Source organism: Homo sapiens, chromosome Y, assembly GCF_000001405.40.
Source record: "Homo sapiens chromosome Y, GRCh38.p14 Primary Assembly".
NCBI lineage: Eukaryota > Metazoa > Chordata > Mammalia > Primates > Hominidae > Homo > Homo sapiens.
Window position 1 is genome coordinate 25,647,320 of NC_000024.10, and position 72,089 is coordinate 25,719,408.

General features: G+C 37.4%; 4 pseudogenes; 2 read left to right on the forward strand and 2 right to left on the reverse strand.

The window, feature by feature from the left end:
- ELOCP34 (elongin C pseudogene 34) lies at positions 15,581–15,907 on the forward strand (annotated as a pseudogene).
- OFD1P13Y (OFD1 pseudogene 13 Y-linked) lies at positions 27,676–50,107 on the reverse strand (annotated as a pseudogene).
- On the forward strand, positions 52,010–59,776 carry TRAPPC2P5 (trafficking protein particle complex 2 pseudogene 5; annotated as a pseudogene).
- Positions 62,589–66,226, reverse strand: RAB9AP2 (RAB9A, member RAS oncogene family pseudogene 2; annotated as a pseudogene).

Below are 72,089 nucleotides of genomic sequence, written 5' to 3' on the forward strand. Positions count from 1 at the left end.
ACTTCCAGCCTTATAAGACTCAGGTGACAGGCCAGATAGAGAGAACTTTGACAATCCCCCAACATCCTCAGTTGATGAAAACTTTGGCTCTGTTCCAACTCACTTTCCTTCACAAAGCAGCTTATGCATGCAGAGACTTACAATCGGTCTTGAGACAATTGAAAGTTTCTGGCCAAGGCTACAGCTCAGTGTTATCTAAAGCCTTCTGAACTAAGGCCAGTCAATGACAGTCCATCAGGGTGATGGCACCAGGAATTCCAGAATTTTCTATTTTATTTTCTTGCCTTTCCGTTTATGGCAATCATGTCTCTTATTTTCTTCTTTTTATGCAATGTTGCAACCAGGAAATATATTCTTATTGGGTGAATTCAGTTGGTGATTTAGTAATCAGGAATATTATTCAAATATTGCTGTTTTGGTGGTGTCTTGGAAACAAACGAAATTCGAGTTTTTAGTCTAACTTTTAACTTGGTAAAAACCTTTTTGGGAACCAGCGATAGACATTTAGAACACTGTAAAAGAAGTTTTCTTACCCCGAGGGAATACTTTCTTCTGCATTTTTTCTTCTCCTTTTTCACTGTCCTATTAATCTAAGAGGCATAGTGTAGGGAACGTTTATCAAGCCCTAACCCTTCTTTTCTAACTTTTGACAGAAAAGTGTTTGTAATCAGAGTTTTCATCTAATATTTCAGATCCTACATTGCCACTTGTTAAGATAGGATTTTTCTCTATATAGAATCTTGTCAGCCCTTTGCCTAAAATGTCTGGTTTCCAACTTTCTCCCCCTGCAATGTCTCAATGACAATTATAAGACTCTATGTCCCATCTCTAAGCAGAAAATCTCCACTTTCAACAGTCAAAAAGAAGCTGCCCTTGACAAATTACAACCTCATTGCTGATGTTTTTATAAAAGAAGGAAAGGAATGGAATCTTTTTTTTTTTTATTTTTTGAGGCAACCGTTCTGCATCCAGCTACATTAATATCTAAATAAGAAGAGAATGTTAAGTTTCAAAGTCAATCCGTCTTATTTATGAGGATGTCAATGTTTTGCTAGGACCATAGTATGGGAAAACAGGGATAATATAAAGACTCAAACTCTATTAAAGACTGTTGCTTCACTGTAACTACCGCATAATCTTTCTTAGGCTTCCCCCACGTACCTGGAACTTTTTGGGTTGAATGGACTTAGGAGACAAAGACGGAATTTTACATATATATATATATATATATATATACATATACACACACATACATGTAATTAGGAATTACACATATACACTCATATACACACATATACATACACACACATATATGTCTATATATGTATGTGTATGTAATATACACACATATGTGTGTATGTGTATATATACACACATATATAGACAGAGCATACATATATACTTATATATACACACACTTATATATGTGTGTGAATGTTTGTATATATATGCACATGTGTAATATATACGCATACATATGTGTGTGTATGTGTATATGTATATACATGCGTATACACGTACCATCTATATACACATACCAGAGTGTATAGATATACATACATAAAGTCTGGGTATTACATATATGTTATTACATACAGATATACACACACATACGTATGTGTGTGTATGTGTATATGTGTATATACACACAACTATATATATATACACACATATACATATATGTGTATGTATACACACAAACTTATATGTATATATATACACACATATACATATGAATGTGTGTACATATATATGAATGTAATACAAACACATATAATACCCAGTTTATGTATGTATACCTATACACGCTGGTATGTGTACATAGATGTATGTATATATACACATATCATATATGTTTATGTGTATATAGATGTATGTATATATACACATATCATATATGTGTATGTGTATATAGATGTGTATGTACATACACACACAGACAATTTAAAATATTAAGTAGCATGAACACAAGTGTAAAGTTTCAGCAAAATTTTAGTATATAAAAACAGACCATTTTGCCTGCAAATTTCTACGTGATCTGAGAGCTATTAATGCACAGATTAAACCAATAGGTGCATTACAGCAAGGTCTGCCATTACTGGCAGCCATTCCAAGTGACTCACCTCTCATAGTAGTAGATCCTAAAGATTATTTCCTTACTACACCCTTACATGAGAAGGATAAGCGAAGTTTTGCCCCAAAGCATGCTCATCGGTCCTACGCTATTTCAGCGTTTTGTAGGACAGTCCTTAAAGGAGCCTCATAATATATTTCCTACTGCCTACATCATTCATTATATGGATGAAATCCTTTTTGCTGCTCCAATGGAAGAGTGATTACACCAAATATTGAGAGAAGCAAAACAGGGGGACATCTCAAAATAGTTCAACAAATGGTAGAAACAACCTCCCCATACCAATACTTAGGCACTATTGTTACTGAAACAAATGTTAGACCTCAGAAAGTAGTCCTCTGTAGGGACAGATCACAAACCTTCAGTGATTTCCAACAACTATTAGGAGACATAAATTGGCTGTGCCCAATCCTAGGCATTGCTACTCATCAATTCAAACACTCAGATCATCCATGGAGATTCTTCACTAGGAGTAATGGGCTTAGGAGACAAACGCGTTGCTCCAGCAACTTACTAAGGAGGCTGAAGTTGAGTTACACCTTGTAGTGCAGATTCTTCAGTAAACACATGCCTCCCAGCCACAGCCACAAAAGCCTTTGGTTCTCTTTGTTCTTTCTATCCCCCATTCTCCAAAAGGACTTTTACGACAGATCATAGAAAAATATGCAATTGTGATAGAATGGCTTTCTTTTGAAATTCAATCAGATAGTAAAATCTCTGCAAGTTTATCTTTCTTTAACTACTCAATTTATAACAAGGGGTAGGGTTAGATCAAAAATGCTTAAGAGATATGATCCAGACAAAATTACTGTTCTCCTTTTAGAGCCAGTCTAAAAGTATGAGGAAAAATATTGGATTCCCAACAATAGTTGCATCATGGGAATTGTTGACTGTGTGTCAAATTGCTCTTTCAGATTATGTAGGAATAATACATAAACTTTATCCATCAGACAAAATTTTGAAATTTTAAAAATTCAACCTTTCATCTTCCCTGTGATTCCTCATCACAAGCCCATTTCAGGCAGCCAGACCTATTTTACTGATGGCTCTTCCAAAGGTCACAAAGCTACTTATAGTACTAACCATGCTCCTACAATAAAAAAAACCCAGAGTTTCAGCTCAACGCTCAGAACTAATGGAACTTAATCAGGTTTTAGAGCTCACTGGTTCATCTCTTATTAACACTCTCTATGATTCAGCCTATGTTGTAAATGTAGCTGGTCATATTGGGACTGCCACTATTAAAAGCACCCTAGCACCAGAGATGTTTAACTTGTTTCTAAGGCTTTAACAAGCTGTTTGCTCTCATGCTCCTTTTTATATCTCTCATATCTGCTCTCCCACACAACTCCCTACACCACTATTTCTAGGTAATAATAGAGCCAATAAATTGATTTGTTCTGCATTTCAGCAAGCTCAACTTTCTCCTATATTACTGCATCAAAACTCTGTCTTTACTCGTATGTTTCATTTGCCTAACAGCCAGGCTGCAGCCTGTACAAGCCCGTCCTACTTGCCAGCATGTCACTGGAGTCACACCCATAGAAGGCTGTAACCCATGAGACTTAGCTTCAAATGAAATCTGACAGATGGATGTTACTCACAAAGCTGTCATTGGCAAGCTCGCCTTTGTTCATGGGACTATAGACACTTATTCTCACATGCGGCATGCTACATGTAAACCAGGTCAAACAGCTGGTTATTTACAATGACATTGTCTGTCATCATGTGCTCATATGGGGGTTCCTAGGCAATTAAAAACTGACAATGGACACGCTTATGTTAGTCATGCTTTTTAAAATTTATTACAGCTATGTTCAATCACTCATAAAACAGGAATTCCTTACAATCCCCAAGGCAAGGAATTATAGAGCAGGCAAATTGAACAGTACAACGCGTGCTGAAAAAAACAGAAAGGGGAAACAGGAGACCAGTTACCACCTCAAACAAAATACATTTACTTTTACTTTAATTTTTTTTTTCACTTCGTTTAAATTTTTTGTCTCCTGGTACAGATAGTAAGACTATGGCAGAATGACACTGGTAAATGTTATAGGGAAAAAGGAAAGTATACCCAAAGATATTATGAAAATCCCCCCAAGGACGATGGAATGGCTCAGTAGATTTACTGATGTAAGGACGAAGGTATGCTTGTGTTTTCACAGAAGATGGATAAACTGTGTGGGTGCCCTCAATGTGTTTGCGACCATGTAAAGGGAGAGTGGAAAGAGCCATGGTTCCCAACTATGGATCCGGCTCCTCCGTTACAAGCCATGAGTCAGTTGAAACTGCTGGAGCACCAGGGTCAGGCAAACAACCCTGACCTCACGTTTATGGCCATGCTACCTGTAACATCCTGGCCAGTAGGTTTTCCTTGTGCAGAGACAAAAACATATTGGGCATATATTTCCAATCCCCCAGTATTATGGAGTGTAATATGGAGTGACACTCCCCCTGATATCTATCATGATCATGGAGGATGGGCACCAGGACCCCAAACACCCCCTGACAAACAGTAATTAGACTCTCAGAACAATGATTATCAATTATGCTGTGCCATTGGAGGGACTTCCTTTATGCATCACCCAGGGTACATCACTCAACTGCAGTGGCCTTGCAAATTAATCCCAAGTACGGTTAAGTTACCATGGAAAAATTATGTACCTATTAGGCCTTAGCTTTATTAACATTACTGGTGTAGATAATAACCACTCACAGCCCCATCCCCAAAATTCTATTAATTATACAGAATGGGCTCCCTTTGATAATTCCTACCCCCCTCATTGGACCCAGTGTCTTGGCACCCTAGCTAGAGAACAACAGTTCATGCTAATGGGAGACATTATTTTCTGGGTCCCTGTGGTCACTTAGATGGGAGAGATGAGACTCCGACCTCATGTCATAAACTTCGCTGACACTGGTTAGCATCTCTTCACTACATTGCACTGGGATTCAATCCCAATCTGCAGCAAGTTTCGCTTGGCCTGGAACAGGCTTTAGCTCAACTTTGCCTCAATGACATTATCAAGGAAAGAAACGTACAATTCAAGAGTCGATAGGGAAGGCAGCACTCCACTATATGAATGGCAGCATTTGTGTTCGAACACTATCTAATTATAGTAATTGTGCTGAATGCAGTTGCAATGTTACCTTTGTAGAAAATATTACCACTCAATTTACATTTTGTGTTTTTAAACTTATGTTTTTCTAGCAGCAAAATGGACTAACTCCAGTTAAACGATGCCCAATTGACTTGTGATTCTTGTCAACTGTATTATTCCCTTAACCATAGCACAGTACAAACATATAGCATATCCACCCTAGTAATTTTAGGTTGCAATCCCAGATTATGGATTCCTGTAAATCTGCCTGAGCCTTGGGTGGCCACTTCTGGTTTCCATTTTGTAAATCTTTTTCTTACTCAGCTTACTCATTGTGCTTGTAGAGCCTTAGGCATGAAAATAATTGTGAAAGTCTCCTTAGGAACACTAATAATTTCTGTTGTGGCATCCTTAGTAGCAATGTAGAGCTCCATTCAGACAGCTCAATATGTAGAAAATTGGATGTGTACAGCCGACCGGGCATGGATGCTTAAAAATAAACTTAACACTGAGATACACACAGAAGCAACAATGTTAAAGACTACAGTTCTGAGGATAGGAAAAGAAGAACAAACTTGTAGTTGCAGCAGCAATTGCATTGTCATTTTAAGCATACTCATATTTGTGTAACTAATTTGGAATAAAACCAAAGTGAATATCCATAGAAACCTGTAAAGGTCCATTTACATGGGGCTTTCACATACAATGTTACTTTTGATATTAATGATTAACAAAGTAAAATTCTTTTTTTTTCTTTTTTTTATTATACATTAAGTTTTAGGGTACATGTGCAATTCTTAACTTGAATAAGCATACTCAAGTATTTCAGCCATCTCTGAAAACTTGCACAGAATTCCAGCAAGGTGTAGAGAGCCTTAACCCTTGGACCTCCTCCAAACATCACCTCAATATCTTTTTTGTGATTATTGGAGTAATGTTATTATGTCTCTGTTTTATGCTCATTGTCAGTAAAAGCAGCTGGACCACCAAACAGCAATTGAGAGCTGCACAGCCTGCAATCACCTGTACTCAGTTAATGCAGAAACAAAATGGAGATGTTGGAGGCCAAAAGAATAAAGGTTGTGACCAACTCAGTAAAGACTGGAGGGTCTATGAGCAGAGAGCAAACTGTTCTCACGAAAGCAGCATTTTGATAACCTGACACACCACGTCTGGTGCCAGAAGGAATACTGAGGGCAGTCATGCCCCAAGCGCAGTATTTCTTGTGGTTATATATAGGAACATCTGAAGTCTGTAGTACAAAGAAAGCAATTATGTGAGCCTGTGATAAATCAAGCAGCTGACCAACAATTGCCTTTCCTCCCTGTTGATTCTGCCTAATAAATATGAAGGCCTGTAGAAGCTCAGGGCCTTTGCTGACTAGAAGAAATGAGCCCCCTGACCCCTCTTTTAAAACAAATATTTTTTGTCTTTGTCTTCATTTCTGTATTCAACCCCCTTTGTTTCATCCCATAGTAACTGACTGCCACACTCTCTCTATTAAAAATACAAAAAAATAAATAAATAAAGTTATGCTTGTTGGCAGGCACATGCAATCCAAGCTACTCAGGAAACTGAGGCAGAAGAATCCCTTCAACCTAGTAGACAAAGGTTGCAGTGGGCTGAAATCACGGCTTTGCACCCAGACTGGGTGACAGTGTGTGACTCCATCTCAAAAAAGGCAAAAAAACAAAAAGAAGAAAAAAAAATATGTTCAGGTTAAGATAATCAAAAAAACAAGGTGCAGGCTGAGAAAAATTTAGGTAACACATCTGAGAAGTGACTTTCAGTTAAAATGTACAAAGAAATAAGATGACCAAATTAATGATAGAGACCTCAGTAGATACTGCACCAAAAAAGATACGAAGATGGAAAATCTGGCACACAAAATACTGCTTGCTGAGCCCCTGTTATTTCTTCTGAAGGCTGAGGCTCCAAGCCATTTCCTGAGGAGCAACAGTGGCTGCCACAGTGACAGTGGCTCCAAAGATCATCCCCACCTACCCCAGCTCTACCCTTCCTCCAGGTTCCAAGGATTCCCCAGACATTGAGCGTGCTCACCGGGAAAGAGCCAGAAGCTGGATATTTTATTTCTCAACTTTTCTTAAAATTCTGGATACCAACAAGTATCCTTTGTTTGGAAATTTTACTTTTATCCTAACAATCTTGAGGCACTGACAAGTATTAGGAAAGATGGCTTTCAACCTACGGTTGTCTTCATAAAGAAATAAAAGAATTGGCATGGCCAGACATGGTGGTTCATACCTGTAATCCCAGCACTTTGAGAGGTAGAGCCAGGTGGATGTCCTTAAGTCAGGTGTTAGAGATCACCCTGATCAACATGATGAACAAGCTCTCTACCAAAAATACAAAAGTTAGCCGGCAGTGGTGGCTGAGTCCTGTAATCCCAGATCCTCAGGAAGCTAAGAGAGGAGAATTGCATGAATCCGGGAAGCTGAGGTTACCAGAGGCGAGATCACGTCATTGCACTCCAGCTATGGGAACAGAGGAAGACTCCATCTTGAAAAAAAAAAAAAGGAAAAGAAAAAAAATGATTCCATTACCCTTTTAGGCAGTTATTTTAGAATGCTTGGTACAATGCACTACTATTTTGGTATTCTCAAGACAGAAAACACAGTAACAGTAGTAAGTAAAAACCAAATAGCAAGTCATTAAAAATTCATGGGATTAATTTCCTCTGTCATTCTTTCTGGCTTTTATTATTTAAAATGTGTAATGTTGAAGTAATCAGACGTTTTACCTGTGATATCCAAACGCAAAAAGAAACAACAGTTAGTAAAACACTATTAAATGAATCTCAGTCTTCAACTTTGATTCTGATGCAGTGGAATGTTTTGTGAAAGATAAAAAACTAACAGACAAAACACAAGTGATTTCAAATTTTGACCTACTTTTGTAGGGGCAGATTTAAGAACCAAAACCTTCATAGTTCTAATTTTTTTTATTTTTGTCAATGATTCAGCATTGCAAGATATGTAGTGAAACTGAGATCAGAGCTTTTTGTCAATTCCAACAGAGACTAGTTTGTACTCTAGACGTTCCTCTTGCTCCCTTGAAATCCGTAAAGAAATCACTTGAGTGAATGGGACTTTTACACAATGAAAAATCACGACAATACACCACATTCTCTTATTAGCTACAGTTCACTCTTTTCTTGTAGTCACCATAAGATAAGAAAAAATAGCAAGATAAACGACTACGTGGACTAGAATAATTTTATTAGTTTTTACCAGGTAAAGCATAGAGTACTTTTTTTAAAAATTGGTTTTCTGTGGCACAACGCATGTATGCTTTTTGGCAGCAATCATAGATTAATGAACAAATGATAACAAAACAATGCTCAACAACACCTTCCATTCAGGGAAGGCAAATTAAAATAAAAGTGAGAGCACTAAACAGCTATACTATATCTAAATTTCTTTTTAAATGTAATCAGAACTGCAACAGGAAATCTCATTCATTGCCGATGGAATGCATAATGGTACAGCAACTTTAAAATATGGTTGTCTTCTTCTGCCACAGTTTGGCAGGTTTTTCCAAAGGCAATCATGGTCTCATCATATAGGCTAACAATTGCACACTTAGGTATTTAGACAACTGATTTGGAAAGTCACATCTAACCCAAAATCACGTGCATTTATGTATAACTGCTCTCTTGACAATGGCAAAATACTTGAAGGAATCAGGATGCCTTTCAATATTAACCAAGCCAGGCAAATTCATAAAATGAAATCCTATTCATCAAAAGAAAAAGAGTGATTTATGAAGTCACACAAAGCCATGGATGAATCAGGCACACATGAAGCTAAGTGATAAAAGCCAGTCTGAGGAGATGACATATTGTATGATTTTGTTTCTATTACATTACAGAGAAGAAATGTTTACAGAGATGGTAAGCAGACAAGGTAATTTACAGTTGTTTTTAGTGGGCAGGTAGTGAGTTGAAAAGGAGAATGTAGTAATGGAAAGGAGCACAAATGAGCCAGATGAGAAGGGACTCACTCTGTTTGATGAGATCATGCTGGGGATGTGGAAGAGTCAGGAGTGTGTATACCAGCATGAATAAATAAATAGGCTTCTACTCATGATAGGAGAAGAGCATCTTCTTTCATGACACATGCAACTATTTTAGGATGATATCTGAGGAAGCTTTAGTGATAATTGGAAAAACATATGTAAACAAATGTACCATTTCAAATATTTTTGAGTGTATAATTTGGAAGCATTAACTATTTAACTATGCTCAAATTGTGCAACCATTGCCACCATTTCACCATCTCACCAGCAATGTACAAGGTTTCCAATTTCTCCACATACTCTCAAAGTTTTCCTTAAAAAATAAAATAAAAAATTCCAATGGAGATAAAGTGGTAATCTTATTCTCATTTAGATATTCATGTATTAAGTGGCTAGTGATTTTGAACATCTTTTCATGTGCTTATTGGCTGTGGATCTGTAAATGATTTCTTGGCTATATCACTGAATGAACACAAAACATAAGAAAATATAGATCAACTGAACTTCATCAAAGCTAAACACTTTTGTGCATTAAAGGACACTGTCAGCATAGTGGAAAGAGAACCAACAGCATAGGACAAAATATTTGCAGGTCATATATATGGTATGTGTTCAAATCAACCACTTGGATCTCTCCCAAGGGCACTCTCCATTTTCTTACTCTAAAACTTTTTAAATAAACATCCATGTCTGCTGGGAAACTTTTCTCAGTCTCCTTTGCTACTTTATTCCCCTCAGTCAAATTCTTTCTTCTGAGGAAGTAAGAGTTTAAGTTACTGCAGACCATGATAGATTTGACACCAGTAACTCAGATAACTTCCACTGGTAACAGGTCGAGGAGCTGCTGGACAGGGTGGCGGGAGTTCATGTCTAGTATGTGGCTGGCCAGGCCCCGGGAAGTTCTGGGCTGTGGATGGACCAGAACCCCATGCTACAAGCACTCTGTGGAAAGAGAGCTCACATTGCTGAGAGAATGCTGAGGAAGAAATTTTCTCTTTTTAGTGAGGCCAATTTCCTTCTCATAATATAAAATTAACTGTTTGTTAATGAATTCCTTAGTGATCTTTAGTACATGCATATTTGTGGGCAACAACCGCATCTTAGTTCCAAATTATTTTCATCATTCCAAAAGGAAATACCCTACTTATTAAGAAGCTCCTACCCAATCTGTCCTCTTTCTGACACCAGCAACAAGTGATCTGCACTTTTTTCTCTATGGATTTACTTATTCTAAATATTTACATAAATAAAATCATACACTATGTGACTTTTGTCTTCACCTTCTTGAGCCAAAATTGCTTTGAAGTTTCCTCACATTGTAGCATTAGAGTTGTCATCCTCTTCACAGCTGAATATTATGCCATTCTATGGGCATACTACATTTTGCTTCTTACATTTTGCTGGTGGACATTTATTTGTTGTGTTTCCAGATTTTAGTTATTGTGAATGCTGCTATGAACATATGTATACAAGTTTTTCTTTGAATACCTCTTTTACATTTTTTGTATATACAGCTTGGAGTGGATGTTGTGGGTCCTATGGTAATTTTATATTTAGCTTTTGCAGAACACCAAACTATTTTCCACAGCAGCTGCAGCATTTTACTTTCACATTTTCCCACTTCCCTTCCTTTGGGCCTTCCAGAGACTACCTCAAAACACCTGCCATTCTCAAACACAAGCTACTGTGGATTTGGTTAGCTCTGGGTTGACATTTAGAAAAGCTGTGGCCTCAGAAGCCAACTTCCTTTGGCTCCTAACCTATGAGGCTGCACAATGAGCATTAAGATGGCCCGGAGCTTAGACCCAGAAAAGTTCTGGGAGAAAGGCTCAGTCCTCCCTTCTACAAAAAAGAGTGATGACTTAATACACTAGCCAGCTGCCCAGTGCCTTCTGTAACCCTAAACTTAATCATAACGTTAACCTTAACTCAGCCTCTACCCCGATCCTAAGCAGGAATCCCTAACACTAACAGCAACTCTAAGCCACAGACTTGACCCCAACATCAACCCTATGCCTAGCCACTCACCAAAACCTAAACCCTAAAACAAATCCCAACTCTAAATCCTAAATCTAACAGCTAAACCTGAATTTGACCCTGACCCTGAAAATAACCCTAATCCAAGTGTAATGCAAACATTACAGAAACCTGAACTTAAGCTCTAAGCCTAAAACCTTAACCCTGAAACACTAACCGTAAGACAAAAACACTAACAGTAAGCAAAAAAACCATCTCTAACCCTCAAAAGCTAATGTTAAGCCTAACACTAACAACAACCCCTAAATCTAACCCTAAATTCTAACTTCTAAACCTGCTTTTTGAGCATGATCATAACATTCACAATAAGTCTAATACTAACCCCTGACCCGAATGCTAAAACTCTTATTACTACCTTAACCCTACACCTACATGACAGTGAAACCTAGCTGTTACATAAAACCTAAACCCTAATCCTAACATTAATCTTTAGGTCAACCCTAACCCTATACCTAATCCTAACCCCTGACCCTAAGCCTGACTACTAACATTAACTCTAACCCTAATGTGTTACTGCAATCTGTATCCTAATGCTCATCCTAACACTAATTCTAACCAATAATTGTAACCTCAACTGTAATCATATTAATAAACATAACCTGAACCCCTTAATCTAAATTTAAACACTCACCATAACTATAACCCTAAAGCTTAATCTACTCTTACCCTAACCCTAAAAATAACATTAAACAATAATTCTAATCTGAATCCTAATTCTAACACGGTGTCCTATCTGTAACACCAACAGACCCACAACCACTAAACTCCAACCCTAATACTAACCCCTAACACTAATTCTATATCCTAAAGCTAACTCTAACCCTGAATTTTAACCTGTAACGCTGTAACCTAAACGCTGTATGCTAAACACTAAACGCATACCCTGTAACACTAAACATAAAAGTTACTCTATCTGATAACCTAAATGTAATTCTTCCCCTAAATACTAACCCTAACACTTAGTCCAAAATCTAACCTTGAAAACATAACCCAAAGCAAACCCCTTATTTTTAAATGTAATCCTAATGTTAACAATAAAACACTGAAAAACTACACCTAACCACAAACTCAACACATAACCCTAACAATAACACTAATCCTAACTGTAAAAGCATGAAACCTGAACTTTAACATTAAAACCAACCTAACTCTAAACCCATTAATAAAAATAAGCCTAAATCATTACTCTAAACCTAAAGCCTAAAACCTAACTATAATCTTAATCCTAAACCATAAACTCTAACTGTAACCTGTAACTGTATCCATAAACCAAAACCCTAACCCTAAATGCTAAACTAAACCTTAGTCCCTAACTGTAACCCTAACTAAAATGCTAATACCCAACACTAATCCTAAACCCTAACACTAACTGAAAACTCTATTCCTAATCCCTACCCCAAATCCTAACCGGAACTTCAACACTAACACCAACCCCAAATGTACGCCCTAACAGTAAGCCTAACACTAAGCCTAACCTTACCACAAATCCTAACCCTTTTACCCTCAACTTAACCCTACCCCTACATGAACACCAACCCCAAACATAAACATAAACCCTACTTTACACTAAACAGAGAATCCTAAGCCCAAATCCTAAACCTAATTATAACACTAACCCTAAACAATGCCCTAACCTTTAGCAAAACCCTAAACCCTAACTCTAACACTAACACCTCATCAAAAGCCCTACTCTAAGCCTAACACTAACCCTCAGCCTAATCTTTAGCCAAACGCTTTGACCATCATCCTAACCCTAACTCAACCACAACCAGGCACCCAATGTTAAACCACAAACTAACACTAAACCCTAATCCTAAATTTTAACAATAAACCAAACATTTTAATTATAACTCTAACACTAAGCATAACACTTGCCCTAATTTTAACCCTCATCCTGAATCCTAAACCTAACCCTCACCCAAACTCTAATCGGAACCCTTACACTACCACATAAAGCTAACCCTAATTCTAACTATAAATCCCCAAATCCCAAAAACACTGAAGGTAGCTTTAACTGCATCCCATAACTCTAAAACTCACACTAACACTAACCCTAATACCTTTATCCTAAGAGTAAAACTAACATAATTCTAACATAATCTTAACCTTAGCACCAAACCTAAAAATAACTCTTATCCTAAACACTGAACCTAATCATAACCTGAACCCTAAATGAGAAAACCTAACCCTTAACACTAACCCTAGTCCTAAAGCAAAATCTGTAACCCTAATTAAAACTAAACCCTTAACCTAAACCTAATCTTAGCCCCTAACTCTACAAAAACCTTAATACTAACACTAACAATAAATGCTAACCCCTAACCTTAACACTAAACAAAACCCTAACACTAAACCCTAACCCTAACCCTAAACTCTAAACTGAACCCTAACTGTTACCCTAATTGTGACCACTAACCTCAACCTCAACACAAACTCAGCCTTAACAGTCATGCTAAACTTAAATCAAAAACCCCAACCATATGCCCAACACTATCACTAACATCTAACCATAAATGTTGATCACTATCATTAACAATATCCCTAAACCCTAACCCAGAACCCTGAACTCTAACCCTACATGTAACCCTAAGCCCTATCCTAATGCTAAACACTAACCCAAATACTGAAATACTCTAACACTTACCCTCACACTAAACCTCAATACTAACACTAACCCCGGCCAGGACCCTGATTCCTAACCTCTAACTGGAAGCCTGTCTTTTTACCCTAAACCTAAGCATAACCCAACCCCAAACCTAACCTCTAACCCTGATTCTGACCCCTAGCCCTAAACTCAACCCTAACCCATAAACCTAATCTTAACCCTAACTGGAACCCTAATCCTACCACAACACTAAATCTTATTTCAAGCCCAGCCCTAACCCTCAATCTAATCCTGAACTTTTTCTGCAATTGTAAACCCTATCCCAATCCTCCGTTTCTATTCTATCCTTAAGGTTACACCATTATGCTTAAAAAACTTTAAATACATCCTGTATGACTCTAACCTCTAGCCCCTTATACCCATAAGAGTACAAGAAGTCATATCTCTTTTTAAGCCCAAATTAGTGTTGAATTAAACAAATGGTATCACTGGGACAAAAAACTAAATGTTACTATATCTGCTAACTATAGACATTATAATCTTTAACCAAATAAGTGAAGACATTATAAACCACGATGTTTAAGATCTTTTCTCAGAAAATCAAGTTTTGTTTTTTTTTTACCATTCTAACGTCATCCCTTTTCAACATATTATGTAAATCAAATGTTGAAATACACCACGTTTGTCTCAACTTTTATAAAAAGTACTTAAAGACAGTCAACACATTTAATAATTAAAAATCCAATAAACTGTATTTCAATTTTTTCCCATGATAAAACATCTTTATGCAAAACCGATAATAATCATCATCTAAATTGTTGGGAATGAAAGCTTTAAGATGAGGAACACAGCATTGATGCTCAACTGTATTAAACCCTGTACTAGAAGTTCCAGAAGAACAATTACATATATATATGCAAACACACACAAAGCTATTCATATGTGGAAGAGAAAAGTAAAACTATTCACAGATCTCATACACAGAAAACCATAAGGAACCATCTAGAAATTATGAAATCTAGGAAACAAATTAAGAAAAATAACAGGACAGAATATCAACACAAAAAACACCTTTTTTTTTTTTTTTCTTTTTGATGGCGTTTTGCTCTTGTTGCCCAGGCTGGAATGCAATGGCACGATCTCGGGTCACCGCAACCTCCGTCTCCTGGGTTCGAGCGATTCTCCTGCCTCCGCCTCCTGTGTTCAAGTGATTCTCCTGCCTCAGCCCCCTGGGTAGCTGGGATTCAGATATGTCCCACCATGCCCGGCTAATTTTGTATTTCTAGTGGACACTGGATTTCTCCGTGTCAGTCAGGCTGGTCTTGAACTCCTGACCTCAGATGGTATGTCCACTTTGGCTTCCTAAATTGCTGAAATTACAGACATGAGCCACTGCACCTGGCCACAAAATCTATTTCTATTCACTAGTAATAAACCCTATAAAAATGAAATTAAGATGACAACTTTATTTCTAAAAAAAAAAGAAGAAGCAGCTGGAATATTTCCCACTGCCCTGAAAGACACAGATATCAGGCAGCCGAGGTCTGGGACAGCCTTTGAGTTGAGGCTGTGCTACTATATTGGGACCTGGCTGGAATCACTGTGGGGCTAACCAGAAACTGTTCAAGTTCCTGAGAAATCAACGTCGAATTCCTTTAAAATATAATGGATGAAGAAAAGAAAATCTCTAGCGGTTTTGAAAACCCTAATGCCATGATGTCAAATAATGTCTTTTGAGTCATAAATTTTTAGAAAAAATCCTGCACAAACATCAGCAATAATGAAACAGTAGTTGAGTGGCCCAGGCCATTTTGCTGAGAAGAAAACCATTGAGGTCAATTTGAGAGACATCCCTTCATGAGCACTGTCAAGAGCATGCACATATTTTACCTACACATTTTACTATACCTACAGCTCCACAGGGATTTTTAAATTCTGATTTCACATAAAACTGCACTAGAATTTCTGACGGCTGTAAACTTTCTAGATTGTATGTAAATACAATTGATTGTGTATCAATACAATAGATTGATATAATAAAATAAATTATAATCACCTGGTAACTCTTTTCAGTGTTTAAGACTTGTAGTTGAGTTTGTATTTTTTCACAGACAGTACATTCCCTGTATGCAATGTAACTATAAAATTAATTGCTATGAAGGTTGTCTTCAGTTTTTCATAACAGAGTTGAAATTTGTTTGCAATGTCAACAAATTAAGGACATTTTCATAACTGAGAAATAAACAAATATGGCAATTCATAGGTGGTTTTGCTTTATCCTATGGATATGACTTTTAAAATGAACAATGATGATCTAGAAAATGCTGGAAACTAGAACTAATAAACATGTTTTTCAGTTAAACAATTGGGCTAAGTGTTTTTATGTGTTTAGTTATTTGTTAATAAAATTCTTCAGTTTGTAGCTGCCCATAGCATTGCTGGAGTTATTCAAATAATTGCATTATAGGTATGCTCATAACTTAGCCAAAACATTGATTTATTTTTACTGACCCTGACACAATAAATGTTGTATTGATGCCTGTAATCTCAGCACTTTGAGAAGTCAAGGCAGGCACATCTCTTGAGCCCAGAGGTTTCAGAAGAGCCCAGGCAACATGGCAAACCATTGTCTCCAAGAAAATAAAAAAGAAAGAAAAAGAAAAATAATTAGCCAGGTATTGCAGTGGAAGCTAAGGCAGACAGATTCAAAGGAGCCCGGGAGTGAGAAGCTGCAGGCTGCAATGAGCCATGATGGCTCATTGTAGTCCACACTTGACAAAAAGTGAGACCCTGTCTGAAAGACAAAGAAAGAAAGAAAGAAAGAAAGAAAGAAAGAAAGAAAGAAAGAAAGAAAGAAAGAAAGAAAGAAAGAAAGAAAGAAAGAAAGAAGGAAAGGAAGGAAGGAAGGAAGGAAGGAAGGAAGGAAGGAAGGAAGGAAGGAAGGAAGGAAGGAAGGGAGAGAGAGAGAAAGAAAGAGAGAAAGAAAGAAAGAAAAAAGAAAGGAAGAAAAAGAGAGATATGAGTTGAAATTCCTTAAGTCCTTTGATAAACTTCAGTATTGTTTTAATGTGTCTTGTCATCTCATTTTTTTATTACTACAATTCAAGGAGTTTATTTAAAGACAATTTGGGAAGGTTAACAGCTACAAATTTTTAAGAAGTAATTGAACTTTACCCAGGTGGTTGATAAGTCAACTATACAACTTAGAGTTCTTGTGCATTATGTCTTCTGGCCAATTCAAAGTACTATATTTTCATTGATTATAAAGCAAATTATCCTTTTCAACTTTCAAAACAGAAACCAAAAACAAACAAACAAACAACAACAACAACAACAAAACAGGCTGAATGTTGTGGCTTACACCTGTAATTCCAGTACTTTGGGAGGCCAAGCAGGGAGGATTGCTCAAGCCCAAGTGTTTGAAGCTGCAGTGAGCTATGATTGCACAAGTACGTTCCCACATGGGCCAAAGAATAAGGCCCTGTCTCAAAGAGCAACAACAAAAAGCCAACGATCATAAAGTTTTCAAGACGAACTTTTATCAAGGTGCAAGAATTAGACATGAAAAATTACAAAATACTGCTGAAATAAATTCCAGAAACCCTTCATAAACGTAAAGATACTCAGTGCTTTTGGATTAGAAGATGATTCTTATGTGACAATACTGCACAAAGCAAACTACAAATTCATTGTGATTTCTATGAAAATACCAAAGTCCTTTTGGCAGAAATGGGCAAGCCAATTCTAACATTCATATACATTTCAGGGGATGCTGAATAGCCAAAATATTCTTGAAAACAAAAACAAATATTGCTGCTAAGCAGCAGTCATCAAAACAGCATAATACTGGTGTAAGGACACACACAGAGGTCAATGGAACTGAAGGTTAATTCCAACTGTACCTCTATAGTCAATTGATTTTTGACAGGTAACCAAGATCAGTAAATTCAACAAATGCTGTTATGCAACTGAATACCGCATTCAGACAAAGAAATTGTACTTTTCTCACAACAGAACATAAAATTAACAGAAAATGTTTCAAAGCCTACATATTAGAGGTAAAAAAAGAAACTTTAGAAGAATATATGGGGATAGATCTTCATAATGTTGGATTTAGCAGTGGTTTCTTAGATCTGATACCAAAAGCACAGTCAACTAAAGAAAGAATTTTCTCAAAATTAAACATTTTTGTGCATCAAAAGACACTGTCAAGAAAGTGAAAAGACATGGTACAGAAAGGAAGGCTTGCATTTTATGTATGTAACAACAGTCTGCTATCGACAATGTATGAAGACTTTGCATACCTCAGTAACAAAATAAAAGACAAACAATCCAGGTACAAAACAGAGAAGTAGTTGAATACACACTTCACCAAAAAGACATGCATATGGAATACAAGCACATAAAAAGATGACCAGTAAAATATATAAGTTTTACTCCATCAGGTGTTTCCTAAATAAGCTTTTCTCATAGTCATGTGATTCCGTGTGGGAAAATTAGTCCTATCCAGCTCGACTTAAGGAGCAGCTAAGTTAACAATACTGCTGGGGAGCAAGTTTGCTTGGATGAGAAAATAAATACCTGGCAAGAAATAATATTCTGAAATGAAAACTTTCTTGCTGGACTAAAGTTTCCAGTAGAGCTGATAGTTTGTCCCTCAGCCTCCATGGGCCCAAAATTTATCATCCAGCAGGAAGTAATAAGGGAAGTCATTAAGTTAATGAGGTACATGGGTACACAAATGCCCCAAGTCTCATATCAAAGCTGTGACATAATTACATACCCTCACAGCATTTCAATATTCAAATATTAACAATTCATCTGCTTAAATATCTAAGCTTACTTTATTTACTTTACACTATACAGTTAAGGAGGTTTACAAATATTTATATGAATTGTCATGTCGTGTTCTAGGGCTTTTTTGTCACTTAAATGTATTGATGGACTACGTTACATGTAAGTACTTAAACCTAACATAACTTGGAAATAATAACACACGGTTACGGAAGATAGCAAGGTAACAGTCTGCCCGATAAATTCTTATGTAATTTCAATAATTAATAGTGTCATTAGTCTTCAGCACTGAGATGTTTTATTTACTAATTTCCCCAAACATGAACTTTCATTGCATTAACTATTATTTCCTTGATTTATAAATTGAGAGTGATCTCATCAATTATCTAACAAATAATGAATTTCTTTTTATCTTTAGAAACAGCACATCATTATCTTTTCTACAGTTAAATAGCACAAGCTCTGACTTTATTAGCTGGACAAAGCCTTGGGAAATTAGATAAGTGTGGGCACTAGGTGAATAGATTGAGAGATAGCACATAAAATTCCTGAGACACTCCAGACACTGTGTTACCACAATTAAAATCAGATGAGACTGCAGGTAGTTGAGCAGACTGAGTGGGCACAGGAAACAGGCAGGAGAACTTGGGGTCTGCAGCTATGGTGAGTTCTATGGTTCTTGTTCTAAGGTCAGTGGGAAACCATTGGCAAAATTAAATCAGGAGAGTGACAGGATGAAACTTGTGTTTGTAAGTGAATATTTTGCCATTACCCTTACCAGTACCAACCCTGTATTTCCCGATGTTGTAGTTATGTGGTGGTACCCTTGGAGAATGTCTCCACTTTTTGTAAAACCCACTGGGATATTTTGCATAAAGCTTCAAATCTGGCACAGCAGAAACCACTGGAGATTCTGGGAGAGAGGATTACTCTATACTAATAGCTATTGGAAGTTTCCTAGAAGTATGAAATTATTGAGAAATAAACTACTTTTTAATAAAAACAACCATGTCAATACCTTGTCACTAAAGCAGAGACAACAACATCAAACATCATTATAGAGGCCAAATCCAACCCAAATCCAGCTCAGTGGAAGCTCTGAAAAAAAGTGCCCTGGTAAGAGTAGGAATGTTATGACAGCATTGCAGGTGTTACATCTTTATGTTGAGAGTTACATCAGTAATTATGGGTGTTACATCATATTATGGTTGTTTCATTTGTATTACAAATGTTGTGTTAGTATTATGGGTGTTAGTATTACCGGTGTTACATCAGTATTACAGTTGTTACATCAGTATTACGGTTGCTATATTTGTATTGCAGGATGATATAATGGTATTATGAGTGGTATAATGGTATTATGAGTGTTACAGTTGTATTACAGGTGTCAGGACAGCATTATTACACAAGTGTTATGGATGTTTCATTTGTATTGTGGGTTGTATATTGGTATTATGAGCTTGGCACTTGTATTATGGGTCTTAGATAAGTATTCCGGTTGTTATATTTGTGTTTCAGATGGTATACTGGTATTATGAGTGTTTTATTGCTGTTAATGAGTGTTACAGTGGTAATACGGGTGTTAGATGAGTATTTCAGGTGTTACATTAGTATTACGAATGACACATCTGTATTATGGTTGATATATTTGTTTACAGATGTTATATTTCTATTACAGATGTTATATGATGAATGATACATTTGTGGCACGAGGCCACGGTGTGGACCTGGCATTGTGGCCACCACAAATTGTGTGTGGGGAAGGACGTTGGGGTGCACTTAAAGCCATGGGATATTTTTATGTTTAATTTTCCACAAGAAGCCCTTCTCCTGGGTCCCTGATCCTCAGCAGTCAGAGGGAAATTTTTATTTACCACTCCCTCCAGCTGTCCCACAGCAAGGCGTTGTTGCTCTGGTCTGTGCTGAGAAGAACGCTGCTCTCCCCCTCAAGCAGCATGCGCTGAAAACACCTGCACTCCCAGGGTCAGAAAAGGCAGACTCTTGCGTCCCCTGCTAGCAGCCGGAAGAACTGCAGGACACTCATGGTCAAGGTGAAGCAGCCGCGTGCGTGCGACGCCCCACCTGGCTGGCCTGCGGCACCAAATAAAAGCAGAGGTCAGACTGTTCAAAGCCGTCATTTTAGAAATTCAAATGGAAATGTTGCCTATTATCTTGGTTTCTTTTTTTATTATTATTTTAGTTTCAGGCGTACATGTGAAGGTTTGTTATATAGGTAAACTCCTGTCATGGACGTTCGTTGTACAGATTATTTCATCACCCAGGTATTAAGACTAGAACTCAATAATTATTTTTCCTGCTGGTCTCTCTTTTCCCACCCTCCACCCTCAAGTAGGTCCCATGTCTATTGTTCCCTTCTTTGTGTTCATGAGTTGTCATCATTTAGCTCCCACTTCTAGTGAAAATATGTGGTATTTGGTTTACTGTTCCTACATTACTTTGCTAAAGATAATATCCTCCAGCTCCATCCATGTTCCCTCAAAGGCATAACTGTATTCTTTTTTATGGCGGCATAGTATTTTTTGTGAGTATGTGCCACATTTTCTTTAATCCAAACCATCACTGATGGGCATTTAGATTAATTCCATGTCTTCTGTTGGGAATAGTCCGCATGAACATTTGCATTCATGTGTCTTTATGGTATAATGATTTATATTCCTTTGAGTACATATCCAGTAAAGGGAATGCTGGGTTGAACAGTAGTTCTGCTTTCCAGTCTTTGAGGAATTGCCCTACTGCTTTCCCCAACAGTTGAACTAATTTACATTCCTACCAACAGTGCATAATTTTTCCTTGGTTTCTGTAACCTCGCCTGCATCTGTTATAACTTTTCTTTACAATAATAGCCATTCTGACAGGTATGAGATGGTATCTCACTTTTTTTTTTGCTTTGATTTGCACTTCTTTAATAATCAATAATATCGAGCTTTTAAAAATAAGTTTATTGGCTGCCTGTATGTCCTTTGAAAAGTGTGTGTTCACACTTCTCACAAGAAGACATTTATGCAGCCAACATACGAAAAATGCTCATCATCACTGGCCATTAGAGAAATGCAAACTACCATGCCATGGTGGTTTGCTGCACCCATCAACTCATCACCTACATTAGGTATTTCTCCTAATGTTTTCTCCGCACTATCCCACCACCCGCCACCATGTGATGTTTTTCTCCCTGTGTCCATGTGTTCTCATTGTTCAACTCCCACTTGAAAATGAGAACATGTGGTGTTTGGTTTACTATTTTTCTGATAGATTGCTGAGAATGATGTTTGCCACCTTCTTTCATGTCCCTGCAAAAGACATGAACTCATCCACTTTTACGGCTGCACACTATCCCATGGTGCATATGTGTCACCTTTTCTTTATTCAGTCTATTATCAATGCACATTTGGGTTGTTTCCAAGTGTTTGCTACTGTGAATAGTGATGCGATAAATGTACATGTGCATGTGTCTTTATAGTAGAATGATTTATAGTCCTTTGGTTATATGCGCAGTAAGGGGATTGCTGGGTCAAATGGTATTTCTCGTTCTAGATCCTAGTCTTCCACAAGGGTTAAATTATTAACAAACCCACCAACACTGTAAAAGCATTTCTATTTCTCCACATTGTCTGCAGCATCTGCAGTTTTCTGCTATTTTAATGATCGCCATTCTAACTGGTTTGAGAGGGTATCTCACTGTGGTTTGGATTTGTGTTTCTCTAATAACGAGTGATAATTTAATGAGCATTTTTTCATATGTTTGTTGGCTGCATCAAAGTCTTCTTTTGAGGAGTGTCTGTTCATATCCTTTGCCCACTGTTTGATGAGGTTGTTTGTTTATTTCTTGTAAACTTGTTTAAGTTCCCTGTAGATTCCTGATATTAGCCTTGTCTCAAGGTAGATAGATTGCAAGATTTTTCACCCATTCTGTAGGTTGTCTGTTCACGTTGTTGATAGTTTATTTTGCTGTGCAGAAGCTCTTTAGTTTAATTAGATCCCATTTGTCAATTTTGGCTTTTATTGCCATCGCTCTTGGTGTTTAAACATGAAGACTTTGCACATGCCCTATGTCCTGAATGGTATTGCCTAGGTTTTCTTCGAGGTATTTTATGGTTTTAATCCTTATGTTTAAGTCTTTAATCCATCTTGAGTTCATTTTTGTGTAAGGTGTAAGGAAGTGGTCCAGTTTCAGTTTTCTGAATAGCTAGCCAGTTTTTTCAACGTCATTCATTAAAGGGAAAATATTTCCCCCATTGCTTGCTTGTTTCGGGTTTGTCAAAGATCAGATGGTAGTAGATGTGTCGTATTATTTCTGAGGCCACTGTGCTGTTCCATTGGTCTATATATCTGTTTTGGTACAAGTACCGTGCTGTTTTGGTTACCGTAGCCTTGTAATATAGTTTGAAGTCAGGTAGTGTGATGCCTCCAGCTTTGTTCTTTTTGCTTAAGATTGTCTTGGCTGTGCAGGCTCTTTTTTGGTTCCATATGAATTTTAAGGTTTTTTTCCAATTCTGTGAAGAAAGTGATTGGTAGCTTGATGGGGATAGCATTGAATCTATAAATTACTTTGGGCAGTATGGCCATTTTTACAATATTGATCTTCCTATCCATGAGCATGGAAGGTTTTTTCATTTCTTTATGCCCTCTATTATTTCCTTGAGCATTGGTCTGAAGTTCTCCTTGAATAGTTTCTTCACATCCCCTGTAAGTTTTATTCATAGGTATTTTATTCACTTAGTAGCAACTGTGAATAGGAGTTTACCCATAATTTCACTGTCTCTCTGTTATTGTGCGTAGGAATGCTTGTGATTTTTGCACATTGATTTTGAATCCTGAGGCTTATCTGAAGGTGCTTACCAGCTCAGGGTGATTTTGCCCTGAGATGGCGGGTTTTCTAAGTTTATAATAATGACCTCTGCAAACAGAGACAATTTGACTTCCTCTCTTCTGATTTGAATACCCTTTATTTCTTCCTCTTGCCTGATTGCCCTGGCCAGAAGTTTCAATACAATTTTGAATAAGAGTGACAACAGAGTGTATCCTTGCATTGTACAGGTTTTCAAAGGGAATGCTTCCAATTTTTGCCCGTTCGCTATGATATTGGCGGTGGCTTTGCCATAAGTAGATCTTATTATTTTGAGATAAGTTCCATCCTTACCTAGTTGATTGAGAGATTTTACATAAAGTGGTGTTGAATTTTGATGAAGGCCTTTTCTGCATCTATGAAGATAATCATGTGGTTTTTGTCGTTTGTTCTGTTTATGTGATGTGTTACATTTATTGATATGCGTATGTTGAACTAGCCTTGTATCCCAGGGATAAGGCTGACGTAATCGTGGTGGATAAGCTTTATGATGTGCTGCTGGATTCAGTTTGCCAGTATTTTATTGAGGATTTTCACAGCAATGTTCATGAGGCATATTGGTCTGAAATTTTCTTTTTTGGTGAGGCTCTGCCAGGTTTTAGCATCAGAATGATGCTGGCCTCATAAAATTATTTAAGGAGGATTTCCTTTTTTTAGTTTGTAATAATATCAGAAGGAATGGTACCAGTTCCTCTTTGTATCTCTGGTAGAATTCGGCTATGAATCTGTCTGGTACAGGATTTTCTTGGTTGGTAGGCTCTCAGTTACTGCCTCAGTTTCAGAACTTGTTAATGGTCTATTCATGAATTTAACGTCTTCCTGGTGTAGACTTGGGAGGGTGTATATGTCAAGGCATTTCTCCATTTCTTTTAGATTTTCTAGTTTATTTGCATAGAGCTGTTTATAGAATTATCTGATGGTAGTTTGTATTTCTGTGGGATCAGTGGTGATATTGCCTATATCACTTTTTATTGCATCTATTTTATTTTTCTCTCCTTTTCTTCTTTATTGCTTTGGCTAGTGGTCTATCTATTTTGTTGATATTCTCAAAAAAACAGTGCGTGGATTTACTGATTTTTGAAAGTTTTTTTTTGGTGTCTCTATCTCCTTTAGTTCTGCTCTGATGTTAGTTATTTCTTGTCTTCTGCTAGCTGTTGAATTGGTTTGCTATTACTTCACTAGTTCTTTTCATTTTGACGTTAGTGTATCTATTTTAGACCTTTCCTGCTTTCTCTTGTGGGCATTTAGTGCTATCCGTTTTTCTCTACACACTGCTTTAAATGTGTCCCAGAGATGGTGATATGTTGTGTTTTCATTATCATTGGTATCAAAGAACATCTTTATTTCTTCCTTATTTTGTTATTTACTCATCAGTGATTTAGGAACAGGCTGTTCAATTTCTATGTTGTTGTGTGGTTTTGAGTGAGTTTCTTAATCTGGGTTCTAATTTGATTGCACTGTGGTCTGGAAGGCTCTTTGTTATAATTTGCATTCTTTGGCATTTGTTGAGGAGTGTTTTACTTCCAATTATGTGGTCAATTTTTGAATACATGTTATGTGACACCGAGAAGAATGTATATTCTGTTGATTGGGGGTGGATAGTTCTGCAGATGTCTATTAGTTTTACTTAGTCCACAGCTGATTTCAAGTCCTGCAAATCCTTGTTAATTTTCTGTCTCATTGATGGCTGCCTGTTCTTTACTCTGGAAGCTTCATCCCCAGGGGGCACCTTCAGATTCCAGCCAGTGCTCTCCTGTATGAGGTGTCTCCCAGTCAGGATACACAGAGGCCATGGATCCACTTGAGAAGGCAGTCTGACCATTAGCAGAGCTCAAACACTGTGATAGGACGTCTGCTGCTCTCTTCACAGCCATCAGGCAGTTATGTTGAAGTCTGTGATGCTGCATCCATGGCTGCCCCTTCCCCCAGATGTACTGTCCCAGGGAGACAGGGGTTTTATTTATAAGCCCCTGACTGGGGATTCTATCATTTTTTCAGAAATGTCTTGCACAGAGAGGAGAAATCTGGCAGCCTAGCCACATCAGCCTTGCTGAGCTGCAGTTGGCTCCAACCAATTCAAACTTTCCTGTGGCTTTATTTACACTACTAAGGTAAAATGGCCTACTCAAGACTCAGCAATGGCGGATGACCCTCCCCCCAGACAAGCTCGAGTATTTCAGGTCGATCTCAGACTGCTGCTGTGCTGGCAGAGAGAATTTCAAGCCAGTGAACCTTAGTTTGTTTGCCTCTGTAGGGGGTGTCACTCCCCAAGCCAGACCACTTGGCTCCTTGGCCTCATCACCTCTCTCCAGGGGAGTGAACGGTTCTGTCTCCTTAACATTCCAGGCACAATTAAGGTATGAAAACAAACAAACAAACAAACAAAAAATTCCTCCAGCTAGTTCAGTGTTTGCTCTAACAGCTGCCCAGTTTTGTGCTTGAAACCCATGGCCTTCATGGGGTAGGCACCAAAGGGAATATCCTGGTCTGTAGGTTGTGAAGACCACGGGAGAAGCACATATCTGGAATAGGGCCCTTGGTTTCTCGGGCTTCCCGGGTGAGGTGATGCCCCACCCTGCTTCATCTCACACTCCATGGGCTGCACCCACTGTCCAACCATTCCCAGTGAGATGAGCAGTGTACCTCAGGTGGAAATGCAGGAATCACTCACCTTCTGCATCGATCTCTTTGGGAGCTGCAATCTGGAGCTGTTTTTATTCAGCAATCTTGCCAGCAATTCCCCTTCATTTTTTTTTTTTTAATGGTGAAGGAGCCATTAACTGGAAATGTAAAACTATGCAAATTCTAGAAGAAAGCACAGACATAAATGTATGTGATCTTGGATTTGGTCATAAGTTTTAACAAATGACAACAAAGCCGATCAGCAATGGTAAAAAAAAAATTAATAATTTAAGGTTTCTCATATTAAAAGCTTATACTCTGAGTAAAATCTTGTTCAGGAAATAGAAAGATAAGCAACACACTGAAAATAAATATCTGCAAAATACAGATCTGGGTAAAAACTTGCACTGAAAATACACCAATCTTGAAACTCAAAAATAAGATATAATACCTAATTAACAATGAGTAAAGAGCTGAACACACCAATGAAAATACGAAGATGGCAAGCAAACAAAAAGATGCTCAAACTCATATATCTTTAAGTGACTGAAAATTACAACAATGAGTTAGCATGGCTCATCTATATTTGTTGGAACTACTAAACCATTTTTAAAACATGACAACTGATTTGCTGCAGGAAAAACAACAATTCATTCATTGTTTGTGGAATGCATGATGGCACAGAAAGAAAAAGAACTCTTTCAAACTCTCATATTAACCTGAAAGCCTGTTTCTATCCTCTATCATACACACAAGGTGCTATTTGGTCTACCTTTTGGTGACAGACTCGAGATCCAATATAATTTGTGCATCTGTAAGAAGTAGCTGGGATCCAGACAGAAGGCAGATGGTCCCCACAGTCAAAGTCATCTAAGAACTTTTTAATAAAGAGGGACTTATTCAGGGTATCTAAAAAAGATGGTGGAGTTCCCTGGGATAGTAACAGGACCATACTCTTTGTACTCCTTGGGAATGGAGAATTAGGGGAGAGAGAAATTCTCAGCACTGGAGAGACAGAGATGGTTCAGAGCACTTGAAAGATGTCATCACAGGCACTATGACCTCTCTGGGACTTGAGATGAAGCAGCCAGTCTAGGGCCACTGTATGTGGAGGCTGGTGTCCCCACTAGCCAAACCCAATCAGCAGGCAGAGAGCAAAAAAATGCCTTGATACCATCTAGAGGCAGGTTAGCAGAGTTTAATCCAGAAATCATAATTTTATAAATCTTTCCAATTTAAGCCTCCTTTACAAGTATAAAACATAGTTTTATACTGACTTAGTATGAATCACTAATACATGCAAGCCATGCACAGTGGCTCATGTCTGTAATCCTGGCTATTTGTGAGGCCCAGGCTAGTGGAACATTTTGGTGAAAAGATTGAGACCAGCCTGGCCAACATGGTGAAACCCTGTCTCTATTAAGCATATAAAAATTAGCTGTGTGTGTGTGGAGCGGGTGGGGGGGGGGGCGGTAAATTCCTGTAGTCTTACCTACTTGAGAGGCAGAGGCAGGAGAATTGCTTGAACATAGGAGGTGGACATATGGTTTAAGAGATGCATGTTTTTATTTTTATTCTCTTCCAGTTTTTCTTCCTTTAGTAGTAAATAGTCACTTATCTCTTGAACACTTTCATTCACAATATATTTGTTTTGTTATTGCCGAAGACTGTGCTTTGACACACATTAACTCAATCTGAAACTTAAAAAGGAAAATTTGCATTTGAATGATGACTTTACAGTGCTGCAAAAGTAAAAGCTGGCAGGCTCCTTTTAGCATAGCGTCACAATTTAACTGAGGTCACTGAACCGATGTCTGAATCTCTGCAATAAGACCCAAACTACAGTAACAAAAATTGTCTTCTGCCCTGCAGTTGGGGCAGAGGAAGTTTTATGGACAACATCCCATGAAGCAAGTCCTTCTAAGTAAGATTATAACCTCATTTTGCATAGGCATTGAAGAACTTAAAACAGTCACTCATCATAGCAATATAGATTTGTTTTAAATATGAAAAGGTAAGGTAAAAATGGCCAGGCATGGTGGCTCCCGCCTGTAACTCCAGCACTTTGGGAGGCCAACATGAGAGGATAGCTTGAGCTCAGAATTTCCAGACTACCTTGGGCAACAAGGAAAAACCCGGTCTCTACTAAAAGTGCAGCCGGACACTGGCTCAAGCCTGTAATCCCAGCACACTGGGAGACCATCATGGACAGATCACTTGAGGTAAAAAATTTGAAACCACCCTAGCCAACATGGTGAAACCCAATCTCTACTAAAACTATAAATATTAGCCAGGCATGGTAGCAGGTGTCTGTATTCCCCGCTACCCAGGAGGTTGAAACAGGAAAAATCACTTGAAAACAAAGGCAGTGGTAGCAGTGAGCCCAGTTTGCATCATTACACTCAAGCCTGGGCAACAGAACGAGACTCCATCTTAAAAAAATTAAAAAGTAAAAAACAAAAACAAAAAAAAGACATAATTTTCTTGGTGTGGTGGGGTATGGCTATAATCCGAGCTTCTCGGGAGGTGGAGACACAAGAATTGCTTTACCCTGGGAGGTGATGATTGCAGTGAGCCGATATAACACTAGTGCACTCCACACTGAATGACATAATGAGGCTCAGTCTCAAAAAAAAAAAAAAGTAACATTTTGTGTAGAGCTTTTCTTTTCTTAGTATTCTCTATGTCATATTTGAATAAGAAGGCATACAAAGTTCTCACAAAAGTTCAACTTGCAAAAATGTTTTAAGTGCCTAAAATTCCAGCTTCATCTTCAGACAGCAAGCATAAAAATAAACAGAAAATTAAACAAGCAATGGCAGGTGATAAATGCATTGCATTTAGTTTTAATATGTGAGATAACACTATAATGTCAAAAATTTTAGCTGCTGCTGATGAAAGGAAAGAACAGGTTAATGTAGAAACAGAACAATAATAATATTGGCCACCTGCTATGAACTAGGCTCATACGTTAACTCACTGAATTCCCTCAACAACCCTATAATGTGGAAAACATCCTAGGGTTTACAGCTGAGGAATCTGCAATCAAAGGACCTGCCCAAAGGCACACAAGAAATTAGGACACAGATAGGATTCAAGGAGGACTCTAAGAATCAAAGCACTGTCTACACTTTCATATATGATGTTGATTGAAATTAAGAACTGTTGAGTTAACTTTAGTCATCCCCATCTTTGCCGTAGAAATGGCAGTTTAAACATCTCGAGAGAAAAATTTTGGATAAATTATACATGACTAAAATTGTGTATGTTCATTAAAATCTATTTCAAAAAAATATGCTAAACAATTCCTTGAGTTCTTACATAAAACTTACAGATTGATTGAGTTCCTCCTTTTTTGTATTACTAACTGTGAGTTCGTCTTGCAAGTAAACAGCTTTTCCTGAAAGAAATAGCCCTTTAAACACCATAATGTTTTCCTTGTGAATACAAAAGCTATTTAATATTTATGGCCAGTATGTCAGACCTAATGACCATTATTTTATAATATGAAATAGCCTGTGTAGGGGACAAAACTTTCACAGGCAAGTAAGAAATAAGCCCTGTTAGCTAACAGGTGATGTGAAGCTATAACTGTCATCTATGTGGTGAAATTCCACCATCTACACCTGCTAACCAGAGAGGTTTTAAGTTCCTTGAAGAAGAAGATCTGTCTGTTACTATATTGTAAAAGACAATATTGTTATTGTATTGTAGGTATTACTTTGTCATTTTCATTTTATTTAACTTGAATCTATGTAGATATAATATCAAGGCAAAATTTGCTACATAGATGATGGTAGTAATTTATAAAAGAAGGGTTAGTCTCCACAAGATAGTAGTAAAAGCGGAAGCCACACACTGGGTGTCTGGACATCAAATAACCACCCTTGGTGTACTCCCAATAGTCTAATTGAAAATTCCAACAAAACGTCACCTCTCCTAACAGGCAATTTCCTAAAAATATATTGAAATATAAAATATCTGAAGATTGAGACATTACTCATCTTCCAGTTTCAAGTGAAATATACACAAGAAATCAGGAGGTTATATGTAAAGTAAAAATATTATAAATAAAAAATATTTTAGAAGGCCACAAAATAAGAAGCTATGTCACAGGAAACAGAGAAGTTAAAGTTTTTCCTTAAGTGGAAAAGAACATATCTCATGCTAAAAGTAATAGGCACCAGAGGCAATAAGTTGCTGCCACCTTGATAATTACAGGTTTTTCAAAATATATTGAAATAAAGCTTATTAAAAATACAGAAACAATCACTGGCCTTTCTGACTATATAAAATATTAAAAATAATGGTTTCTCAAAAGGCAGTGAAGACAATTTTTTTAATTTTACATAATTAAAATTACAAAAAATATGAACTATCGAAGAGACAATGAAACATAAAGTTTTTTTTTTGTTTTTTTAGAATATAAAACAGACCCAAATTGGGAAGCTAATAACCTGTATCAAAACTGAAAACTACAGCTACTTACCCCACCCAAACCTCACCTTTATTCTTCCTTTTCTCTCCAATCAGTCAATTAGTTCTAATGATGGAGTCATCCATTAGTTCAAGTTGTTACCTGATATTTATAATGAGTCAATATAAATTTCATAGTTATCTCTCCAGAAAGATGGTTATCAATGTGGGAGCTTATCTACGGTACAGGTGAACCTGAGGGCACTGAAGACGACATTACGTGAACTTCAATGTCCCTCAGTACTAAAGCCAGGGATAGGAATTTCAAACATAACATGTCCAGTAAAACCCTGCCTTGATGTTATAAAGCACCATCATACGAAATGGAGGGTTATGTTGTCATAAGGTTACTGAAAGCATCACTTTCCAGTTGGTCTCAGGTGACCCAAAGAGCAAGGAAGAAAAATAAATGTACACAGCACACGGCAGACTCAATCCCACATGATAATTAGACAATCACTTTCATCCCACCTGTACTATCTGCCTAGGCCAAACAAATGTAAGGACTTTTGTGCCTAGGGAACAAGCACAGTCTGGGGAACTAGGTGCTAAGAGCATTGTATCTGAATTAGCAGTACCTAAAGGCATATTTTCACAGTTTTACTTTTCTTTCCCAGCTTTTACAAGCTGTCTTTTGATTCCAAAAGGATAAAGAAACACTCCTGTGGTGAACAGTCCCCAAACTCCAACACTTGCCAAAGTCATACGAGAATTCCCAATGCCAGAAAGACACCATGCAGACCATGGAAGCTGTCAAAATGATACCAAATAGTTCAGTAGCTCCATAATGATATAAAATTAACAAACATACTTTAATACATGTATTCCTGAAAATTCAGTAACTACAGAAACTTCATGTTAGCTCTTTTAATGTAGAAACTGACAAAAAAATTGGATAAAATACATCATTTTATAAGTAAAAAATAAAGTTTCTCATGGTTAGGAGTAATATGTACCAGAAGCAGTAAGCTGCTGCCAACTTCTTGACAACTACGGAGTTATCAAAATATATAGAGAATATATTAGGAATTCAGAATCTATAAAAAAACTAGTCTTTTTTTGAAGATAGAATTTGTTTATAGAATAACCTCAAGAAAGCTTTGCAAGTTCTGTGTAATGGAATATTCATGATAAATTATGAGGAAGGCAATAAAAGGAGACCAAATAAATGCCCAGGGCACCTGAGTTGCGTCATTTCCTCCTGATACGTAAACTACAAATATTAGCTAAGAATTTTTTATGTGTTTGATGCTTTCAAACCCACTGAAAAGTGACCACATGGGCATAAGGTCTTAGCACTGAGGTATTACTCACTGATATAAAAGATCAGAGTAGAGAAAAGCCAAAGTAATCATAATTGTCCATATTTTCTTTCCCTCTATCAATTTTTGCCTCAAATAGTTAATTTTACCTCCTTTCTTTTGATTCTGGCTTTGCAGAATCATGAAGGAATACAAGGAACATGTTCACTGACAAACATTTGGACCACTAAGTGTAATTTATACATTGTTAGATATCCCCATCATTGTGGCACTATGAGTGGGGTAGAGGAAAATGTAACTGAAAGTGATTATAATTGAAACTTTACAGCTTATCAACTATGCAACCTGAGTAAATCACAATGTGCACTGCCCTTGATAAGTATTTGAGAAGACACAAGGAAGAAGAACAGAGGACGTGCTTTTCTATACCTTGTCTTTTAAAAACTACTCTAACTCAAATGTGAGAAAGTATAGGCTATTGATAAACATATGTATTTTTTTGAACACTAAAGTTTGCATAAGATGGAAACCTTAGAATACTTCCTTAGTTTTTGTTTTATGTTTCTGCCAATGTAATTTAAACAAATTACTTCTTCAAACGTGCCAAAGCATTATGCTAGAAGTTTGTATTTTAGGTTTCTGTGATAGGTCTCCTCAAGACACTTTGTATTCTGCTCCCATCTACTAAGTCCTCAGTCATGCTTTTATATTTTTCTTCCTGGAGTTTATGGGTTCTGAAATTAGCAGAAACATAAAGTAAATAAACTATAATAGCTGAGTTAACACATTTAGGAAAAGCATCATGTGGCATGTTTTTAGTTCAACAGACTAAAACTAGTACATGACAGTTACTACTGGGACGTAAAACAAAAGAACCAGAAGTCCTCAGTGTATTTTATGAACCGACCTAGTTACAATGTGTTGAAACTAGCAGAAGCAGGGGGCTGTGGCATATGACTGAGAAGAGTGGGAGGGTCTCTTACTGAGGGGAGTGAGAGAGTCTCAATGAAGAAGTGATTTCTCATAGAAGATAATTAACACTTAAACAATAGCTAAAGGTGATAAACGGTCCAAATCAATTCTGGGATGAAAGAATAATACTGTTAGTTACAAAGTCATAAAAGTGCACTTATGGGCTGGGAGCTGTGGCTCATGCCTGTAATCCCAGCACTTTGGGAGGCCAAGGCAGGTGTATCATCTCAGGATAGGAGTTCAAGACCAGCCTGGCCAACATGTTGAAACCCCATCTCTACTAAAAATATAAAATTAGCCAAGCATGATGTCACACAGCTGTAATCCCAGCTATTCAAGAGGCTGAGGAAGGAGAATCACTTGAACTCCGGAGGCAGAGTTCACAGTGAGCTGAGATTGTGCCATTGCACTCCAGCCTGGGTAACAAGAGCAAAACTTTATCTCAAAAATAAAAAAAAAGTGTACTTATGTATTTGAATCTTCTATAATGCTCTTTGTAACTCTGGAATTTAATTAATTATCTCATAGATATGTAAGGTACAATATTTGTTTTTCTCACTTAATAATCTATCAGCTTTAGTCAAGTATGGTAGCCTTCAGCTATAATCCCAGCTTTGCAGAATGCTGAGGCAGGAGAATCACTTGAGCCCAAGAGTTTCAGACCAGCCTGGACAACATAGCATGACCCTGTCTCTTAAAATCAAAACAACACCACCAAATAACCCTACAAAACAAACAAAAAAACCCTATGGATTGAATACTGATCAAGTACCAAAAGAGAGGGCAACAGATAGATGGGTCGTTCCAGGCTTCCAAATACTTAAGAATAAAATAATTTTCATAGTGAGACTTCAAGTCACCCATTGCACTGATTCCTAAGCCAGGGAGGTGGATTTACAGGTGATGAGATTCAGCCATCCTGAGAAGTTCTATAAAACACTGACTAGTCTAAGAACAGTTAAAGGCTCCAGGTATTAGCTCCCTCTGCTGGTAATCTGGAAAGCCATGGAGAGATAAACTACATTGATTTAGTATATATGCTGAGAGAAGGGAAAAGGAGTAGAGAAAATGGAGGTTAAAAAAAGTGGCACACTCTCTCTGCCCAAAAGTTGTTTCTCTTTTTTTTCTCTATCTCGATTAATTTACCTTTTCATTGTTCCCAAAAAGAGAGTAAGGTACACAGCGAGCTGAAATAAAAAAAAAAATCAAACCTAGAGAAGTGAGAAAACAACATTAAATAAGATGGAGACAAATTCTTTAATGAGCTAAAATCCCTAAATTATCTTTGGGTGTCAATTAACAGCACATTCCCAATAGAAAAGAAGGCTTCTTGTGCAAACCACAGACAGGTGAGATTGCTGTCAATCCCAGATAATATATGAATGATAAAACATTTCTGAGCACTTGGACAATGCGAATAGCATTGAGAAATAGTTTCATCCAGTACAAGTCAAGTCAAACCACAATACTTCCTTTTTTTGAGCACAGAGCTGGTAAAAGACGCAGGCCTGGATATTTGGAATTCAGTCACAATACATAAACACACAAAACTATCAGACCTGAAGGACTGAAGTTAACTTTAAAACATATGATCTGTTCAAGTATTAACAGTGTCTCCAAATTTTCTGTTTGATGTTACTGTAGCCTGGTGATAACACCTCATTCTGCCTTTCATCTTAACAGTTAACATTTCAAAAGCACAGCCTTCGCGTTTGTTTCTCTTAAAGTGTAAATTCTAATGCTGCGTGATACCACCTTTACAAAAAAAGAATTCTACTTGGTAATAAACATGAGAATATTTAGACATATATTTAGTAATTCTTTTTAATCTCATCATTCTGAATATCCAAAATAAACATACATACCTGCAATTCAAAAGCTTCAACTCTCTGCTTCAGCTCTGCTTTTCTTTCTCTTAACAGATACATATCTTTAAGTAAAAGAAGACTTTGAGCATAAAGTTTCTCATTTCAACTGGTAAAAAAGCATTAATTTTGGCCACTTACAGTGGCTCAACACTTTGGGAGGCTGAGGCAGGAAGGTCATGAGGTCAGGAGTTCAAGATCAGCCCAGCCAAGATGGTAAAAACTCCATCTCTACTAAAAATGCAAAAGTTAGATGGGCATGATGGCAGGCTACTCAGGAGGTTGAGGCAGGGAATTGCTTGAACTTGGTAGGCCAAACAGCAATGAGCTGAGATCACGCCAATGCACTCCAGCCTTGGTGACAGAGCAAGACTGTCTCAAAATAAACAACAACAAAAAAAGGCATTACGTTTTAGCAAGCAAGTTAATGAAAGCATAACAAATTTGAGTAAATACTCTCCTTCCTGAATTCCAAAAAACAAAGTACAGAAATAGAGAATAACAATTTCACCTTCAAATGATTGCAACTCAGCTGGGCATGCTGATTCACTCTTATAATCCTAGCCATTTGTGAGACCAAAACAGGCCGATCACCTGAGGTCAAATTTTGAGGCCAGCCTCGCCAATATGGTGAAACCACATCTCAACAAAAATTACAAAAATTAACTTGGTATGGTGGTGGGCACTTCTAATCTCAGCTAATTGGGAGGCTGAGGCAGAAGAATCTCTTGAACCTGGGAGACAGAGGTTGCAATGATCCAAGGTAGTGCCATTGCACTCCAGCCTGGGCAAAAGATTAAAACTTCGTCTCAAAAAAAGAATCCACTTCAATGTATTCCACAACTAGCTATTCCAGCTGCATAAATATTTACTTTTCAATTTCTGTTAAACTACCTTCCCATATATTTTTAACATCCCTTGTGTAATTCATGCTACTTAGTTAACTTCTCTCAGTCCCTTATGTAACTTTTTTTTTTTTTTTTTGAGACTGGGTTCTCCTCTGTTGCCCAGGCTTGAATGAAGCATTGTGGTTTTGGATAACTGCAACCTCTGCATCCCAGAATCAAAGGATCCTCCTACCTCAGCCTTCTGAGTAGCCAAGACTACAAACACTGACCACCAAGTTCAGCTACATTTTGTGTAGAGTCGGGGTTGTGCCATGCTTCCCAGGCTGGTGTTGAAGCTGTGATTCAAATGAATCACCATCTCAGCCTCTCAAAGTGCTAAATCTATAGACATGAGCCACACACCTGGCCTCCTTAACTAAAATTTTGTAAGTTCTTCAGGAAAAAATAATTAAAATATACATTCAGAAATAAAGCCCAAAGGAATAAAATCCCCATGGTTTTTAGTGGTGCTGCTGTCTGAATGTTTCAGTTTATGAGTCATCATGACTGAGAGTTAGCAAGCTCATATGAACTTGTAAAAGAATGAGACAACCTTCCACTTATGTCTTCACAGAGTAAGAATTTACTAACTACCTGTCATATATCAAGAAGCATACTGGGAACTAGATATAAAATTTAGACAGATACAGTCCTCATCTCTGAAGACCTCACAGTATAGTCAGGGAGAAACAATCACACTATGATAGGATAAATTTATAACTGAACTTAATAAAGACCGCATGCAGGAATGAGACCTAAATGAGTTGCTCAGTGGCAGTCAGGGAAGGCATCTCAGGGGTGACACCAAAGCTGGGCCTTGAATGACACTATGGTTTTATCAGGGAGAGAAGGAGATTGATATTCCAGGTGAGGAAATACAGGCATGGTGGTTTTTATGAGAAGGACAGTCTTCCTCAAAGACTCAGATCCTCGCAGTTGAATAAACAGAATTCTAGTCGGTCAACTATCTTGAAGCTGAAGTTACTAGTCTAAACACAATCTAATCATCTCTAAGATCTGTGCATCCAAAATTCAACTTTATAGCTGAAGCAAGCCCTAAATTTCCAGAAATTCTATAGAAAATTTTAGAGCCGGTGCCCTTAGTATTAAAGAGCTATGTCTCATTGAGAATTTCCAAGCAAGAGTGGGCACTAGGGGGAAGCCTTCCTACTTTTAACATCTGTCAGTAGCTGTTGTAGATGTATGTTTGAAATACTGCTGTAAATCCTGTCTCTTCTAAAACACACACTTGGAAAAGGAATAAGATTACCTAAAGGAGTATATCCAATCCCACTTGCCAACTAAAACTCCTTGTCATTCCTCATCGTCTTAATCTCCTTTCCAGTTACTTTCCTGGTGATGAGATCAAATGGCCACATTGATGACCCTGGGGACTCTGGTGAATCCTTCACCCCAGGAATATTTACTCTTGCTCATTTCCATGGCTCCATCCAATGACAGCGTACTGCTTTTGATTTCCAGTCTCCACCTGAAACCTCATTCTGCAATTCCGCACTCCTGGACCATCGTTATTCTTGCACCTGTCAGTCTCTTCAGATCTAGTTCCTGATCACTGAGACTACCACTTAACCCTCCCTTTCCCCAAAGGTTACCAGCCACCTGCCCTCTCCTCTGCTTACCCTTGCTACACAGGAGAATGATATAATCTTCAATTAAATTCTCTGACTTTCTCAAGGAAAATGAATTATGTTCTGCAAAGCTCCACTTCCCAAGTATCTCCATCTCTCCACCCTCACTGAAAGGGGCAGCAGAGAGAGACCCTTAAAATTTCTCCCTAGATCTAGAACAGAAAACTCAACTATAAACATGTGGTTTTATCTCTCTCAATCCCAGGTTACTGTAACCAAAGCTGGGCCATCAGTACAGGTAACCACTCTGCTCTGCTTTAAAGAGCTGTTCTTACCTTACCCACATGAGCTACTCTGCACCTCCGAGCTGCTCCTAAAACTCATGACCTATCTTCTTAATTGGCCTGAGACGATGAAGCATTTTTATGGTGTGTTTCTCATAATTACAAGTTGACTGGTCAACTCTGCAATGCTTTCCTTTCCACTAGTCTCGAAGGACACAAATCTATGTATCCTTTTCAAGGTCCATTGTCCTTGTGTTTTTGCACTCTTAGCCACAGTCCGTACCGCTCCTCTGGGGCCTTGTTCCATCAGTTGCAACATCTCATTCCTGGATCTTGAGTCAACCCAGTAATAACTGTAGGAAATAGCCACCCAGTAAAATATTCATAAATACCACCTCTTGGTTCTTTTGATTTCTCTCAAGGATACACTTTTCCTGAAGACTGAGGGCTTCAGATTCTGCTTGACAAGCTCTCTCAGAATCACTTCAGAACATAGCTAATTCCTTCTCATACTCTCTTATCACTTCCATAAAACTTCAACTGCAAATTGATTACAAAAATATAAAAGTCCCAATCATTATACTATTAGAAAAGCAACAGTTCCTCTCTCCACCGCTAGGCTCCATATCAATGCTCTGTCCAAATATGTTATATTTATTTAATCTACAGTTTTATATCATTTACTGTATTTGTAGGACTCAATCAAAAGGGATAAACAAATCTCATAAGAAAAAATTGATATGCGCAACAGTGAAGTACCCTATTTTTTATTAAAAATTCCAGGTATTTTTTTAACATACCTAAGAGTAAATCTTTAGATGACAAACAAAAATATGACTCTTGTTAACTGTAACAAGATACAGATTACGTTTTGACACATTTCTGCCAGAAGTTGTTTTTCTATTTCTCTCTTATATTCATTTAGCTTTACTTCTAAAGACTCAAGCTTTATATGCTGAGGATAAGCATCTGCCAATTGATCAAGAAGCTGAAGGTTCTCAACTATTAAAAAGTAGCAGGCCAAATTAGGACACAGAAGCATGGTCAGGTGTGTAAGAGGCCAGATTTCTGGTTCGAAAGTAAAAAGTATACTTAGGGGAACCTATCGCTGCCTGCAATGTACTTTGAAATACAAAAAAATGTAAGATGAATAGATGCACAGATTAAAATGATAAAGCCTATATAACACAAATGTATTAGTAGAATCTAGGTGGTAGGTGTGTAAGTGTTGACCAGAATTGTTTCAACTTTTCTGTATGTTGAAAATGCCCAGGAATTTACCACCATGCACCAGGCCCAGCTAATTTAATTTTTTTTTTTTTTTTTGGAGACAGAGTCTCGCTATGTTGCCTTCCCAGCTGATTTCAAACTCATGGCCTCAAGTGATCCTCCTTCCTGGGCATCACAGTGTGCTGGGATCACAAGAATGAGCCACTTTGTCTGGTTATAGCTTTTAAGAATAAATCTTTAAAAAGTCTTTCCCAAGCATGATACAAAACCTGAAAGGAATAAGGAGTAATATTTATCAATCTCACTACATGTAAATAAAAAATTTACATATGGCATAAGATAAATATAAATAATACACTGGAAAAGTAGTTGCAATAATATGGAGGCATAACCAGGACTAAAGTGATGACATTTTAATATTGTTAAACAGCTCTTACAAATCAGTTAAAATAAAAAAAGCAAAACTGAAAAATGGGGGAAAACATGGCCAGATTGTAGGAAAAATAAAAAGTAAAATGGCTCGAAGATGAGCAAGATTATCAGATGTTGAATAAACATGAAGAAAATCATAAATGCAAATTAGTAAAAAAGAAACCATTATTTTCCCTGTAACACCACTAAGATTAAAACTTTGTTAACGCTAATGTTGGCAATGGAGTGGAAGTATAACTGTGCTGATACACTTGGAAGAGAAATGTGTCAGTGCTTATATATATTCAAAATGCAGGTGCCTTTTTATCTACTCATTCCAATTCTATGAATTCACACAGCTATATTTGTACAAGCACATAAAGGGTGCACACTGTATATTGGTTACCTCTATTGGGAAAAGGCAAACAAGAAGACAGCTAAATTTCCATCAGTAGGGGGTTAAATATTTACTTTAAAAATAATTAGTCTCAATATACTGCTACAAGTAGATATATTGGTGGATAGAAAAAGCAATCTGCCTACAGAATCTATAATATAATTTTATTCAATGTGTGTTTTAATTAGAAATACATAGAGTTTTAAACACAAACAATTCTACAAAAATAACCAAGAAACAAAATTATTGAAATTCTAGTTATCTCAGATTCTCTTTTTTGGTTGTGTCTCTGCCCGGCTTTGGTATCAGGATGATGTTGGCCTCACAAAATGAGTTAGGGAGGATTCCCTCTTTTTCTGTTGATTGGAATAGTTTCAGAAGGAATGGTATCAGTTCCTCCTTGTACCTTTGGTAGAATTTGGCTGTGAATCCATCTGGTCCTGGACTGTTTTTGGTTGGTAAGCTATTGATTATTGCCACAATTTCAGAGCCTGTTATTCCTTGATGAACATTGATGCAAATATCCCCAATAAAATACTGGAAAATCGAATCCAGCAGCACATCAAAAAGCTTATCCACCATGATCAAGTGGGCTTCATCCCTGGGATGCAAGGCTGGTTCAATATACGCAAATCAATAAATGTAATCCAGCATATAAACAGAACCAAAGACAAAAACTGCATGATTATCTCAATAGATGCAGAAAAGGCCTTTGACAAAATTCAACAATGCTTCATGCTGGAAACTCTCAATAAATTAGGTATTGGTGGGACGTATCTCAAAATAATAAGAGCTATCTATGACAAACCCACAGCCAATATCATACTGAATGGGCAAAAACTGGAAGCATTCCCTTTGAAAACTGGCACAAGGCAGGGATGCCCTCTCTCACCACTCCTATTCAACATAGTGTTGGAAGTTCTGGCCAGGGCAATTAGGCAGGAGAAGGAAATAAAAGGTGTTCAATTAGGAAAAGAGGAAGTGAAATTGTCCCTGTTTGCAGACGACATGATTGTATATCTAGAAAACCCCATTGTCTCAGCCCAACATCTCCTTAAGCTGATAAGCAACTTCAGCAAAGTCTCAGGATACAAAATCAATGTACAAAAATCACAAGCATTCTTATACACCAATAACAGACAAACAGAAAACCAAATCATGAGTGAACTCCCATTCACAATTGCTTCAAAGAGAATAAAATACCGAGGAATCCAACTTACAAGGGACCTGAAGGACCTCTTCAAGGAGAACGACAAACCACTGCTCAAGGAAATAAAAGAGGATACAAAGAAATGGAAGAACATTCCATGCTCATGGGTAGGAAGAATCAATATCGTGAAAATAGCCATGCTGCCCAAGGTAATTTATAGATTCAATGCCATCCCCATCAAGCTACCAGTGACTTTCTTCACAGAATTGGAAAAAAACTACTTTAAAGTTCATATGGAACCAAAAAAGAGCCCGCATTACCAAGTCAATCCTAAGCCAAAAGAACAAAGCGGGAGGCATCATGTTACCTGACTTCAAACTATACTACAAGGCTACAGTAACCAAAACAGCATGGTACTGGTACCAAAACAGACATATAGATCAATGGAACAGAACAGATCCCTCAGAAATAATGCCACATATCTACAACTATCTGATCTTTGACAAACCCAAGAAAAACAAGCAATGGGGAAAGGATTCCCTATTTAATAAATGGTGCTGGGAAAACTGGCTAGCCATATGTAGAAGCCTGAAACTGGATCCCTTCCTTACACCTTATACAAAAATCAATTCAAGGTGGATTAACGACTTAAACGTTAGACCTAAAACCATAAAAACCAGAGAAGAAAACCTAGGCATTACCATTCAGGACATCGGCATGGGCAAGGACTTCATGTCTAAAACACCAAAATCAATGGTAACAAAAACCAAAATTGACAAATGGGATCTAATTAAACTAAAGAGCTTCTGCACAGCAAAAGAAACTACCGTCAGAGTGATCAGGCAACCTACAAAATGGGAGAAAATTTTCACAACCTACTCATCCGACAAAGGGCTAATATCCAGAATGTACAATGAACTCAAACAAATTTACAAGAAAAAAACAAACAACCCCATCAAAAAGTGGGTGAAGGACATGAACAGACACTTCTCAAAAGAAGACATTTGTGTAGTCAAAAAACACATGAAAAAATACTCACCATCACTGGCCATCAGAGAAATGCAAATCAAAACCACAATGAGATACCATCTCACACCAGTTAGAATGGCAATCATTAAAAAGTCAGGAAACAGCAGGTGCTGGAGAGGATGTGGAGAAATAGGAACAGTTCTATACTGTTGGTGAGACTGTAAACTACTTCAAACATTGTGGGAATCAGTGTGGCGTCTTGTGGACAGTGTGGATCTAGAACTAGAAATGCCATTTGACCCAGCCATCCCATTACTGGGTATGTACCCAAAGGACTATAAATCATGCTGCTATAAAGACACATGCACACGTATGTTCATTGAGGCACTATTCACAATAGCAAAGACTTGGAGCCAACCCAAATGTCCAATAATGATAGACTGGATTAAGAAAATGTGGCACATATACACCATGGAATACTATGCAGCCATAGAAATGATGAGTTCATGTCCTTTGTAGGGACATGGATGAAATTGGAAATCATCATTCTCAGTAAACTATCACAAGGACAAAAAATCAACCACCACATTTTCTCATTCATCGGTGGTAATTGAACAATGAGAACACATGGACACAGGAAGGGGAACATCACACTCTGGGGACTGTTGTGGGGTGGGGGAGGGATAGCAGTAGGAGATATACCTAATGCTAAATGACGAGTAATGGGTGCTACACCCCAGCATGGCACATGTATACATATGTAACTAACCTGCACATTGTGTACATGTACCCTAAAACTTAAAGTATAATAATAATAAAATAAAATAAAAAATTCTAGTTATCAGTGGTGAGTGAGATTAGACAAAATGAGCAGAAATTGCTAGTTTCTTTTCACTTTATATCCTTCTGAATAGCCTGAAACTTTGTTTTAAACCGGAAGCATAAATTCTTTAGAAATCTTTAGTTTCTTGAAACTAAAATCATTAGTCAGCTCAACACCTTATCCCCATCCCCATCCTCTAAGTGAGGGGATTACAGTTAGATTGTTTTGTCACAGTCTGCATTCCATGCAGAAATCATCAGACCAAAATTTGTGAACATTAATGTTTACTCTTGGTGATGTAAACTTTATGGGTTTTGACAGTGGGTCACTTTCATTCTCTTAACAGTGTCTTCCAGAGTGATGCTTTTAATTTCAATTAAGCATCTATTTGTTTTTTCATTTATCTTTTATATGTCATATATCACAAAACTCAGGACCACATAGACTTTCTCTTGCTTTTACCTGGAAATTTTATAGTTTTGCAATTTGCATTTAGGCTTATGGTTCATTTCCCTGCGTATGAATATTCAATGGTTCCAGAACCACACTTTGAAAAGACTATCTTTCCTCTATTGAATTGCATTGCTCCATTGTTTGAAAAATCAATTGACAATATTTGTGTGAATCTATTTCTTGATTCTCTATTTCTGTTCCCATTGATGTATGTGTCTATTCTTTGCCAATTATAGATAGAATTTTAAGTTTCTAAAAGCAAAGGGCCAATGTCCAAATTTTCTTTCCTCATCCAAATTTTGTGCATATCACTATCTGTGTATCTTTATCTCTCAAAGGAAATATTAAGAGTGGGAAGAATGGGTGACTAGAATCTAGGAGGTGAGTATTGTGACTATTCAACAGCTTAACATCCCCTGAGTGTGGGTATAGTAGGATAAGATAAGATCACAGGTGTCTGAGTCAGGGCACAGAACAGAGTTCTGTACAATATATCTTCCTATAAGTTTTCTGTTGTTTAATTGGAAGCCACCACTTTTTAAAACAATTTTGTTTTACCGGAAACTATTTTATTGTTAGCTAAGTGTTCTATCCAGATTTTGGTACGAGGATGACTCATATGTTTCCTACTCATCATTTTTCTGACTTTCGGAAATTTTACCAGGATGCTAGGTAAAGCCGGTAAGGTTTGACAGTCAGACGTTTTTGTAAACCAGATATAGTCAGAGAGACTGTGTAAAGATGGAAAAACTATTTTTAAGGATAATGTAATATAGTAAGTATATAGATTCTTTCATGTTGGGGGCTCAGTCAGGCTGGTGGGAAAAATATTAGATAGTTATAGTAATAGCCACAAACCATCTTGGAAGGTCAGAGAGTTAGCATAACTTCAGTTATAGATATGGTTGAAGGTGACCTGCTTTACCTTTAGTTAAATAAATTAAAGTAATAACAAATGAATGTGGCGAAGTTATCTAGCTAGCTTGTTTACTCACGTGGTCTTAAGACTAACCTTTGATATACCATGTGTGCTTAAGTGCTTTCCACTCGCGAAGTCCACAATGTCAATTACCCCCTAGTTTCACTGACTCAAGTCTTTGTCAATTAAACTTTACCGATAAATGCGAGTCTCAATAGCTGGTCAGGGCCACAGTTGCAACTGTTCACAAAGCTCTACTGGAGTCTGTAAGTGGCTCAGAAACCCAGCTTCGGCTGGACTGGCAATGCAGAATATCTGTGTGTCAGTGTACTTCATGCATCCATTGTGGGGTCAAATGTCTGCAAAAGACAGATCCTCGAAGCTGGTGTCACCATGTAAAAAGTGCTACAAGAGCTTCCTTTATTTTCTTTCTTTATTTTTTCCTTCCTTCCTTCCTTCCTTCCCTCCTTCCTTCCTTCCTTCCTCCCTCCTTCCCTTGCTGCCTTCCTTGCTTCTTCCCCTCTTCTTTCTTTCTTTTCTTTTCTTTCTTTCTTTCTTGTCTTTCTTTCTTGTCTTTCTGTCTTTTTTATTTCTTCTTTCTTTTTCTTTTTTTTCTTTTCTTTTCTTTCGTTTTTTTTTTTTTTTTTTTTTTTTTTTTTGGTGGGGAGTAAAATGGCATCTAGTTGTGTCACCCAGGCTGGAGTGTAGTCATGTCATCTCAGCACACTACAAACTTCACTTCCCAAGTTCAAGTGGTTATCATGCCTCAGCCTCAAGAGTAGCAGGGATAAAAGGCACTTGCCACCACACCTCACAAATTTTTGAATTTTTGGTAGAGATGGGGTTTCACTGTTCTGCCCAGGCTGATTTAAAACGTTAGACCTTCAGTGGTCCTCCTCCTTCAGCCTCCCAAACTCCTGGGATTGCAAGCATGAGGCATTGTTCCTGGCCCATACATTATTCCTTAATATCACTTGAAGCCATACATTTTCTTTTGAAGTAACAATTAAGTAATAGATACCTGCTATATACTTTAGAATTATGCTGTTCATTATGGTAGTCACTGTGCATATGTAGCTAACTAAATGTAAGTTAAAAATTTATTCAGTTATATTAGCTACATTTCAGTTGCTCAATAGCCACATGAGACCAACAGTTACCACATTAAACAGTATAGATAAAGACATCTCCACCATCACAAAGAGTTACTCTGGATCATGCTTAGAGCACAGAATATAGAATCACTTACCATACTGAATTTCAGTAGGGATGGTCTAGTGTGCAGGCAGCCTAGAAAGTCTTGTTGTTCAATTTGTGTATCTTCTGCTAACATTATTACAATGAAACTTGGCAATTAAGTCACGGAGTCAATGGCTGGCAGAAAGTATGTACTCAAATGATTAAGTTCTGAATCAATGGATGAATGAATAAATGTCTCTGTCAGGATGATAGAAATGCATGCAACAGACAAAATCCCAAGGGGGTAGCAACACAAAAAGAATATTACTAATTCACAGATTATTTTAAAAGACCTAAGGGATAACTTAGAATAAAGTGCAAGTTGCCAGCTTATGTTTATGCTACAAAGCCCATTATCAAGTCTAACCAATGATCTGGAACCCACAGTAGTTACAAACTTCATAAAAGTTTTATATAAAGGCCAAAATTTAGTCAACTAATCAGATCTGTGCAAACATTTAAGAATAAAAGTAATATTACATATTACTAAACATGTATTTTCTTCTTTAATGACATATTAATACATTTAATACTCTATCAGTTGTACATGAGAGGCATACTTAGTATACAAGACAATTGGCTTAAAAGTCAGTTTTTTGAGGGTTTTTTTTTTTTTTAGAAATGTTCCCAACAGTGGATATTTTTACAAACAGTATCTTTCAGTGTCTGTAGGACCCTTGGTACTGTCTGAAGTTTTCTTATTTGACTATATAAAAGTTATTACAAAAATGAAAATATGGGAACTGCAGAACATGTGAACTATTGTTTAAAAAGTAAGATATGGTCAGCAGGAAAAACATGTAATTTAAATGAACTTAAATTCCTTACTCTTCTTCCTCAAAATTAGCTTAATTCTTTTATAAGAAAAAAGTACTAGAAAAATTTTGCAATAGTTTACAAAGTTGCATGCTTCTACCTTTTTGATTTTCTTTATGAAATCCTGAGACCTGTTAAAAAAACCATTTTACCTTTATAAAGCTATTCACTTATCATTAACAAACCAAAGTAGATTATAGAAACTAAGTAATCTAACAATGATTTGTAGAAACTGGAAGTAGGGTGATTTTTTATTGAGTGTAATCAATACTGCAAAGTAAATACCTTAAAAAAATAAAAGGTTACTAATCAGACATAGTTTTATAGCAGTGTTTAAATGAAACAATATAATATGTTTATGAATATGAGATTAAGAGACAACTTTCAGAAAAAATAAGATTATGACCATGCTAACAAAGCAAAATTAAAGCTCTTTCTTACACTGTTAAATTACAAATCATATTGAGGTCAAAATAATAAAAAATTTTTCTTGATCATGTACTTAACCTCTAAGTATTTCACATCAAAGGTCATTCAGTTACAATTTTTTAAAAGTAGTGTTTAAAAATGTAAACAAACTAAATTTTCACTGTCCTTAAAATCATAATTAAACTGCACTTACAATACTGTTAAACAGACATTTTGGACAGCTGTTTATATATATTCCTACTGCAGTATGTATCAGTAATTATGTCAACTCTGAGAACACTGACGTGTTTTCAGCTGGATTTCCTTTAAAGAAAATATTTGAGTGGGTAATTTATATTAGCAGAAGCCATTAAGTTGTTTGAGTGGGATTAATTCCTGTTATAACCATTATACAATTGGTAAATACACAATAAGTAGAAGTATAGAGTGATTAGAAAGTTAGAGAAAGATGTATCAAAAATGAATTTCAGGCAAGGCACAGTGCCCCACAGTTATAATTACAGCACTTGGGCAGGCTAAACGGGCAGAATACATGAGCTCATGATTTGAAACAACACTCACCACCATACAAAACCCAGTCTACCAAAAAAAAAAAAAAAAAAATAGCAGAAAGTGGTGTGCACCTGTAATCCCAGCTGCTTGAAAGTGTGTAGTAGTATAATTGCTTGAATCTGGGAGCAGATGTTGCAGTCACCTGAGAATATGCCATTGCACTTCAGTCTTGATGACAGAGCGAGACCCTGCTTCTAAAAATTAAATATGTATACAAATACATTCATATTGCCGGTAAGTAAAATTTGGTTGCTCATGAAGAAACTCAGCATACTTAAAGTTTTCATTCAAATACTGTACTAAGGCCAGGCATTGTGGCTCACATCTGTAATTCCAGCACGTTTGGAGGCCGAGGCAAATGGATTACTTGAGATCAGCAGTGTGAGACCAACCTGGCCAGGATGGTGAAAACCCACCTCTACTAGAAATACAAAAATTAAACAGGTGCTTGGGCAAGTACTTGTAATCCCAGGTACTTGGGAGACTGAGACAGGATAATCACTTGAACTCGGGAGGTGAAGTTTGCAGACCAAGATCATGCCACTGCACTCCAGCCTGAGCAACAGAGTAATACTCCATCTCAAAGAAAATAAATATGATACTAAGCTTCTCGTGTTCTTAAAACTTTGGAATAGGAAATCTTTATATAATTATAGACAACATAAAGAAAGTAAAAAATATATACACACCACCAAGAGTGAAATTTAATGTTAACTATAGATTTTGGGCAATAATGACATGTCAAGGTAGTTTTATCAATTGTAGCAAATGTACCACCTTGATGCAAAATGTTGACAGTGGGAGAGACTGTGCATGTGTAGGGGCAGTGGGTGTGTAGGAATTCTTTGTACATTTCCATCAACCTCACTGTGAACTAAAAACTTCTCTGAAAAGCAAAGTCTATGAAACATGCACACACACTCACACACACATGCACATATATTTACAGGGAAAAGTTTGCTGCATCTACCTTTAAAATAATAAAGTGGGATGAATGTTCACAATAACGATGAAGAAATATAGTTAAATAATTAGAAATATACTAAAAATAGAATGAAAGTCTTTTTATTATTTGGAAACTTTACAGGTTTTAAGAATTAAATCATTTAAGTTACTTAATTCACTTCTCCACAGCCTGGTTCCTCATCTGTGACAGACAAAACATCTGTTGTGTGTATATCACAGTGCCAAGCTCAGAGCAGACATTCAGCAGGTTGGCAGAGTCTTATCAAACAACACAGAATATAGATAAATCAATTTTAGCTCTTAAACATTTAGAGATTGTAGATCACAATTTTACCAAAGACTAAATATGATACCAAGAAATCAATTTCAAATTTACTACCCACTTGTTATATAACAAATGCATCATATGCAGGTACAATGTAAACTCAAAGAGGAATGAGAAATGGACCTAGTTTAAAAGCAATCCACTATAATGCAGCATGTTACAGTCAGCGAAGAAGAAACTGTCAATAAAAAGTTCAGAAACAGAAAAGGAAATATGTTAGCTTTTATTTTGCTGAACAATTTCTGGAAATAAAACAGAAAGTGAATAGTCATAGCAGCATCTTTGTAAGTTATCAGCCACTAAAGAGTTAGAGGCTGGTAGTAAGAGGGAGTTCCTTTGACATGAAATGGACTGAGGTTGCAATTCTCCATTCAACACAGGGTGCAACCACTCATGAATTAGCTGGTTTTGAGTTTGCGTCTTGCAAGAGAGCAAGGAAGGAAGGAAGAAAGAAAGAAAGGAAGAAAGAGAAGAAGGAAAGAAGGAAGGAAGGAAGGAAGGAAAGAAGGAAGGAAGGAAGTGAGGGAGGGAGAAAGGAAGGAAAGGAGAAAGGAAGAAAGAAGGAAGGAAGGAAGGAAGGAAGGAAGGAAGGAAAGAAGGAAGGAAGGAATAAAGTGAGGGAGGGAGAAAGGGAGGAAAGGAGAAAGGAAGAAAAAAGGAAGGAAGGAAATAAAGAAGGAAGTCAGGCAAGGGAAAAAAAAACTCAGTACGATTGTCTCAGAAGAGATATACCAGATGTAGTACATTCATTAGACAACTCCCTTTTATTTCCATAATGTTTCTAGATCCATGACCAGAAATTAGGAACCCTCCCCTGCACAAGTGAGAAAAGAAGGCCAGTGTGTTCTAGAAAAATATTTCTTTCCTCAGCTTCCACGTGAAACTGGTGGTTAACCAGACCCATTTGCAGACTCTTCACTTCACTTCCCTAGAAACCCATTTCACCAGCTTACACTTGGGATATGAAGTATAGGAAAAAATTCTGCCAGTTCATCACACCTTGTGGAATGCTGGAAAATATAACCAAAATATTCAACAACAAGGGACTGCTATGTATGTTACAAAAATTTCCAAAGATCAGCCTGTTGCCACTAAGAAGGGGCATTTCAAGAAACTTTTAAGGAAACAGAGAAATGCTCACACCATATAATTTAAATTTCAAGCGGATATATACAGAGCATATATACATTTTTAAACGTAAAATATGCCTTTGAAATGCATATTGCAATGAAAACACATTGAGCTAACCCAATTCCTAGCTGTTAATCCAAATATAAACTATACTACCAGATATGTGCTGCTCAAAGGAAATATTCAGGCATTTCACTATAGTTTAAAGATGAAAGTATTCGTTCCCCAAACTATTAAAATAGTACACTAGTATTTTCTATATAGTGTTAATGTCCCTCATCCAAATGTATTACAAACCCTTTTGTTAGTTTAGGAACCTGTAAGCCAATTTATAAAACAGGCCCAATCTTATTAAAATGTGATCATTACACAAATGCTTTCTACTCCTTATTGTCATCTCAATTATTTATTTGAATATTCTCCTTTAATGTGACTCAAATGCAACATTTTCTCAGTGGTTTCAAAGAGACTGTAATATTTCATTATAGAGTATCAAAACTGAAAATCACTGGGTGAATTTAAATGTGAACTACCTGTTACAGGTTACACTTTTAAAAGATATGGAACAGATAAACCTAAATCCGACACTTTGAGTGTGCCCAGTACACCCCAATCCTTCAACATTTGGTGTCGTTTTTTGCACAGCTCATCTTAACTCAACACATCACACATAGGGAGCAAGTTGGACTAGAAGACAAAATGGTTACAGCTTACCTGGGGGGTAGAGGGAAGGTGGACTACTGAAAAAAGACCAGTGGCCTCTGGGGAAGCCCCGAATGTCCTAGTGGGGAAAGAGGTTTTAAGGAACATCAAGGAGACTTCATTTCCACCTGTCCCCGATGAAGGGCAGTTGTGTATTCCTGAGTCATCAGGTGCCAGCTTTCTCCCATCGTCAGCTTCCTCCCAAGTCTCCTCACTCACCCGGCCATATATATAACCGTCCAATTCTAAATTTAAAACCGCCAGCTGTGCCTTGATTTTCTTTATAAAATGTAGTTCTGTGTAGCTACCTCCTCAGGGCCTCTGGGACAAGTGTTCCTTGGAGATTCTTCAAAGGACCCTATTTAAAGCAATGGAAAAATTGAGCAGACCATGAATACACACTCATGCCAATGCAGGTATGTCAGTCATGGCAGCTGTGCCTTGATTTCCTTTATAAAATTTGTCATTCATTAGCAAGTACATATCATGTTTCTTCTGATTTCATTGTGTGTATGTGAATCAGCTGAAGGCCCGGTGAGGCTTCATGAGACTTGTCTTCTAACCCACCTCAGATGTATCTTCCAGGGGTTTGACTAACTCCTTGTTTACTCAATTTCCACCCCATGTTGAGAATTTTACTAGTCACCACATATCAGTATGAATTTGGCCTTCCATGTTATTCTAGATAATATTAATTGAGCATGTCCTGTGAGTCAGACATTGTGCTGGGTACTTTACTGGAAGGTGTTACAAAGTTACCACTATTCCATAAAGGAGAAGACCAACAATAGATGATGGGCTCCCTCTGGTCACATTGCAAGTAATTAGCAGAGCTATCTGGAACCTAACTTCCTTGGATTTTAAATCCCTTGTGTTAAAAGTACACACAGTTGGGTTACCATTGATTATATCCACCCACGTTCCCACCCATCCATTATTCATCTATATTTTAATTATCTGCACTAGAAGAAATGAAATCGCTTATATTTTCCCCAGTTTCTCATAGATTTATTTCTTTTGTTAATCTGTTATTTTTTTTTTTTTTTTTTTTTTTTTTTGGTCAGGGTATTTCAGCTTACTGCTGCCTTGAGCCCTGCTGGGATCAGGTGATTCTCCCCTGTCAGACTCCAGAGTAGCTGGGACTACAGGCACACACCAACTCACCCAGCAAGTTTTAGTATTTCTGTAGAGATGTATTTTTTGTAGAGATGTATTTCTTCTTTCATGTTGTTGCCTTGGCTGGTCTCAAACTCCTGGGCTTAATCAGGCTGCCTGCCTCAGCCCTCCAATGTGCTGGAGTTACCGGCATGAGCAATCACACCTGCCCCAATCTGTTAAACTTAGTTTTAAGATCTCTCAGTGCCTCAGAATGTTTTCCTTTATGGATTATTTATTCCATCTTTTATAGAATACGAAACTTTCTTTCTTAGAAATTGGCGTATGACGAGGCATATCATAGTCTCTTTTATTAGCAAAGACATATATTTATAGCACACATAGTTCAGGGAGAAAGAAGACAAATGGAGCACAAAGGGCTACATTGCCTCTCTTTTCTCGGTGAGTGACATGAGGGACAGTTGGTTTTAGCTTCCGCCAACGGATGTCTTATGGAAATTTCTAAGGCAAGCTAATTAATTCCTTCATCTTCTCACCACTCTATGGTCCTTAACTTACCGTCTACCTCTGTTAAGCTTTTTTTAAGTGTCAGTGCTTCTGCTAACGGGTCCAGTCCAAGTGAAGCCTAGCTTACTCCACCAGACACTCAGGATCCCTTGAGCTGAATGTGCCGTGCTTTCAGATCATGAGAATGTTGTCTGTGATTTTATCTCAGAGATCTTTTAGTTTTCGTATGGAAACACATAAGATTCTACAAGAAATACCACAGTTATATGCTTTGTTTATTCCAGAAGCCACATATCTTCACTAGTATGCGGGAAATGGTGACAAGTTTAGTGGCATCATTCAGGTTTAAGTTAGAAAGCAAAACAGAAGAATTTTACACTTCTCATTAGTCACATTTAAATTTCAGTATTGACTGCTAAAAATATATACTATTTTTTACTTCATCAGGAGCCACATATTTAAGACCATGTCTAGGAGCTTCTACTTTGTAATTGTTGGCCACCATGATAATCCAGTTTTTGAAAGGGAGGTTTTGCCAGCTGGGAAGGCAGAATCCAAAGTACGTGTGGAAGCTTAAATTTCATAAGAATTTTTATTCTATTGTAATAATATAGTGTAACATAATTTAAATGAAATCCAACACAATTAAATAAGGCTTACTCTGGAGTCCCAGAGCCTGATAGAAGCCAGCTGGGGAGTATCCTATGAGTCGTTTATGTATACTTTATTTCAGCACAGACTAGCATGACCTCTGACTTTCCCATGATATTCAGTTCACTGTGTCACCGACCATGAATTGCTGCTGCTTCAGCACTTAAAAACCTAGTCCACATGTAGCAAGTTGTGGCCTTGAAATGTCATCCATGAATGTTTAGGCAGTTTTCATGAATCCCGTTTTCCCATCAGGACCTATGGGGTAAAAAAGACGTTCAGTGACCCCTAGCAGCACTTCCTGGCTGGTCATACATGCATGCTTTCCTCCCCAGTGACCACCATGGCCCTGCACAGGAAGCTCAAAAGCAGCACCAGAGGTGATGACACTGACTTTCTTGTCAACAATGTTTCCAGAAACCAGGCTTGTCTCGAGAACATGTTGCCATTTGGAGGAAACAGGCTGGTAGATTTTTTATATAAGAGCCCAGTCCTTTCCAATTTATGTTTCTAATACGTTGCTGTCATGTTTGCACTGTTTCTCTCAAGCACCTAAGTCAGATTTAATGACCTTTAAGGAACTGACATGGTAAGTTACTTGCAATGTATAATGTTAATGTGTGTGATATTTTTCAACTATTGAGGACCTGTCACCAAAATATGATAGACAGAATTATATGACAGGTGTTGTTGTGACATTATTTTTTCATATTATGAGAACACTACTCATTAAAACTTGTTTTGAGTAGTTGTAGCAGTATTGCTTTCTGGGATGCAGCTATTTGTATATATGTTCTGTGCACTCCACTGGCCCTCTAGTAAACAAAGGAGCACACATAAAAATAATTTGTTGCATATATTGATTTTATTTCTTTCTCCTGCTACCATTCACCTCGTTAAGGCATTTTCACAATTTGCTCTTGATCTTTCAGTATTGATCATTACTGTAAAAGAAACCACTGTGGGATTGAGACAGAAAAACATCCATTTATCTAAGGATTCACTTAGGTTTGTTGTGATGACATGAGTGAAGTAAAACATGCTTTAGATGTCTGAGGGATTTGGGGGCATTTGGCCACCCTCTTCCAGCCCAGGATTGGGAACAGCTTCCTTGGCGAGGAGGCTCTCTCTGTTTCCTGTGCCTGTTGTAACAAAGTACCAAAAATTTAGTGGCTTTGGACAGCAGAAATTTATTGCCTCATTTCTGAGGGCCACTGTCTAAAATCAAGGTGTCAGTGGTGCCATGCTTCCTATGTGGGTCCTCAGGTAAAATCTGTTTGGTTTATCTCTCAGCTTCTGGAATTTCCCTGGCTTGTGGCAATGTAACGCCAGTCTTCCTGTGTCATTTTTCTCCCTGTGTGCATCTCCAAATGCTCCCTTTTTCTATATACATGAGTGGTTTTATTAGGGGCCCACCCCACTCTAAAATGACCTCTTCTGAAATAATGACATGTACATGTAAACTCTCTTTCTCAGTGAGGCCACATTCTATGGTACTGCCCCTTTGGACATCAACAAAGGAATTTTGGAGAGAAGACACTTCAACCTGTAACTGAGGTGTTATTTTAAAACTATATTTTTAAAGAAATAATTACATTGGTGTAAGATTACATTCCAAGTTGTGAATTTCTTCTTCATATCATGGTCAGACAGTTCCACCTCCTGTTAACTTTAGCCATTTCAGCCCAGGAAAAGGACACCCCCAGCTCTAACAAAACTTTTTCCTTTTGATGACACAGATGACTGCTCACAGTCGGGGCTGGGCATCATCTCTAACTACGCCCAGGACCGGCTACCATGTTAACTACATGCACTGAATAAAGGCATCTGTAGCCCTTCCAAGTGTCATTTCAACTGTCTGTAGTGCTTACCTGGTGATACCTGGTGCTAATTTGCATAAAGCCCAGCCCTCTCAGCTTCCTCTCAGACCTTGAGGCCTGGTGTGAATGGCACCTCTTCTCCACAGGATATGTGTATGTGTGTGTGTGTGTGTGTCTATGTGTTCTGTGTGTATGTGTTTGTGTATCATTTATTAATTGACTGTTTCTGTTCTTTGAGTTTTAGATATGAAATTTAAAAATAGAATATAATGTGAAAACAGATCTCTCGTATGTCTCTTGACAATAACAAACACAGTAAAATTAAACTGTTTTTTTTTTTCCTGCATGCACAAAACAATCTATAGGATTTACAGAATGAAATGTTGGCATTCTTCATTCCATGTGGGTATGTTAATCTGTTGTTGCTCACACTGTCATTTACAACCACTGACGTCATCTGCACCAGTTCATAGGCCATGCTGCTCTCGACCTCATAGATGAGAACATGTGACTTTTGAACATGTACTTGAAAACTGTAGGCAAGTCCAGAAACTGGTTTGTGTCAGTATTCATTACTCCAGGGCATACCTTTACCTTTTTAGTAAAGATAATTAACTAAAGTTTGGGTTCACAAACTAGAAGAACATGTAACACAGATGCCAGGCTCTGACACTGTACACGACACAATTTGTATGCATGTAAAAGTTTCCATTTATGGGGCTACTTTTTTTTATTAGGGGAGAAAATATTTTGTTGAACAGCTAATTTTTAAACTAAGTTGCATACACACCAAAAAGTTTATCTGAATCATATCGAGGGTGATGTTACCTTATTTTGTAGTTATTTTTTCATTTACAATGCTTATATTCACTTTCTGATACAACTAAGATAATTTTAAACACAGGTAATGTATTCAACTCTTCCATCAGAAATACGTGGCACATGACCAGTTTGAAGACTATTATATCAATGAACTGGTTGCTTTTTGTTTTTTATTTATAAGGAAAATATTGCCTTATTTATGTCACATATGAGATTTATTATGCTTCATGGCAAGAAGATGGAATAAATCACATCTTTACTGATGTTTATGATTTACATATAAAAGTAAGGCATGTTCTATAATTTTTAAATTTTAAAATCTGATGATAGAATAAAGGATTCAATTTCTGTCAGGAAACTGGCCTTTTCAAGTAACTTCCTTACGCTGCACAGCTTACCTTTCAGAGGGCCTTTTCTCATCAGAACTATCTCTGTCAACTCCCTTGGCAAGCAAGTCTTCAGAGCCAGTCAAATGGGTATTTAGGAACACAACTTATGATAGTAATTAGTAGAATATTCTGGAGGCAAATTGTTTTTATATTTTCCCTCTTAGTGTTCATAGTTGATTTTATTAGCGAACTCTAAAGAGAGCAAGGAAGCAGCCTATATAAGGGAAAACTAATTAAAATTTAATCTGAAATGTTTCCATCTGCTTTCAAATAAGTTGCTGTGCTATTAATAGAGATCATGAACTGGCAGGAATTGAGTTTTCCATGATCAAATACTCAATCTAGAATAATGGTGCCACTTGTTTATTTGGTTTGTTTGTGATTTTATTGCTGTTGTTGTTGTGATGAAGTCTCGTTCTGTTGCCCAGGCTGGAGTGCAATGGAATGATATTTGCCTCACGGTTTCAAGTGTCTCTCCTGGCTCAGTCTCTGGAGTAGCTGGGACTACAGGCCCCAACACCATGTGTGCTGAATTTTTGTATTTTTAGTAGAGACAGGGATTCACCATGTTAGCCAGACTGGTCTCAAACTCCTGACCTCAGGTGATTTACCCACCTCGGCTTTCCGAAGCCCTGAGGTTACAGGTGTGAGCCACGGAGAATGTCCTAGGTGGTTGATTTTAATGTAACAATCCAAAAATAAATGTCAGAGTCAAGATTTGGTAGATAGATTTAAAACTAACATATTCTGCAGCTGGGAATGAAATGTGATAGCACATACATTCACAGTAATTCATTTATACATTTAGAGATGTTATAAAAATGTATAGGCAGTATACACAGCAGGAGTCAAGAAGCCAAGGAAACATGTGTGCTGTGCTAAGTGTTGCATATATGCTTCTGCCAGTGGCTAGGAATAGTGGTCCTGCTGATGATTTCCTTTCCCTCAGAGAGTAAACCGTTGATACTCATACTTGCAAAAAGTTGTAAGGCAGTTTTTAGGAGAGTTGCCAAAGATAATCCAGGATTACATTAACATTTGTGCTCAGCCATTTAGATGTGTCAAAAGCCTCTATTTATATATTTATATATTTATTTATTTTATATTTTTATTATACTTTAAGTTTTAGGGTACATGTGCACAGTGTGCAGGTTTGTTACATATCTATACATGTGCCATGTTGGTGTGCTGCACCCATTAACTCATCATTTAACATTAGGTACATCCCCTAATGCTATCCCTCCCCCTCCTCCCCTCACCCCACAACAGGCCCCAGGGTGTGACATTCCCCTTCCTGTGTCCATGTGTTCTCATTGTTCAATTCTCACCTATGAGTGACAACATGCTGTGTTTGGTTTTTTGTCCTTGTGATAGTTTGCTGAGAATGATGATTTCCAGCTTCATCCATGTCCCTACAAAGGACATGAACTCATCATTTTTTATGGCTGAATACTATTCCATACTGTACATGTACCACATTTTCTTAATCCAGTCTATCACTGTTGGACATTTGGGTTGGTTCCAAGTCTTTGCTGTTGAGAATAGTGCCACAATAAACATACATGTGCATGTGTCTTTATAGCAACATGATTTATAATCCTTTGGGTATATACCCCATAATGGGATGGCTGGGTCAAATGGTATATTTCTAGTTCTAGATCTGTGAGGAATCACCATACTGACTTCCACAATGGTCGAACTAGTTTAACGTCCCATCAACAGTGTAAAAGTGTTTCTATTTCTAAACGTCCTCTCCAGCACCTGTTGTTTCCTGACTTTTTAATGATCGCCATTCTAACTGGTGTGAGATGGTATCTATTTTGGTTTTGATTTGCATTTCTCTGATGGTCAGTGATGATGAGCATTTTTTCATCTGTCGTTTGGATGCATAAAAGTTTTTTAGAGAAGTGTCTGTTCATATCCTTCGCCCACTTTTTGATGGGGTTGTTTTTTTCTTGTAAATGTGTTGGAGTTCATTGTAGCTTCTGCATTCTGGATATTAGCCCTTTGTCAGATGAGCAGATTGCAAAAAGTTTCTCCCATTCTGTAGGTTGCCTGATCACTCTGATGGTAGTTTCTTTTGCTGTGCAGAAGCTCTTGAGTTGAATTAGATCCCATTTGTTAATTCTGGCTTTTGTTGCCATTGCTTTTGGTATAAGGTGTAAGGAAGGGATCCAGTTACAGTTTCCTACATATGGCTAGCCTCTTTTCCCAGCACCATTTATTGAATGGGGAATCCTTTCCCCATTGCTTATTATTGTCAGGTTTGTCAAAGATCAGATAGTTGTAGATATGCGGCATTATTTCTGAGGGCTCTGTTCTGTTCCATTGTTCTATATCTCTGTTTTGGTACCAGCACCATGCTGTTTTGGTTACTGTAGCCTTGTAGTACAGTTTGAAGTCAGGTAACGTGATGCTGCCAGCTTTGTTCTTTTGGCTTAGGATTGACTTAGCAATGAGGGCTCTTTTTTGGTTCCATATGAACTTTAAGGTAGTTTTTTCCAGTTCTGTGAAGAAAGTGATTTGTAGCTGGATGGGGATGACATTAAATCTATAAATTACCTTGGGCAGTATGGCCAGTTTCACGATATTGATTCTTCCTCCCCATGAGCATGGAATGTTCTTCCATTTGTTTGTATCTTCTTTTATTTCATTGAGCAGTGGTTTGTAGTTCTCCTTGAAGAGGTCTTTCACATCCCTTATAAGTTGGATTCCTAGGTATTTTATTCTCTTTGAAGCAATTGTGAATGGGAGTTCACTCATGATTTGGCTCTCTGTGTGTCTGTTATTGGTGTATAAGGATGCTTGTGATTTTTGCACACTGATTTTGTATCCTGAGAGTTTGCTGAAGTGGCTTATCAGCTTAGGGAGATTTGGGGCTGAGATGATGAGGTTTTCTAGATACACAATCATGTCATCTGCAAACAGGGACAATTTGACTTCCTCTTTTCCTAATTGAATACCATTTACTTCTTTCTCCTGCCTGATTGCCCTGTCCAGAACTTCCAACACTATGTTGAATAGGAGTGGTGAGAGAGGGGATCCCTGTCTTGTGCCAAGTTTCAAAGGGAATGCTTCCAGTTTTTGCTCATTCAGTATGATACTGGCTGTGGATATGTCATCAATAGCTCTTATTAGTTTGAGAACATTCCATTCAATACCTAATTTATTTAGAGATTTTAGCATGACTCGCTGTTGAATCTTGTCAAAAGTCTTTTCTGCACCTGTTGAGATTATCATGTGGTTTCTGTCACTGGTTCTGTTTATATGCTGGATTACATTTATTGATTTGCATATGTTGAACCAGACTTGCATCCCAGGGATGAAGCCCAGTTGATCATGGTGAATAAGCTTTTTGATGTGCTGCTGGATTCAGTTTATCAGTATTTTATTGAGGATTTTTGCATCAATGTTCATCAGGGATATTGATCTAAAATTCTCTTTTTTTGTTGTTGTGTCTCTGCCAGGCTTTGGTATCAGGATGATGCTGGCCTAGTAAAATGAGTTAGAGAGAATTCCTTCATTTTCTATTGATTGGAATAGTTTCAGAAGGAATGGTACCAGCTCCTCCTTGTACCTCTGGTAGAATACAACTTTGACTTTTTTTGGTTTGTAAGCTATTAATTATTGCCTCAATTTCAGAGCCTGTTATTGGTCTATTCAGAGATTCAGCTTCTTCCTGGTTTAGTCGTGGGAGGGTGTATGTGTGGAGGAATTTACCCATTTCTTCCAGAATTTCTAGTTTATTTGTGTAGAGGTGTTTATAGTATTCTCTGATGGTAGTTTATATTTCTGTGGGATTGGTGGTGATATCATCTCTATCATTTTTATTGCATCTAAAAGGCCTCTATTTAAAGCAATTTTAAAAAGTTTAGCAGACCATGAATACACACTCATATCAAGATAGGTACTTTGGTCACAGCAGTTGCTTTATTTGTATTATATATTGGAATTCTCAGTAATGCTTGTTTTGTAGGTGAAGGGAAGTCGGAGGAAGTCACAGAACCTTTATAAAACTTTTGGAATTGGCCTGTACATGGTGGATCATGCCTGTAATCTCAGCATTTTGGGAGGCTGAGGTGATACACCAGTAAAGGCTGGCAATGGTCTCCTTGTTTCCTATAATGTCTTACTTTAAAATAGGCAATATCCATTGAATATCAGGTCATACAGCCTGTGCTAATGGTGAGCACTTGAACCATTTTGTTCCATTCTGAATTATCTTTAAGCGAGTAATTGCCAATTTTTGTCTTGTGTCCTTGTGTGAAATAGCTACCAACATTTTTACCCTACTTATTTGATTTTTAAAATAAACATGTTTGTTCAAGATTGTTTAAAATGAATGTTTGTTCAAGATTAATTTTTTAAGTGCTACCCAAAACAGTTGTTTTTGTCCTATTTCCCCTGTTAGTATTGTGCAAACTAATATGATTTCTTAACCTGTTATACAGCACTCATATTGAAACAAACCAAATTCCAGATCTGTGGGTGCAGAAAAATGTAAGACACATCTGGAAATCTGGGAGTCATTTCAACAAACATGTAATTTTCCATACAGATTTTTCTGCCCTCAATGAGCATATAATCCCAAGGGTTATGTTGAAATCCAGCCAAAAGCAGCAGGATGAGTGACAGCAGGAAGATGTGGCTCAGCTGCACAACAGTGGCACATTGATAAGAGTCTTTTTTCCACACTAATGAAGTTGAGGTAGACACTAGTAATCCAAGTCCTGGGTGTGTATGAGTAAAGTTAAGTGACAAATTTCATGTGTGACAAATTTTTTGATGGAGCTGGAAGGAAAGTGGAGCATTAAGTAGGACCTTCAATGTGGGCTACAGATAAAAGTATTGCAGGCATGAAGGTTTGAAGGAGAGCACTCCTGGGGGCACATGGGTAGAACTGTTAGCTGATTGATAGGAGCTGATCATGAGGAAAGATAAGCTGGCAAAGCTGGGATCTTGCAGTAGATTTCCCTTGAAGGCTCCTTAACATAAGAACAATGAAATGAAATCAGTCTTAAAATCAGGCTCCCCTTAGCATGTGTATGTTAGTACTGAGTTGTTTATCTGCTTTCGTACTCCAAAAGTGATCCAGAAGAAATGTGCATATGAAGTTTTTTCCTCTTGCTATAGCCAGAAACTTCCCAGGATACTTCCTTTGGCATGGACATAGATACTGTCAATCCCTGTTTTGCCCATGCTGTACTTGTGATCTTTAACTTTTCAGTCACTTTAACACTCCCTGGTTGTCAGTCCAGAGTTCCAGAAAGCACTGACTGCCCAGATTCCACCTTTCGCTGGGTACCACACTGGTGTGTTTCCCTACTTATCAGTTTACTACTCTACATGACATGTTTATTGTGAGAAAACTTACATGGTGGTGTCATAATATAAAAGTGAAAACAGGTTTGTACAGAAACATAAATAGTTTTCTTCTAAGACAAGAAACAGTATAAATATTTTATCTTCAGCTAGGAAACTTTTCCCAATGATGAAAATTAACAAAAATATTTATTTGATTGTAATGGAATTGTAATTTTCTATCCTCTACTCAGCACATTGTAATTGTTACAGAAGTTATTAAATGTACATTTGTCTATTCTCCAAGTTCTGTAGTTAGCCTTTTTCTATAATCCGAACTTTCTCTATGGAAAAGCTTTCCATTCATAGCTCAAGTCTAGCTAAATATATGACATAATGTATGGAGCAACTTCTGCACCACTGGGAACCACACTTCCTTCAAACTATGGAGCATCATCTCTGGTTCTTCTGTCCAAGGTGGCTCTGCAGCTGCTTCTCACTGCTCCTGCTGCTACACTCAACACCTGCTTTGTTCTTCTATCATTTTCTATTGTATTTTTTATTAAATATTTCCAGATGGCAATATTGAGTGAGGCCAGGAAGAGAAATGTTTTGATGTAATTTTTCAAAACTCCCCTCCCTATGTGAAAGCCACCTCCCCTCACCCAGCATGTCCTTTGATACCCCCATCACTCCCCAGTTGCAGGTCTCATCCACATTCATTCCAAGCTTCAGTTAACTTCCATAGAATCAGATAGTCACCAATTGCACAGAATATGAACATCCACAAGAGGCCACAATTTGCTTTATCAAGTCTGATCATTGCAGCAAGGATTTTTTTGAAACAAACACAAAAAACCTCGAGAGCAATTCACTAAACAATGTTCCGTATTAGAGGAGACACTAAGTAAATACATGGCCTAATAAAGATGTCTTGATTCACCCTCTGACAAAGTACAATCCTTCTTAGTATTTCCTTTGAAAGTGATAAAATTAGCTTGTGTCTTGTGTTAAAAAGGAATGGATTAACTTGAACTAGAAGACTTTCCAGAGGGGTCAAGAATGTGACACAAATATTAACTATCCCATTAGTGGAATTGTCAGTTTGTATCCTCCACACACACGTTATAATTGTTAAATCAGTTATCAAATGCAAATTTGTCTTTTCTCCAAGTTCAGTAGTTAGCCTTTTTCTGAAAACTGAACTCTGTATGGAAAGATTTTTTAGTCATAGACAGCTCGAATTTAGCTGCGTGTGTGACAGACTGTATGAAGCAACTCTTTTACTACTATTGGCCCTTCATCCTCCTGGGGCTGTGAAACATGATCTATTGTGGTAGAAGTTCATTAATGGCACACAAATGATGAGTAATTGCTAGCGAGAGTAATCCTAATGATATGTAGAATGAAAATAAAAAATGTGAAGTAATTTTGGAAAGGATAAAGAAGTAAATTAAATAAGAATGCATTGCAAATACATTAGATTCATATCTAACATTATTGCTTTAGGAAATCGTTATCTTTCACCAAGAATAGAATGCTAATTGTATAAAAATCATATACATACAAAAGTATTTTCCCATTTTTCCAGGAAAAAAATCTGAGTATAAATTCTAGAGTAGTCAAGTTTCTTATTTTAATTATAATTTAAGTTTTGGTCATCTCATTTATTAGCTCTCTATTTGCATATGTAAATCAAGCAATGTTTTCAGAAAACCATTACAATTTATAAATGTAAGGTGCCATTATTGAGAAAATATATTCCTCCATGAGTGAATGTGTCCCTTCTCCCACCCACTAATGATACAATAATATAGACTCACTGAATTGTATTAGTAAAGTAATACACTGCTACAAACACTAATTCTCTTCTCCAAGTACGTGTTGATTTTCTTTATACATGTGAGTTGGTTAGAATGCATCTGCCTTATCTCTAACACTCAACAGAAAGATGAGCAAGGCTTGGGGTTTAGGTGAAGGTCGACCATGCCTTTGTGCATCAAGTGATCTGACATATCCTCAGTTGCACGAATGTTTTGAAACCCTTCCTCAAAGGCTGCTGCTGCATTTGTGGCATCTTTTGCACTTTTGACAAAGTAAGGATAGTCACTGTTCTCACTGCATAAGCTTCACTTCTTCTATGAACACCTGCCATTGGATTATGCCAGTCTAGGAATCCAGAATCACAAAAGGAACGCTCTCGGGTTCTTCTACCTCTGCATAACTTATGAACTCTTTCTTCCAGTTAGTTAAGTTCTGGAACCTTGTAAATCACTTATACTAAAAGTAAGCAGACAACTCTCAGAATGTCTGTAAAATGGCTGTCCAGGAGCTGGTTTTTTGAAAGGATCAACAAAATTGATAGACCGCTAGCAAGACTAATAAAGAAAAAAAGAGAGAAGAATCAACTAGACACAATAAAAAATGATAAAGGGGATATCACCACCGATCCCACAGAAATACAAACTACCATCAGAGAATATTACAAACACCTCTACGCAAATAAACTAGAAAATCTAGAAGAAATGGATACATTCCTCGACACATACACCCTCCCAAGACTAAACCAGGAAGAAGTTGAATCTCTGAATAGACCAATAACAGGCTCTGAAATTGGGGCAATAATCAATAGTTTACCAACCAAAAAGAGTCCAGGACCAGATGGATTCACAGCCGAATTCTACCAGAGGTACAAGGAGGAACTGGTACCATTCCTTCTGAAACTATTCCAATCAATAGAAAAAGAGGGAATCCTCCCTAACTCATTTTATGAGGCCAGCATCATTCTGACACCAAAGCCGGGCAGAGACACAACCAAAAAAGAGAATTTTAGACCAATATCCTTGATGAACATTGATGCAAAAATCCTCAATAAAATACTGGCAAACCGAATCCAGCAGCACATCAAAAAGCTTATCCACCATGATCAAGTGGGCTTCATCCCTGGGATGCAAGGCTGGTTCAATATATGCAAATCAATAAATGTAATCCAGCATATAAACAGAACCAAAGACAAAAACCACATGATTATCTCAATAGATGAAGAAAAAGCCTTTGACAAAATTCAACAACCCTTCATGCTAAAAACTCTCAATAAATTAGGTATTGATGGGACGTATTTCAAAATAATAAGAGCTATCTATGACAAACCCACAGCCAATATCATACTGAATGGGCAAAAACTGGAAGCATTCCCTTTGAAAACTGGCACAAGACAGGGATGCCCTCTCTCACCACTCCTATTCAACATAGTGTTGGAAGTTCTGGCCAGGGCAATCAGGCAGGAGAAGGAAATAAAGGGTATTCAATTAGGAAAAGAGGAAGTCAAATTGTCCCTGTTTGCAGACGACATGATTGTTTATCTAGAAAACCCCATCGTTTCAGCCCAAAATCTCCTTAAGCTGATAAGCAACTTCAGCAAAGTCTCAGGATACAAAATCAATGTACAAAAATCACAAGCATTCTTATACACCAACAACAGACAAACAGAGAGCCAAATCATGGGTGAACTCCCATTCACAACTGCTTCAAAGAGAATAAAATACCTAGGAATCCAACTTACAAGGGATGTGAAGGACCTCTTCAAGGAGAACTACAAACCACTGCTCAAGGAAATAAAAGAGGACACAAACAAATGGAAGAACATTCCATGCTCATGGGTAGGAAGAATCAATATCGTGAAAATGGCCATACTGCACAAGGTAATTTACAGATTCAATGCCATCCCCATCAAGCTACCAATGACTTTCTTCACAGAATTGGAAAAAACTACTTTAAAGTTCATATGGAACCAAAAAAGAGCCCGCATTGCCAAGTCAATCCTAAGCCAAAAGAACAAAGCTGGAGGCATCACACTACCTGACTTCAAACTATACTACAAGGCTACAGTAACCAAAACAGCATGGTACTGGTACCAAAACAGAGATATAGATCAATGGAATAGAACAGAGCCCTCAGAAATAATGCCGCATATCTACAACTATCTGATCTTTGACAAACCTGAGAAAAACAAGCAATGGGGAAAGGATTCCCTATTTAATAAATGGTGCTGGGAAAACTGGCTAGCCATATGTAGAGAGCTGAAACTGGATCCCTTCCTTACACCTTATACAAAAATCAATTCAAGATGGATTAAAGATTTAAACGTTAAACCTAAAACCATAAAAACCCTAGAAGAAAACCTAGGCATTACCATTCAGGACATAGGCGTGGGCAAGGACTTCATGTCCAAAACACCAAAAGCAATGGCAACAAAAGCCAAAATTGACAAATGGGATCTAATTAAACTAAAGAGCTTCTGCACAGCAAAAGAAACTACCATCAGAGTGAACAGGCAACCTACAACATGGGAGAAAATTTTCGCAACCTACTCATCTGACAAAGGGCTAATATCCAGAATCTACAATGAACTCAAACAAATTTAGAAGAAAAAAACAAACAACCCCATCAAAAAGTGGGCGAAGGACATGAACAGACACTTCTCAAAAGAAGACATTTATGCAGCCAAAAAACACATGAAGAAATGCTCATCATCACTGGCCATCAGAGAAATGCAAATCAAAACCACTATGAGATATCATCTCACACCAGTTAGAATGGCAATGATTAAAAAGTCAGGAAACAACAGGTGCTGGAGAGGATGCGGAGAAATAGGAACACTTTTACACTGTTGGTGGGACTGTAAACTAGTTCAACCATTGTGGAAGTCAGTGTGGCGATTCCTCAGGGATCTAGAACTGGAAATACCATTTGACCCAGCCATCCCATTACTGGGTATATACCCAAATGAGTATAAATCATGCTGCTATAAAGACACATGCACACGTATGTTTATTGCGGCACTATTCACAATAGCAAAGACTTGGAACCAACCCAAATGTCCAACAATGATAGACTGGATTAAGAAAATGTGGCACATATACACCATGGAATACTATGCAGCCATAAAAAATGATGAGTTCATATCCTTTGTAGGGACATGGATGAAATTGGAAACCATCATTCTCAGTAAACTATCGCAAGAACAAAAAACCAAACACCGCATATTCTCACTCATAGGTGGGAATTGAACAATGAGATCACATGGACACAGGAAGGGGAATATCACACTCTGGGGACTGTGGTGGTGTCGGGGGAGGGGGGAGGGATAGCATTGGGAGATATACCTAATGCTAGATGACACATTAGTGGGTGCAGCGCACCAGCATGGCACATGTATACATATGTAACTAACCTGCACAATGTGCACATGTACCCTAAAACTTAGAGTATAATAAAAAAAAATAAAAAATAAAAAATAAATAAATAAATAAATAAATAAAATAAAATAAAAATAAAGCAAAAAAAAAAAAAAAAAAGAATGTCTGTAAAATGGCATCCTCAGGCTTTGCAATATCTCTTGACCTGCCATGCCACAAATGTGCATGGTAAAAAAAAATGTCCATCCCTTTCAAATCTTATTTAAAATGTTCACATCTATTGCATGGAACAGTAGAGTATCAAACTTATCCATTACATATCTGTTCATAAACGAACTCCTCCCAATCCCACCATTTCCAAAGAGAATTACTTTAAGAAGTGATTAATTTCCTTCCACTGTTCATCTCAAGGGCTTCAAGAGCCCTAGAAAATAAAAAAGGTACCATAACATTCCTTTTTACCTACCTATTCTTCTATATGAGTCTATGAATATCAGCATTTAGCTGAAATAAAACATAGCCCTAGGGAATATGTAATAATAAGACTTGTTGTTTACTGAGCATGTAGCCGTGAGCAGGGTACTATACTACCATGATTCTCTAAAACGACTAAAAAGGGTTTACTCTTCCCCTTTCTCAGGTCACAGTTGACTGTGAAGCTGGCACTTTAGCCTAAATGTGACATCAAAGCTCTTGTTATGAACAGTGAATCTATGATAAGCCCCTCTCTGCTCATACTAAGCTCCACTACAGTTTGGTTAGAGATGGATAAAAGACCAAAGTTTGTAGGTTTCTGAAACAGCAAGGTTCATGCTTTAGGGAGTATATTTATGACAAATGTAATAGAAGTTAGTGTTGAGAGAACAGAAAACTGTATAGTTATGTCTTGGCCAAAAAGAAGAGCAAGGTTTAAGCTGTACATTTTGATCTACGCCTGTAATCCCAGCTCTTTGGGAGGCCAAGATGGGTGGATCACAAGGTCAGGAGTTTGAGACAAACATGAAAAACATACTGAAACCCTATTTCTACTAAATATACAAAAATTAGCCAGGTGTGATGGTGTGCACCTGTAAACTTAGATACTCAGGAGGCTGAGGCAGGAGAATCCCTTTAATCCGGGAGGAGAAGGTTGCAGTGAGTCAAGATCATACCCCTGCACTCCAGCTTGGGTAATAGAGCAAGACTCCATCACAAACAAACAAACAAGCAAACACACAAACAAACAAGCAAACACACAAACAAACAAGCAAAGTAGTTTTAGTCTTTTCACATAGTCCCATAATTCTTGGAGACTTTGTTTCTTCCTTTTTATTCCATTTTTCTAATCTTTTCTTCATGCTTTATGGCATTAACTTGATCTTCAATCTCTGTGCTGTGTTTTTCAGCTCCATCATGTTGTTCATGTTTTTCTCTAAGATGGTTATTCCAGTAAGCAATTCCCTGACCTTTTTTTGAGGTTCTTAGCTTCCTGGCTTTGGGTTAAAACATTATCCTTTATCTCAGAAGAGTTTGTTGTTACCCACCTTCTGAAGCCTACTTCTGTCAATTCCTCAAACTCATTCTCTATTCAGTTTTGTTTTCTTGCTGGTGAGGAATTGTGATCTTTTGGAGGAGAAGGGGCATTCTCGTTTTTGGAATTTTCTGCCTTTTTGCACTTGTTGTTGTTGTTGTTTTATCTTTGTGCATTGATATTCCTTTGGTCTTTCACGTTGGTGAGTTTTGAATAGGTTTTTTTTTTTTTTTTTGGAAATCTTTTTAGTAGATGTTGATACTGTGCCTTTCTCTTACTAGTTTTCATTCTAACAGTCAGGCCCTTCTGCTGCAGATGTGCTGGACTTTGCTGCAGGTCCACTTCTGACCATTTTCGTCTGTGTATCGCTATCAGAGAATGCAGAAAAGCAAAGATTGCTGCCTATTCCTTCCTCTGAAAGCTTCATCCCAGAGGGGCAGCCTCCAGGTGCCAGTCAGAGCACTCCTGTATGAAGTGTCTGTCGATACCTGCTGAGAGGAGTCCGCCAGTCAAGAGGCATGGGATTTATGGATCTGCTTGAGGAGACAGTCTGTTGGAGATCTGCAGCTTTCTACAGAGCCAGCAGGCAGGAAGGTTTAAGTCTGCTGAAGCTGCACCTACAGCCACTCCTTCCCCCAGATGCTCTGTTTCAGGGAGATAGAAGTTTTATCTATAAGCCCCTAACTGGGGCTGCTGCCATTCTTTCAGAGATGACCTGACCAGAGAGGAGGAATCTAGGGAGGCAGTGTGGCTACAGCAGCTTGGCTGAGCTGCAGTGACTTCCCAGTGGCTTTGTTTACACTGTGAAGGGAAAACCACCAACTCGAGCCTCAGTATTGGCAGGTGCCCCTGTCCCCAGCAATCTGAAGCATCCCAGATTAACTTCAGACTACTGCACTGGCAGCAAGGATTTCAAGGCAGTGGATTTTAGCTTGCTGGGCTCCATGGGCATGACATCCACTGAGCTAGATAACTTGGCATCCTGGCTTCTCCCCCCTGTCAAGGGAGTGAACCATTCTGTCTTTCTGGCATTTCAGGTGCCACTGGGGCACCAAAAAAAAAAAAAAAAAAAAAAAAAAAAAAAACTCTTCAAGCTAGCTCAGTGTCTTCCCAAACCAATTTTTAAATTTTTAATCAAAATGTACATTTTTATATCTTTTTACAATTTTTTTATTGTTTTTATACACCTTGCATGAAAATTAATGTTTAGCACTTTTGATTACATGTTATAATGAAATTTTAGCAATTTTTAACTTTATGTAAAACGTGTTAAGTTGTTTTGTTTGTTTTTCCTGTAAATGGCAGTAACACTAAACCTTTCCCCTTGGTACAATTGAATAATATATTTTTACATTCTCGTACTTAACAATTAGCATTTCTGGGAAGCTGGATTTGCTATAAAGGTATTTTGAAAAATGTCTGTTTTGTTCTAAATGTCCCCAGACAATAGACAGAGACCCGGAATCCTCTTTATGAAAGAGGACAGTTACACTGAGAAAGCACTACATGTCCCCAAGGTTTCCTCTAGCTTAGTCCTATTGGTCGTTCGAAGAACTCGACAGCAGGCTGGACTTTCTCCAGTACCAAGAGAAAGCCAGGAAAAGGTAGATCTTACCAGACGACTGAATTAGTGTTGTCTGTTGGATGTTCCACTTGGAATTGTCAAAGGGACTCCAAGACTGGAGCTATATGAGGAACAGAGAGTAAGAGAATGAGAGAGAGAGAGAGAGAGAGAGAGAGAGAGAGAGAGAGAGAGACAAAGGGAGAGAGAGAGAGAGAGAAAGGGAGAGAGAGAGGAAGAGAGAGAGAAGAGGAAAGAGGGAGCCAGTGTTAGGGGTGGATTCCTGAGACTTGAGGGTTTTATAGACCTGGCCTGAGCCTTGCAGTTTCCTTCAGGTCATTTGTCCTTCTCACACAAACTGCTTGAAGAGTAAAATGAAAGAAAAGTTGGGGCAGGTGGCCAGAGACACTCAGGATCCAGGAGTTAACTTAGGATAAGCTGCCACTGCCCACAGCTTCCTGGGATCCAACGGGGCCTCTACCCCCAACACTGGTCCTGGGTTTCAGCACCAAATGTAAAAATTAAAGAAAGAGGTGAGAAACCCAAAGGGCAGCATGACTGTCAACAAGGACAGGTTTATTTTGAATCAACCTGAGAGGGGTGGCTGGCCAGGTTAAGTCAGAGCCACATTCTCTTAACAGACTAAGAGATTTTCAAGATTCAGTCTCAGAGAGTTTGTCAGAGTCTTGGACGGCTTCTGTGTCTCTTTGTTGTGGTTATCTGACAGAGAGAGCTGTGGGTCTGTTTTCATACATCTTTCTGGAGTTGCAGGCATATTTCCCATGTCTGCTTCTAGCTTCCTTATCTTACTGCACCTGAAGGGAAAGGAATGTGCTTACTATTTGTAGTTAGAAGACAAGTGATTTCCTTGAAATGCATGAGGCTAAAAAGAGAGTTGGATGTTAAAGTGGTGATATTTGTTCAAGATGAAGGTGCTCCTGTTCCATCAATTTCTAGTCAGGTAATTGCACAACCATTAGTTTTTTTCTTTGTTTGTTTGTTTTGGAGTAATTATATACTTAGAAGTAAATTCTGTTGTCTGTAAATTCAAATCAGCAAATTTATATGGCTCTATTTGATGTATTTGCCTTACACAAATGCATGCTTTATATTATAGAAACATTATAACACCTGTGAGTTTTAAAAGTTATTTTATGGTAATGAAGAGTGATTTCTTGGCCCTCTGAAAAACAAGATTAAATTATTTTGTGTATTGAATATTCACAGTTATTAAGGAAATCCCAAAGGTTTATTTTTTTAAATTAACTTTTCATTAAATTGAAGGGTATTTTAGTAAAAACACTGTAACATAAAATTAAAATTAGTGATAATACGAATAATTAAATGACTTTAATTATTCTGTTGAAGTTGTGGAAGTGTTGTTGTTATTTTAATTAGAACAGCATACAAAATCTACAAAAAAATTTACCAAAGCTCTTTATTTTCTCTCTCAAATAGGAATTTGTATTTAATAATTTTCTGTGTGAGATGTTTGCTCTTTATAAGAACAGGACTCTTTATTCAAATAGAAGCTGTTTTGTAATCTTGATTCTATTACACCAATGAATACTTATTTTTCACAGAAATGTAACAACTTGAACAAGGGTGATCAGTTACTAAGAGGAGTATTTAATCTCCTGAGAAGAAAATATACAGAGCATAGCTATTATATTTACAGAAATATATTTAACTGTTTGTAACATATGCCAGTTTAGGTAAGATATTTTCATAATTTTATGTCAATTAGGTTTTTATTTTAAAATATTAAATGAGAAGCACATTTTAATCATTATAATATGTAAAGCATCCTAAAGTACAAGCAATATTCCATATACATACATACATATACATATAAATATATATAAATGCATCCCAAATCTGTGTAACTTTAATGTATTTCATGTATTCTCAGGTTATTTATGCACTTGTTTCATTTTTCTGGTAATCTTTAAGTTTAGATATTGTACCTGATTGATGTTGTCTTTCTCTCTCTCTCTCTCTTTTTTTTTTTTTTTTTTTTTTAGATGGAGACTAGCTCTGTGGCTAGGCTGGAGTGCAGGGGCAAGATCTTGGCTCACTGCAACCTCCACCTCCCATGTTCAAGTGATTCCTCAGCCTCAGCCTCCCTAAAAGCTGGGACTACAGGCATGCCACCATGCCTGGCTAATATATATATTGGCCAAGATGGTCTCTCTCCTGACCTTGTGATCTGCACATCTCGTCCTCTCAAAGTGCTGTGATCACGGACTTGAGTCACTGTGCCCAGCAGACGTTATCTCTTAGTATTGCTTTTTGAAAACTACTGGCTTCCAGGTCATATGCCACACTATCTAAATCAGAATTTCTAGAACTTGGAAAAGGAATCTATATCCTTAAGGGATCTCAACTGGTCATTTTGTTTGTCAGTTTTAAAAATGTCTTCTATGAGAAACTTTTAGAACGTATGTGTGTTTTTGTTAAAATAAAGTAAAATAAACAGTTACAATGTAAATAAATAATTTACTTAAATTTTTTGTTGATGTTAACATAAATTAAGAAATGTGATTTTCACTAAATCTCTCTTAGGGTAGCCTGATTTTTCTCACATCAACCTATTGCACAGTAGTACTAAAGGCATTGATAGATTGTCAAAAATGTAAAACAAAAATATTTGTACTGTTTTCAGTGTTAGGGCAACATTTCAAAGTTACTAATTTATGGATATAGTTAAAATTTAATTACTATTAAATTTTACATTTATATGTGATGTTGATAAATATTATGTCACACATATGAATGATTGACTCAGACAATTAGGATTTCACTTCATGTAACTTGTTAAAGTCACAAACATTTTACTATCAAAACTAAGTTCTATGGTCACACATTCCTGTAATGAAAGTGTTATTTTATTTACCTTCAAGAGGAAACAAATTTGACCCTTTACTCTTCCTGCTCTGATCATCTCTGTGCTTTCTTTTTTCTCATCCTTGCCTGACTACATCTGAGATGCTGGGATACTTTTAGTAGAGTAGGAGCATATATTCAAATATAAATACAATATTTATTTTAAATGTAAAAATATAAAACTTAAGAACTCAAAAAAAATTTGTTTTGCACAATTTAACTTGAGATTTCAGTGGCTCATACACAACACATGATTGGTTTATAATATAACCTAAGTGTAATTTTA